General features: G+C 59.1%; 1 protein-coding gene across 8 annotated transcripts; it reads right to left on the bottom strand.

Annotated features, from left to right (window-relative positions):
* Positions 1-34,936: 34,936 nt before the first annotated feature.
* On the bottom strand, positions 34,937-59,101 carry TLE3 (TLE family member 3, transcriptional corepressor). Of its 8 annotated transcripts, none has more exons than XM_067003656.1 (21): positions 58,822-59,101; positions 58,241-58,359; positions 58,052-58,152; positions 57,858-57,921; positions 57,214-57,258; positions 50,218-50,280; positions 49,767-49,871; positions 44,213-44,417; positions 43,389-43,405; positions 41,188-41,307; positions 40,925-40,975; positions 40,679-40,834; positions 40,364-40,496; positions 40,004-40,185; positions 39,178-39,254; positions 38,734-38,983; positions 38,371-38,618; positions 38,006-38,153; positions 36,807-36,957; positions 36,315-36,391; positions 34,937-36,176 (listed from the first exon to the last, which is right to left on the bottom strand). In XM_067003656.1, the coding sequence occupies exons 2-21, from the start codon at positions 58,262-58,264 to the stop codon at positions 36,069-36,071; spliced, it is 2,325 nt and encodes a 774-aa protein (XP_066859757.1). In that variant the 5' UTR covers positions 58,265-58,359; positions 58,822-59,101; the 3' UTR covers positions 34,937-36,068. The 8 variants fall into 8 exon arrangements, with proteins under 8 accessions (XP_066859757.1, XP_066859761.1, XP_066859754.1 ...); XM_067003660.1 differs by having other exon boundaries at positions 44,213-44,414; positions 49,797-49,871; XM_067003653.1 differs by having other exon boundaries at positions 39,989-40,185; positions 58,770-59,100.
* Between the last annotated feature and the right edge of the window lie 9,921 nt (positions 59,102-69,022).

The raw sequence follows: 69,022 nt of genomic DNA, 5'->3' as shown, positions 1-69,022 counted from the left end.
AGGAGTAGCAAATCTCCCCGTGCTTTTAAGAGGTCTGGAGATCTTCAGATGAGAACGTTATTGGTATTCGATGGCAATCCTCCTCGGCTCCTCTTATCCTCCCAACTAGTCTCTGATTTCTCACTTTCTTTTCCTCTGCCCCGATTAATCTCATTTCACGGGTTCCATGACAACACGAGCATCCGAGGATCTCGCTCTCCAAACCGTTATTGAATTATGTGCGGGGAGATTGGGCTTGCTCAGCCCCCGAACCACATTAACCTGATTATGTTATGAAGGTCGAACGCAGGAATTAACCGGAGTGTTAGAAACACATCATTTTACACGGGAGTGCAGGGGCTCATTACGGCACGATACCACCACGGGCTCTCTGGGCTGCCCTAGGAAGAAGGACACAAAGTGCTCCTTGCACCCGAAAAGAGCAGGAGCGCCGTGCCCGGGGGTGATCTGTCACCTGGAGCCTCTGGGGGTCTCTGCAGGCTTGCAGCCCCCCACAGCCTGGATGCTGCCCTAAAGTGCCCATGGTTTAATAGCCAGTCACAGTGACAGGGTGTTGAGGGGCACAGCCTCCCCTCTGCATCCCTGTTCCCCCCCCAGAATAAAGGCAATCCAAGATTTAATGCGCACACCGCGTTCGCCTGCTGCGGCACGATGCTGCCTCTCCCATTAACGTTTAATTTCCGTGGGCATCCACCGAAAGCAGCCGCTGCTCTGCGGGGTGCCTGTGGCCTCGGGAGGATGCTAGGTGATTTACACCCCGCCAGGACAGCTGATGGAAGGATGGAGAGCGGCGCGGGCGGGAAGGATGTGGCCCTGCAGGAGGGTCCCACGGGCGTGCGGGCGCAGGGGAAGGAGCGGTGTTTGTTTTTACGGGCCTGCCTCCCTTTCAGCTAACGGGTGTCCCCCGGCGAGACCGCTAATGGGTTTCCGTGTCACGGCGGGCACGCAGCGGTGTCCGGGGTCAGCGTGGCCCCGTGTGTCTCCTGGGGACGAGGCTGCTCCTGGATACGCGGCTGCGGTGCGAGGGCACGCAGCTGCCCCAGGGGCTGCGCGCATGGGGGGGGGGGGGGGCGCAGGTCTTCACCCCAGCTTCATCCCGCCTGGGCTGTAAATATCCCTGCCCAGAGCCTGCTTAAAGGCTTTTGTCTGTGCTTAATGACGTGGCTGCAAATTCACCCTTGAGGAGGTAGGAGCTGTAAATAATGTGATTTTATTTATTTTTTTTTTTTAGAAAAAGCCCTTTGAATGGGATGCTGTTAACCCCCAGCTTTGCTGTTCCTGCGAGGTGCTGCGAGCCCTCAGCTGGCACAGGCAGGACAAGGGATGCAGGGCGTCACGGGCAGCTCAGCACCCGCAGGATGGTGCCCAGGGCTGGCGCACACCCCTCTGTGCACCCAGCAACAGGACGGGACGGGCTCTGTGTCCCCTGCTTGCCACCTGCACGGTGACATTTCAGCTACACCCCTTTGGTGAAAAGCATCCCCATGGCACCAGCTGGGCTGCCAGACTGGGGGCACTGGTGGGGTGCACGGGGCTGGGAGGAGGCGTGGAGCCGGGGGATGCGAGAGGCTGGGAGCATGCAGGGGGCAGGGGGATGCTGTGCTCAGCCCTCCCGTCCTGCCTCTCCCCAGCTCGGGGAGCCTTCCACGGGCTGTGCTGAGGGTTCCTCTGTATCTTCAGTGTCCATCTATCGCATCGGCACGGCTTCCCGCTAGTCAAATAGCGAATGCTCGCTGCGAGTTTGTTTTTGAAATTGAAAAGATTCGGTAAAATAAGGGTTTTGCTGTTGTTCAAATAAGCGCCTCCCCACAGAAACGGTGACATTTGCTCTCGGACCAGCCGAAGGACCGACTGTCTCCGCACAGGACGTCTCGGCTCCTTCCTGATGCTGCTCACACACAACCATCCCCAGGTTTGGCATTTTGAAAACGTCCACCCTCGGTTGTAGGAGCGTGGAGCCAAGAAGTCCTGCAGGTTTTTGCCTGCAGAATCACACGCCACCGGGGTACCCACGCCATTTCCACCTGATGGGCCGCAGCCCTGGGGGAGGTTTCCTTGTGAGGTTTCGTTGCAGGATGGGTTTGTACGGGGTTTTCCCAAGGCGGGCATGGCATCAGCTCCGAGAAGCAGGGACCAAGACTTCTGTCTGTGCAGCATGCACACATGGTGTCGTTACCCCTGCCTGGGGCAAAATCCTGAATAGTAAAGAGTTGCTGAATTGTCTTTTCTCCTTCTTATTTTAATCTGTGAGAGCCTTTGACGGTTTCAAGGTGCACCTTTCTCTGCCAGCGATCTCTTTAAAAGGAACAGGAATAGGGCAGCTGAACTGCATAATGCCAGGCGTAATCCAAAACATCCAGATAAGAATATCGTGTGTATTCGCTTTCATCTTGTCTGCCCAAGCGGCTCTAAACATCCTCAGACCTTAAGGACAAAGCACATGTGCCGTGGCTTTTCCACAGCCAGCCCTCCAAAAACACACACAGCCCTTTAATAATGAAAAAAGCAGATGATGTATGAGACACTCGCAGGCTGTTAGCACTCCTATGTATCACTGCTCCAGAGTTTTGGAAAGCAAATTGCATTACCGGCCTGCAAGAAGAGAAGTTTCCCTCCGAGCTCTGCGGTTTGGGCAGCGCGCAGGGGGAGGGTGGGGGCAGATGCAGTGGTGCTGGAGATTGCCACAGCCCTGGTTTTGGGGGGCGCTGATGGTTTATGTCAGATGAGAGACGTGCTCCTCTGCTTGTGCTCGTGATGCTCCGCATGGCCGGACCCACCGCAGCACTCCAGCAAGACCGTACCCATGGGGCTGGGGGTGTCTGGGGGGGGGCTTTTCTCTCTGCCTGGTGCTGGTTTGGCAAAGAGACCTGCCAGGAAGCTGGGAAGGGTTTGCCACCTCGCCAAGTCACCGTACCGCCCTGCCTTTTATCGTTAGCTTTTATTGAGCAGTGCAGGCGCCGGGTGCGAACGCTTGTAATTTTATTTATTAATGGGTGGCGTGGCCGTGTAGGGCGGGGGGGGGGGGAGCTCAGAGCATCACGGAGACAGGCAGAGAGTGCCTGTGTGCAAATAAACTCCAGATTAAATGAACAAACTGAGGTCACCCCAGCGGTGAGGCTGTTGAGGCCAGCGGGGCTCTGTGCCTTGGGGCTGCATCCCTGGGCTTTCTAATGACTGATTTGGGGCTAAACATTGCCACGTTCGTGGTTTACTCGGGGCTCACAACTTCGATGGAAATCTGCCCAGAGCAGCTACCAAGGACTTGAGGATTACCGGCTTCAGGGGAGGTTTCCATATCCAGCATAGATGGGCAGGTTGGGATGCCGTGTCATGCACTTATAGCCCCTGCACGTGTGTTTCTCAGCCCGTGAGATGCTCACTGTAGCCTGCAGGCTTGAAAAAAACCTGCTGCTGCTCTGCCAGCACTGCGATCTGTGCCTGCCGGCTTTGCCCTCGCCCCCAAGAGAAAGCTGATATTTTGCTCCCTGCACCCAGAGCAGGACTCTGAGCTGAGGTGGTATTTGATTAAGAAGTGTGAAGTTTTCCACTCCAGCCCTTGTTTGCCATCTGGTATAGCACAGAGAAAGCATGGGTTTTTTTGTTTGTTTTGGTTTGGTTTGGTTTTTTTTCCCCACTCTTTATTATTCTACTTGCTGTTTTCAGACCAGACCTGGACCAGTGGAGTGCTTGGTGTCAGCATCCAAGTGTGTGCTTTCATGCACAGCGTATGCAAATGCCAGGTAATTTGTTTTATAAAACTATATTTATTGCGGTTCCCAGCTCTCCGACTACCAGCTGCTGTGAGAATCACTTGGATGTTAAAGTGCTGTTGACAAAATTGTTCCCAGTGGCACGTAGGCACAGATGCACGTCTCTCTCCCTGTCGAAACTCGGCGGATCAGGAGGGTGAAGGCAGGAATTGCAGCTTCATTGTGAGCTGGAAAACCTTGACCAAGCATCTGCCCCCATCCAGGTCTGTGCTCAGGCAGCAGGAACCCCACAGCAGCTGGCCCTTGGGGGTGGAGGAGGTGGGCTCCCCTGTTTTCGAGGACTCGGTGGGGCTTGGTGGAGCAGTGTGTGTGCCCTAACGACCCTAAAAACAGGGTCCAGCATGGGCTGGTCCTTCCCTTCCAGGGATGTCCCTCCTGCCAGCCCCCACACTGCTTGGTTCGGCAGGGAAGGAAGGCCATGACAGCTGAGTTTGGGGAGGAGGAGTTAACAAGCAAGGAAAATAGGAGATAAATAGCAAAAGAATGCTTCAGCCCATTCATCCTGGAGCCTTACTAAATGTACCATGAATGATTCCTTGCAAAATTGAGATGTATGTACACTTGCTTGATGGCACTGCAGTGAATTGCTTCTTCAGTAAATCTGTCATGTACGCGTAGACTTTATGGCTTTTTTTAATGTAAGAACTGTGCATCTCTTCAGGTTGAATGTCTCTTGCCATGAGCAAGATTAGATTCCAGTGCACCATCCTGAATCCCTGGTATTCGTGCTGGGGGCTAGGGCAGAGGGGCCTGCATTCCTGGGGCATCTCTGTGCTTGCCTCAGGTGCTGTGATTTTGCCCCAAATGCGATGGGCACGGGGTGTGGCTGCAGGTGTTGAGTCTGCACGTGCCTGCGCGCATCCAGCACGCGGCCAATGTGTGTATCCAACGTGGAGTCCAGCACATGCGTCTAACGTGTGTGTACAACAAATGTGTCCTATGCATGCATCCAACACGTGCAGGCAGTGCACGTCCAGCATCTGTATCCCACCCACGTCTGACACGTGCATCCAACGCGTGCATCCCCCCCGCACATCCAGCACAAGCACCCAATGCGTGCACCCAGCACCGTGCCCAGCTCCTGCCCCCAGCCTGGGGCTCTGCAGCAAGGCCGTGCAGCCATTTCCACATCCTCATGCAGGGGCACCTGGCTCACTGCACGTGGAAGCTGCACCCACAACCTTTTCATGCCCTGATTTCTTCCTTTGCTAGTCCAGAAGGAAGATTTCTTCTTTCTACTCGCAGGGTCACCGAGAGGGTAAATGCATTAATGTTACTCCTGGACGGATGGTGCTGTTAAAACAAAGTCTTCCTGCTATTTGTCCACTGGATTTTGCTCTGAGGGCTGCTCGCGGCCAGCCGTTGGCTGTGTATTTACACGCTGTGCTCCCAGTCCACGGGACAGAACAGATATATTTTTTAAGATACTTTCTTTTCCATAAAAAATATTTGATTGCAGTATTGACAGAACTACTGATGTAAAAGGGCAAGGAAATATTTCCAAATGGTTTATCTGACAGCTGTAAATTTCATCTCATGTTGCTTATTGACCTCTAATTGTTTCCAGTAGTAGCAGAAGACAGGAAGATCAATAGGGCCGGGGAGATAGTTAATATCCTCACGGTGTGCTTAACTGTAGTTAGAAAATACTGGAATTCATCTTCCTGCGATTTTTAGCAGCTTTGTAATTGAAATGTTAGGTGCCTGTATTGTGGCCTGCTCTGTGCGTTGGTTTCGGTATAAAGCAGTCATTTCTTTCAGACTAAAAGATTAGGATTAAGATTAGGGTTTAGGACTGTTTTCTCACTAAAGCATTCCCCCACGAATACAATCGGGAAGAGGTGGGATGAGGCAGCGTGTGAGAAAAGGGACGACCCAAATGTTCCCCCAGAACAAGTGGTGTCTTTGGGTCTCATCTCCCTTCTCCCTCATTCTCCAAACCAACTTCTTGCCTGGCCACTGCATTTGCTCAGTAACAAGGGGTTGTGTTGTAGCTGCTGAGTAATGAGGAAATCGTGCGCCATCATCCGCAAGCAAGCATTCGTTCTCCGTTTAATTCGCATAGCTCACCGGTTTGAGGTTGCTGGGAGGGTCTCGGAGCCTCGCTGCTCCTCTCCCCTCCTCTTCATGCTCACGCAGCTCACCACCTTTCCCCACACGCCGTGAACTCAGCGCCCCTTCAGCCCGCCGTACCGCGGGATGCTGCAGCTTCCTGCGCTATAAACAGGATTTTTTTATTTTTTTTTTTGCGATTTGCAATTTATGACCTTTAATGCCCAGATTAGTGAAATGATTTCCCGTCACTTCACAAGCTGAAAAGCATGCATATCGATCGGCTGCTCACTGCAGAGGCCCTGCTTTGCACCATAAAGTCTGCCTGTTGGGTTACCCTTGTGGCTCCGGATACGGGCATGCCCGGCTCGGAGCCGTGCCGGCAGGTTGCACCAAAACTGCTGTCCCCATCCCACACCGATTTCTAACACCTCTCATCATCTTCAGCTTCATTTCTCTCGCTCGAGCATCAGCTGCTTGATTTGCATCCCAACGGCTGCACACCCCAAAGGGCACATTTATAATGCAAACATAAGGTTTGCTCATGGAAAGGCGGCGCACCGAACCCCGCCTGCGCACCGGCTGCGGGGAGCGGGCACCGCAGGCACTGCGAACAGCACGGGCGCTGCGGGCACCGTGGGCACCTTCCACTGCGGGCCAGTACCTCCTCCTGCTGCCCTCATTTCCCGAGAGCAGCTCTGGGATGTCCCCGAGGTCCCTGCTGTGGGAGCAGCACTGGCCGGTCCCCTCCCCGTGTCACCCGCAGGCCCTGGGCCACCCAACGTCCCCCTGCCACCAGGACGCAGCTCCCCGGGGTGCGGGGATGCCTCCAGCCTGGCAGCAGCCGTGCTCTGAAGGCCCGGGGTGCAGGTAACGGCGGCGGGGTTATCGGCTGCCCGGCGGAGCACGAGCACCGCTCCTGCTCTGCCTGTCATCATGAATCACGGCAGAGCAGTAATCTTTCATTAGAGCATTCAGCACTAATTGCTGGCAAAACGCCACGTGCCTATTTTCTCATTTTAACAAAACATTTATGCATGAAAGATTTAATGCCAGGTATCAAGCATATCATTGTAAATTTACCACTAATTAAGCCTAATTAAAATAATTAAATGGCTGTGGAGTCACAATGTGAATTAAAATCACATTTCCTCTTGTGTGCGCGCCACTCTTCTTGCTGCCCTTACTCCGAATTTAAGATACAAATATTTTCCTATTCAGAGTCATGCAAAGTGTCTGTGTGGCAGAGGGGATTTAATCATTAAGATAATGCTGTGATTTGATGGCAAGTTTTTCAATTTCGGGACCTCTTGAGATTTTTCTTTATCTGGATGAAGTATGGACAATTTGACAAATCTGTTCCTCCGAGCAGTCACTTGCTTTTGCATATTCATTACTCATTGGATTTTTAATCAAAGTCGCTGATGGACCCTTTGCACCGCAAATAACTCGGTCATGAATAATTTATCGTGTTTAGCTCGGTGTTGTTTGGAGGCTGCGGGCGGCTGCGCGCTCGGTGCAGGCGCCACATGGCGCTGCAGATGTTGGGGCTCCACGTGCGCCCCGCTCAGCACCGCGGTGCTCAGCGCCCACCCCGGCACCACCTGCTCCCCGGCCCCAGGTGAGAGCAGCCTGCAGAGCTGGGGGAGCCACCGCTGCTCTCCTGCTGCTGGTGCATGCAGTGTTTGGGGTTCTTCTCGCTTCGGAGTTCCTGCCCCGTTTGCACGGCTTGCAGGCTCTGGAGCTCCTGGGGGTGTATGGGGTGCTCACCCCACACGAGCCTCGTCCATCCCCAAGGGGATGAGAGCTGCTCTCCCAGCCCAGAAAGCCCCCGTTTTTTTGGCTGGCCACGTCTCATGGTCCCTCGCCCCCTGCTTTAGCTGCTCCGAGCGCAATGCATGCAGGAGATGCAGAGCAGGACACGTGCTACAAGGTAATTAAGGTGCTGAGGAGCGGCTGGAACGGCTCTCATCGCCGAAACAATTAGACGTGTGATTTTGACCTGAAAGGACACGAGGAGAAGGGGAATCGTAATTGAGCGCCTGAGAGCGAACACGCTGCGCCTGGAAAACCTCGGGCAGCCCCATCGCAGCCGCAGGCAGAGCCGGGGAGGCTCCGGGCACCGACAGCCCCAGCAGCAGCGGTGCTGCAGGTCCCTGCGAGACCCCGGAGCTGGGAAGGGCCCCGAGGCAGCGGGTGGAGGCAGAGGAGAGCCGTCCTCCCCCTGCATGGCTGCATTAAGCCCCCTGAGCCCGGGGTCTGCTAATCCTCTCGGTCCGTGGGGGAAATGCGAGAGCAGATAGAGGAAATCTCTGCTTCAAAGCAGGGATTCGACAGTTCTCCCAGAACTGTGATGAGTTTGGGATGCCCGATAAAAAAGCTTGCGATTTGCTCCGCATCAAATTACAGCGGGGGTTACGAGGAACTCAGAAATCCACCCTGTTTGCCCTACGAAGGGGCCTTCCTAGGCACGTTTTCTGGGTGAACATCTTGTTGCTGCATTGATCTATGCACTTGACCCAATTTTCACCAGATTTCAGGGAGGTGGGGAGCTGTCAGCTGGCTGCGCCGCTTGCTTGCTTTTGCAGCACTGCGCACGCTGCTTTTCTGCTGGGAAAAGCGAGTGGGGGCCCGGCTCTGCGGGGAAGCTGCTTGCCTTGGACGAGGCCCTCGCACCCCTTGGAGCATCACTGCTCCCCCTGCACCTTCCCCATGCCCTGTGTGTGTGTCCACATCTCCGTCTGAGCTGCACTCTGCAAACCAGCAACGACTTTCCGAGGCTGCAAAAGCCTTCGGCTCTCCCCCAGGCACTGGTTGATGTAGGACCAAATGAGTTGTCATGCAAAAATCCAGCTGGCAGGCTGTTTCATTGATTTATTGCTGAGTTTTACTAGTTGATTTATTGTTTTCAGCCATTAGCCGTTTTATTGATTCGCACCCAGTTCTTGTCTCGTGGCCCTGACTCACGGGAGATAGCACAGGGCCCTCGCTGCACTTGGCACCCCGCCTCTGCTGGTGGCAGGGCCGTGGCACTGCTGGCTCGGGGACAACGTGGTGTCATGCACAAGCTGGGCTTTTCCTGCATGTCTAAACTCTCAGGGTTGTCGGCTGTGGGGTTTTGTGCCCTTTTTGGGGGTGCTCAGGTATAGTGGGTGCTGTCACTGCTTGCTGACGCTTTGCGGCTGGAAACCCAGTTGGGTTTCTTGGTGCCATGAGAGGAGAGACCCAAAATCTTTCTGCTGGGAACTGGAGAAGTCAGCCAGCAGGGCCTGGGGCTCTGCTTTTGCCCAGGTAATCGGAGCCTCTGGTGGAGGCTCAGCCCCTGGATGCCCAGGGCGGGGGCCAGCAGCCGGAGCAGGAGGTGTGATGACTTCGGGGGGGGCTCTCCTGCAGCATGGGGCTTGGGTAGGAGAGGGTGCAGGCATGGGCTGCCCCGCTGGGATGAATCTAAGTTCGGTTTGCTCCAAGCGAGGTGATTCAGTGACCATGCTTACCGGAGGAGGACGCCCCTGGGTGCGCTCAGCTGAGAGGGGCCGGGAGAAGAGTGGTGAGGAATAAGGTAAGGAAGGGAGGCCGAGGCGCTGCTGCTTCGGGAAGCATCACTTGGATGTGCCCCGGCGGGGCAGGGGGGGTGCAGAGCCCTCTGCCACCGCTCCCAGAGCTTCCTGGGGGCTGCACCTTGCAGCATCAAAGCCCTGCAGAAGAAATAAAACCCTGTGCAAACGGCCAGGGCTGGCGTTTCGTCCCTCGGTGGGCAAGAGTTGATTTTTTGCACATGGCTGTGCAAAGGCACGTTTCCATCTCCTCTGGCTGCGGGGAAGATTTCAAACGCCCTGCCCCATGGCCTGAGCCACCCGGAGGCCACAAAACCCCACCGACGCGCGCCCCGTGGGGTGCAGCTTTGGGGGGGGGGGGGGGGGAGAGCTTCATCCCATCCCCTTCCCCGCAAGGAGCGGGGCAGGACGGTGCCTCTTCTGTCCTGCTGGAAGCGGGGGGGTGATATTTGTTCTCCCGCGGCGATCATTCAGACGGGCAGCCTGGCACCGGGATCTGAAAAGGAGGTTGACAGGGTAAAATGAAAGGGAAAAAGAGCGAGGGAGCGAGGCTGGCCGGGGCGGCGATGCATTATTTACTGCTGCTCTCGCATGTGTGGTCTCGGCCAGGTCTCTGATGCGGCATAATGGATTGCAAAGCCTCCTTTGTATGCTCGGTGTGGCCGCCGCTATATTTTAGACTTGAGTCATTCAAGTAAAGCCCGGGCAGTGCTCTGTGCGGGCTGATTAACCTTTTATTCCCCAGGAGCCGGCTCATTTTCCCTCGCAGCGTGGCCCCGCACCCCGAGCCCCGCCTGGCCCCTGCTCTGCCCGGCAGGCCTGGGAAGGGGCCACCGCCACGACGCAGAGCTGCTCCAGGGCTGACGCTGCCCTCATTTTGCGGTGCTTAACACTGAGCACCCTTGCTGCGTCCTTTCATCCCAAACGGCCCCCCCATTGCAGGCTGGGGGGAGCGGAGGGGGGCAGACAGCCCCCGGTGGGGTTACCAGAGGCGTACCGGGGACGAACCCACGCTGCGAGCACACCCCACAGCCCGCAGGCCCCGCACCGCCTGCCCTCAGCCCCCCGGCCTGCTCTCACCCCTCGGGCTCGCGGCAGCAGGCAGCTGCAAAGCGCCGCCCGTTTATCTCCTCCATCGCAGCGGTTCACAGGACGGGGTTGTATTTCTCTTTTTATAACCTGGGAAAGAAGTAGCTATTTTTTTTAAAAAAAAAAAGAAAAAAAAAAAAAAAAAAGAAAGAGAGGCGTTGGTTTTCTGAAGAGAGCTGCCTGTAATTGTATCTGTGAAGGTAGATGCTCTGCAAGCCTACAGGGAAAAAGCCCCTCTAGGGCCATAAATAATTCAGCTGTTCTGAAATAGACTGCAGGCACGTCAGAGGAGTTCCTCCGCTGCAGATAAATCTATTGATCCCTGTTTATTTTCAGTCCTGGAGACGGAGCTTCCTGCACCGGCTGGGGCATCGCCCCCATGCAGAAGGGGAGATGTGTGCCTGCCACATCCCCATGGTCAGCTTTTTGCTGCAGCCTCGTACCCCAAACGCACCCGTGCCAGATGTCACCTCTGGCACGTGCTCCGTGGGGAGCCACCGCTCCCTTCCCACGTGTTTCCATCCAAATGAGGAATTTGGGAGAAGGCAGCTGGGCATGCTGAAAAAATTATTCTTTCCGTGCACAGGAAGAAAAAATAAAAATCAGCCTGTAGTACAATTTCAGAAGGGGAGGCGATGGGGCAGCCCCACTGCAGCACCAAGCTGGAGCTGGGAGCTTGGGCTGAGCCCCCTGGGTGTGCAGGGATGCTGCATGGGGAAAATCCACTTCCCCTGTCCTCTGCAGGGCCACGGCCTCCCAGGCACACTCCTGTTCCTCTAGATATTTGCAGCCACCCCATCTTTCCCCGCATGGTAAAGCCAACACAACTCCCGCACAAACCCAGGCGAGTTATTACAAAGGTATTCAAAGACACCTCTCCTGGCACAGTTCTCCTCCCCGTTGTTGAACACACTGGAAAGATTCAAATGCTTCAAATGGATTAAGCATTTGGTTTTACTTGGATTATTTTTTTTTTTCCATGAATATAAACCATTTTGCATTTCAAAATCCTTCAGCAAACAGAGCAGTTTGTCTTTGTGTTTGCTAATTTAAAAACAAATATTTGCCTGCCAAGCAAATATAGTCTCTTAGGATGTGCTATTAATAGGATAATTAGGCAGCCGGTAATGAAAAGGATTGCTGGTAATTATGGCAAGATTTGTTTTGGCATTTGAAGGCAGAAAGGGAGGCTGAAGTGCTAAAATCTACCTTAGAGTTAATTAGTGCTATTAGAATACACCTGAAAAAATAGGCCAACTAATGAACACTTCAGTTTATTTTTAAAGAGGCCATGCAAGTATTTTTCCTTGCAATGTTTAGACAGAAGACAAAACCCTGTTTCTTACTGGCCTCCATGAAGAGTTTCAGGTTCAAGGCATTGCCGGAGGGCACGGGAGCAACCTGGCACCACGGGATGGGTTTGGGGTGAAACCTGGTGGGTTTTGGCAACGGGACGCTGGAGCCATCACGGGGCGCTGCGGTGGTTTGTCTTGCAGGGCTGAAACCTGGCTGTTACATAAATCCTCCCCTTGCTAACAGTTGAATTTCATGTGCATTTGTTGGTATACTAAAAATGCAGTGGCTGGCTCCGAAATGATTAATTAGAAAATTACATTTATATAACCCTCTAATCTGTATTTATGTGTTGCCAAGGGCAGAGGCAGAGGTAGGGGAATTACTTCCAGATTAGCTCTGAGCCAAAAGAAGCCCAGATCTGAGATTATTTTGAGGACAGAAATGATAAAATCGTACCAACCCAGGGAAAAAGAGCCAAAATTAGGATTTTTCTTAATGCTCCCCTCCCACGATTAAAAAAGAGAGAGAAAATGAATGGAGTGAGGTGGTGCCTTTCAGGGTTACTGGGTAACGGCCCCGGAGCCGGCTCTGTAAAGCAAGAAGTGAGATTATAGAAAAAGCTTATTTCCAGCTGAACATGGCCTTCAGTTTCCCAAACAAAATTGCTTTTATTCTTCTCAACATGTGTTCAAAAAGATTAAAGAGCTGTAAGCTTGCACAGCTTAATAAGAGTATGCATTAGAAGAGTGGCCTGGAACGGCGGTGCAGAACAAGTCCACCCTGGGCTGGGGAGGATTTGAAATCCTGTTTATTGAATTATAAAGAACCTTAAAGGATAAAGGATATTGAAGTAGGGATTTTAATACTTTGTGGTATTTGGGGGAGTTATTCGATCACAACAAATCATTTAAAAAGTATTTTGTTCGTTTTTTTTTTTTTTTTTTTTTTTTTTATGCAACTGGTTGGTTTTCTGAGTGTGGGGGAGCAGGACCAATTATGAAGAGCTAATTGAAAAATAGGACGTGGCTCTGATCGCGGTATCGATCTGGAATCTGATTGCTATAAGGCATACATTTGCTCTGCAATTATACGGACAAATTAAAGATGAAGCCTAAAGGCTTTTTCAGATGCTCTGTTCACTGAAGAAGCTGAACTGCAGCAATGTTCTCAAGCTGAGCCCTGCGTGGGTTTCCCAATGGCAGGAAATTTTGGGGTTAAGTTAATTCTGGAAGGCAGATGCAGTTGAACGCGTATCTTTAGCACGTCAATCACAGCGGTATTTAAGTTACTAATAAGATCTGGGGATAGGCAAATTGGTTGAAAGAAAAGAAGTGACTCAAAGCCCTGAAATACCCATCAAGCTATTTTGGGGCTGCAGGCTGACCCAGAGGCCACGGCGCTGCGTGCCTTGGGACTGGCAGGGCAGGGACGTCGGCACCTCCCGGCACCTCCAGCCCCCCAAAAGGACGGGACTTGGCCCCAGGTCTTCTATGGGGACGTTGCTGCTGCCCCCAAAGAGGAGCTGCTGGGGGGACATGGGGCCAGGGGAACCAGCCAGAGGGGCTCATCTCCCCGTCCCCGTCCCCTTCCCATTCCTCCAGCACAGCGGTGTGCTGGCAGGTGCCCTGTCCTCTCGGGAGTGGGATTAACTCAAGAGTTAGGGGTTTGCCAGGGTGGATGGGCGGGTGGATTTGCAGTTCCGAAGCAGACCGCGTTGTCTGTGATAACTTATGCTGTTCTGCTCCGTAAGAGGATTGGGCAGATTAAATGAAATCATGAGACATGCTATGCAAATTACATCCCAAATCAGATTTTCTGTCGGAGATTAGGGTTAAAATACTGGAAACTGTAAACTTTTCCTTGCCTGGCCTAGCAGGTACACTTTCCGAATGAATCGGGGAATGCGAGATCTCAAGCCACAGGTGATTCCTCGGCGTTTCCAGGTCAGGTGTTTAACCACACCGAAAATACCCCTCTGCTACTTTGCGTGGAGCCTTACAGCTTTTGTACCCCTTCCCGCTGGTGGGCTAATCTTCCTGAAATTTCCTGGGAGCAAACCCCAGCCAGCAAACCCCCAGCCTGAAATGTCTCTGCCTGCCCGCTCCCACCCCGCATTATGCATGCGGCGGCTCAGGGCTTTCATTATATCTGGCCCGCAGATCAGTCGGCGTTGGGGCTTTTAGCAGATTAGTGCTCCTGACAACTGCTCCTTACACCCGGGCTGCTGCGGGCGCGGACAGAGATGTAAATCTGCTAAATTTCCCGAGCTCTGCGCCCAGGGATCTGCTGGAGTTGCACATTGGGTTACTTTATGCCTTTCTAATCTCTTTTGTTCCATAGCCGGGCAATGACATATTGAGTGATGGATTTGAGGACGGAAGGCATTAACAGTCCCCGCAGCTCCCCGTTTTGTAATCCCCCGCAAACCGATCTCGTTTTCAGGTGCTCTGTATTCTTTCCACGACAATTAGCCCGGGCGCAGCACCAAGCGCCCGCCGCGCTCCCCCTGCGTGTGCAGAAACCCGCCCTGGCCACGCACCCGCAGATGGGTGCAGCAAAGCAAACAGAAATGAAAGTGGCTTTGTTGTTGACTTGAAAGGTTACGGGGCAGCCCGTCAGCCCCCGCGGGGACACCGCTGGGTCAGGCACAATGGTGATGGGGACGAGAAGAGCAGGCAGACCGGGGGAGAAAGCCCGCACCAAACCTCCGAGGAGCAACATAAATAAAGATAAATCGGAGTCTTTCCATGACTCAAAGGAATTTGTCATGGAAAATACGTTTTGGCCAGTTAGGAGTCTCTGTGGGGCTTGGCAGGCAGACGTGGCAGAGCCGTGGTGTGTGCTGGGGGGACCCCAAAGCGCTTGGTTAGGGGCAGAATTGCGGCAGACACACACGTGCCCGGCCTCGAAAGCAAAGCGGCCCCGGGCGCAAGGCAGCGTTAGCCAGGGTACGGCTCCTGTGGGGGTCTCGGAGGTGCTGGGCAAGCTGGGTGCGAGACATTGCTCAGGGTGTGCTTGCGTTGACCCAGGAAATGGTGAGCAGAATAAGGGGAGGTGAGAAACCTGATGATGAGGGGAGGTTTGGCACCGGGCATCGCTGTGGCATGGAGGCAACAGGGAGCAGAGGCAGCGCTCGCTGGAGGCCGGCGTTTCCCCACGGGCCTCGTCCCGCAGCTAGCACCCTTTGTGCGCTCCTCTATTCAGGCGGAGATTTAGCCTTTTGCGGCGGCGGCCTGGGAATCACTCAAATCTCTGACTGATCATTAACCCCTTTTGACGTTCTCATGTTCATTAGGCTTCATTATTTTCTGTTTTCTTTTTAAAGCCCGGGATCGCAGCTCATGAACTCCGTGTTCTGCTGGCTCCTCGCCACTTGGAAAACGCTTCCCAGTTTGGGGCTGGGAGTCGAAGCCGTCCCGTTGGAGCTCTCGGCGAGATTCACGCTGGTCTGGGGCGTGAGGGCTTTTCTGCGGGGTTTCTTGGGACGTCGTGGGGGTTGCTGCGACCCAGGTCCCCTGGGAACAACCCCCTCACGCTGCAAGGCAGCCAGGTGTTTCATTGTGCTGGATTTTAGAGAGCTATGGGGAGATCAGAGCCAGCTGGGGGGACCCTTCCCTTGGTTTGCGGGGTCCCAGTGAGCAGCTCGACCCCAGGAACCACCCATTTGTTTGCCGGGGAAAGATCTGGGTGGTCCCAGCAGCAGCCGGTGGTGCCATGGGTGCAGGTGTCCTGGGAGCTGCTTTTCGGTGTGCGCACCGAAAGCAGCCCCAAACCTGGTCCCTGCTTTGCCCTGCCAGTCGGGTCAGCCCCGTTTTAGGGGATTCTTCAAAGGGAGAGCAGGCAGGCAGGGCAGAAGCAGCAGCCCCAAACCAAAGCTCAGTCTCCCCGTTTGCACCACGCCAGCGCTGGCAGCGGGTGCGGGTGGCAGGGCTGCTCTCGGCGGCTCCGCCGGTGTTTGATGTCCCGAGGTGTGGGGCGAAACGCTGCTGCGTGTAGCACGGGGCGCGCCGGGCTCTGCTTCTTGGCTCCCGCGCGCTCCTTGTTTCCTTTTAAACATTTCCAGCCCGGCTCAATTTGTTTTCTATTACCATCAGCTCCGGTGCCTGTGCAGTGTGTTGATCAAAGCAGAACACGTTGGCCGACATTGAAGCGCTTCCAAAACACAGGGGGAACACGACCTCCCCGTGAACTCGCTGCAAAAATGACCCGGCTCGGGGCCGAGCGGCGGCTGGGGTGGGCTCTGGATGATGCTGGCCCTCAGTGAGACCCGGCGCCATCACCTCACGGCAGTTAGAGCAGCGGGGAAGCGTGAGCATGTTCCGAGCTTCTCCCCTTTGCATGTTCCAGATGTGAGCCCGGTACCCACGTGTGGTTGCCTTCGATGTTACCGGAGAGGGGAGGTTTTCTGCAGACGCGTTACGAGACCTCGTCCCGCGAGCGCTGGGCAGGGACCGCTGCCCGCGGCCGCTGCCGAGCTCCTCAGCTGCGCTGTCTGGCCAGGATTAGGCAACATCAGCGGCCACAGCTGAGGGTTTCCAAAGGCAGATGTATGAGCTGGCATCGCCTTGCCGTTTTATTTGGTTTTTTGATCCGTTCCTGGAATGTAAATTAAGGCAGAGGAAAAACATATGGGGCCAAATCCTGCCGCTCGATAGGCGGGCACCCGGCCCGCTGGCTCCGACATCAAGGGGAGCTGCACCCGCGGCGGGGCCGGCTCTGGCGGAGGCTGCACGGGGTGGGGAGCAGGGCTGGGGCTGGGGACACGGGGGGAGTTTTGCCCCAGGGAGACCCCCCCCCAAGACCAGGCTCCCCGGTGTTCAGCAGCACAGGAGGGGACATCTTCTGCAGGGGGCTCACGTAGCTGCCATCAGCTCGCCACTGACCTCAGCTTTTCCCATTTTCCAGGGCATCTCCCACCCCACGAGGGCCCTTCCCTTGTGCCAGAGGGGCCAGCTGTATTTCGGGTAAAAGCGGAGAAGGAATGAGGGCAGTGACCTGCTTCAAACTCACAGAAGTGACACCCAGCCTGGGGGGAAAATCCTCTTCTCCACTGGCCCCATTGGCTTCCCGAGCCTCTTGGGCTCCGAGCGATGGCCTCCTCTCCCTGGGAACTGTCTGCTGGATTTGTGCATGGAGAAGCAAGCTTTTGGGACGGGCTTCCACAGCTGGTCTGATACATAGCTCAGGAAAACTCAGGGCGGCTCTGCCGGGCCCCCGGCTGTGCAGAGCGGAGCTGAAGCATCGGGATGCATTTATGCGGAGTGTCTCCTCCGGTTAGCGTGACTTAAGCATCCCTAAGACTCGATACGGGAGCTGGTAGTTGTCAGGGAGAGCAGCCCTGCGAGCTGTACACCTTCAGCATCCTCCAGAGCATGTTTGAGAAGCTGACACTAGGTAAATAATACTGGATTAAGATGCGGGGGAACTGCTGTTCTCAGGTACTGGAGCGTGGTGCTCAGCAGTCGCCTGGCATTTCTCCTGGAGTTTCCGTAATGTCTGCAATTTCATCATCCCAAAGCCAGGGTATATTAATGCTTAGGATGAGAAAATCTCTTTTTTTTTTTTTTCCCCAGATGGTGCACGGGAGCCCCACGCTGCTCCCCAGTGTCCCAGACCAGGGCATTAGCACCCCAGAGGAGGGGAGAGCAGCGTTGGGACTGGGGTGGGTTATCACCGAGGATGTGGTGCTGCCAGTCCCAGGGTGCGGTGTGCTGCTCGCCGCTGGTAGCTCCACACGGTAATTAACACACCACTAATAGGATTTACAGGGGCTGGAGCCAAGGTGCAGCGGCTGCAACAGGAGAAGGGATGGAGGGCTTTGCTGATTTTCCCGACTGCTGATTGCCGCGGGCGCTGTCTGCTCGCTTTCACAAAAACCAGCCGCCCTGTAGCCTTCATGCCTTCCCTTTCCAGGTACCCCCATTTCTGTGCTGTTCAGCACACCTAGCAGGGATGCAGGGAGCTGCTCCTCCAGCGGCTGCTCTCGCTCCCCCGGGGCTTCAGTTCCTCCTGCTCTTCTCCGCGCTGGATCTGGTCTGAAAGGCACCAAGAGCCTCCCCCACCGACCTCCTGCCGCTGGCTTTCTGCAGAGCCCCAGGCTTCCCAAACCAGCCTAATCCTGCACGCCGCGGTGCAGTGGTGCTGTGCACGGGGAGCTGGAGGAGCACGCGTTCCTGCGCGGGTCAGGGCCCCGAATCGTGCTAAATTTGGCTCCCATCTGTGAGAACTCTCCATTAAACCCTGAACCGTTTTGGCCACCTGCCTAACCAGCTCCAGGTTGGGTTTGGTGTTTTGTTGCTCTATATTTTTTTAACAGAAAAGGCCTTTCGGTCACATTATTCAAATACAGGATTAAAATGTAACTCCCTGAATTCAAAGGTTACAGCCAGCCATGGTTCCCCCGCGTCCTTCGAGTCTGCCCCAGCAGCCGAGCAAAGTCTCTCTGCAGCCCCACTTTAAATTATTCCAGAAGACGGATTACCGCTTCTTTTGTGTCCTGCAAACTTAAGAGGGGGAGGGACTTTTTTTTTTTTTTTAATTTTATTTTCATGGATTAATCATCGTAAGGGGAGCATAAAGGGTAAGTCATAATAATGTGGGTTTGAATTAAACTTCTAAACTTCAAGCCCCTAAGCCTAATAAGATTAGAGCGCGCATACCTCAATGCCACATTAAAAGGTCGCGTCCGCTGCCCGCGCCCTTCGGCAGCGCGCTCGGTGCCGTCCTGCTCCAGCCTCCGGTGGCGTTGTATTAAACTGGATGCTAATGAAACTTGCAGGGGACGTTTGTATTAATTCCAGAGGAGGAACTGCGAGGCACACCTCCGAGCAGGGCCCGAGCCCTGCGCCTTCCCTTTACGCAGGGCTGTTTGCAGCTTTTTGCTATCACCAGTGGGTTTCTGCTGCCAGGAGCGCAGCCTAGTGCCGGAGGGACTCGCTAGGAGGCAGAAAAGCCCATCTGGGGGGAAATCCTTTGCAGCACAGAGTTGGTGCTCCGGCTCAGGGTTAGGCCAAGCCTGTGGCCGTGAGGTCAAGGGGCTTTGTTCGTGGTCCAGCTCCTTCATTCTCCGATTTTTTCGGGGTGGCTTTGCCAGCCGGCTGGGTGGATGGAGACAGGACTGCTGTGCCCAAACATCTTCCCTTCATCCCACGTTGACTCCGTGTCTTCAGATATAAAGTTTTGCCACTTCTGTCAGAGAAGGCTGGGGAGGAAGGTGAAGAAAGACTTGGTTTTGTTGTCTGGGAGATGGAAAGGAACAGGCTCCGTGTTTTGGTTATCAGAGGTAGGAGATTTAAACCCCGTTAGCATCCCCGCTGCCGCCGGCATCCATCCAGGTGAGCGCGGATCCCACGGGGCTGGTTAATCTCTGGGACTTTCCCCTCCAGCCCACAAAAAGTGTATTTCATTTAACCCGTATTCAGAGGCAGCACCGGAGTTTATGCACTGTGGTTTCTCTTCCTGTCAAACAGACTAAGGAGATTACCACGCTGCAAATGTGATATAAAAGATTTCTTTTAAAGTCACTGATAGATCTCAATAAATAATGAGCTCGGTGTCTGAGGCTGCTTCACAGAGATATTAGACTATAAAAAAATTTAAATGGCTGTTACTTAAAGTAAAATAAATAAATAAAAAAACTGTAGTGTATTGCATAAAAACAATACCGGTGGGAGAAAATGTGAAGTTCTGTCTACAGCAAGAAGAAACATTTCAAATTGCTATCTATTCATACCTGAATACATAATGGTTTTGAGCTGCAAGTTTACATACATTTGCAGAAAGAAGACTGTATTGAAAGGGAGAGCCAAGAATTTGTGTCTCATTTCCAGGAGACAAAAAGAAAGCTGCAAAAATGTTTTTATGCATCGCCTGTGACTTGCCAATGGGCCCAATATAAAAAGATGAAACCCAGCTATTCTTGTTATGAGAGTCATGCAAACACAGCGAGTACAAAAGGGGCATTTTAACCGGTGCATGGTGAGAGCTGGATTCTTTCTTGGAGAAAATTACAAATGTGGAAGGTAAAGCTGCAAAGCGAGCGGCTGCAAAGCGGTTATGTGGCCAGAGAGTAATTCTTAAGCAAACATAACCCCATATGATCGCTCCTCTGCAGATCTCCCTTCCTCGCCCGGCTTTCCTTGAGTCCCCATCCCTGGTTTGGGTGCTCGCATCCTCCCAGAGCACCCTCCTGGAGCCACACAGAGCTGGGCAGGGCAAGGGGCAGCGCCGGGAGCAGACACAGCACCCCGGGGGGCCCAGCCTGGTCCTGGCACCGGCCGTGGCACCCGAGCCCTGCAAGCAACCTCCAGGGCCTGGCAGACGAGCAGCAGCCACCTTCCCCTTCCTTTGCTGCCAAGCATGGTTCCCAACCAAAATCACAACCTCCACGGGGGAAAGCTGCTGAATTTATGGCTGGGAGCAGCCTATGAAAGGTTTTTCATCTCCTGACAAACCCGCAAACCCCCCAGCACCGGGAGAGACTCAGGGGTGGGCAGCGGGGCTGAGCTGGTGGGCCCCTGGGTTGGAGCCAATTTGGGATCAGAAGGCAGAGCTGGACAGGCTTTGGGGAGGTGGAGAACACAGCGTGCAGCCTTAACGGGGAGTAGCCCTGCACCCAGGCTGTTTGCCCGGCGGCAGGGAGCGGCGCTGAGCAGGTGCCTCGCACCCTTGGGTGATGCCGCACACCCGAGCTGCAGTGGTGCTGAGCTGCTTATGGGGTGCTGGGGACCCCCAGACTGCAGTCGCACACCTTGGGCACCCCTGCACAGCCTCCAGGCACGGGGTGAGGAAGAGGAGGGGGCTGCAGGGATGCAGCAGAGTTTGGGAACACGGCTGGTGCGGAGGAGGACTGGAAAATCCTGCAGGGAGCGTGCAAGGGGCAAAGGGGCCGCAGGGGTGCGCTTGCAGGGTCAGTTCCAAGCAATCTGGGGTTTGCAAAACCACGCTGGTTGCCCAGATAATCAATATCTTCCTTCCTTTTAATGTACAGGAAATGTGGCTTGCTTTTTTTTTTTTTTCTTCTTCATTTCATTTTCACTTTTCTTTTAGAGGATGCATGCGTTGCATATCCATTTTAACCCAGGCTGCCCCGGGGGATTTATAGCCTCTATCCAGTTTTATTGTTGATACAGATCTTTATCTGCCCTGGGCTTATAACTGACATTTAAATTACACTGCAAACAATGAATCAATATTTATGGATTACTGGTCCAATACATTCGCCAAACGAGTTGTTATGGGATTCTGTCTCCCAGCAAACAGGACAATGAGGTCAAGGTCAAGGCTTTGTCTAATGAGAAATAGGCACAGACAGGAGCTGCCAGCCCAATATTGACTGCCTAATAGGAATGCATTTATGTTAGTCATTTAGCCGAATGTATTGAGCTCTTTGTTAATTTTCTCATTCTTGTCATTTTCCCGCTGATAATTGTTCATAATTTAACGCCCCGAGCCCGGAGTGTTTCCCCCTGCCCGTAGCAACCCCGAGCACCCGGGCGAAGGAGCCGGAGAGCGGCTCTGGGGAGCGCTTGGATGGATGTGCACGCTCACGCTCACATGCACACGCGCGTGCACGCTGCTCTCGCACACACGCTGTGCAGATTTGTGCTCTTCTTGGTTTTCCAGCCCTGTTTTTGGTGCCCCAGGCTGGCTGGCAGGAGGCGAGGAGCCGCGCTCGTTCCTCCTGCTGCAAACGGCTTCTGGGGTTTGGCCTGAGCACCCTCGGACGGAGCCTGCGTGCTTTTCATTAGCCGAAATCAGGAGTCAAGCTGGCAAGAAAGAACGTGGCTTTTTTTTCTTTTTTTTGGCCCTGTTTTTGTATAATTCTGGTGCACATTATGCGTAGGTATCTGTTGTCTTAAAGCAGGAGTAGCGCCGTGGCTGCTTGCTGGCTATTTGCACTCCTGTGCCACTTAGCGTTTTATAAACATCGATTTATTATGTTTCATGTGGCAATTGGAAAATAGACGGGGGCGGGGGGGGGAAGAGAGTATTTCTTTGATGAGAAGGCTAACATTTGTTAAAACTCAGCTTCTGCTTTTCAAAAGCAGGAAGGCGCTGCCAGCTGAGCGCAAAAACAAGGTCGGCTGCGTGCTCGGTTTTTCCCACGCGGCTCCTCTGGATGCGTGCACGAGTAGGTGAGGGCCCAAGGTCATGGGGCAGGAGGAAAACCAGCAGCTCCCTGCCTCTGCACGCCACGGGGCTCGGCCTCGTAGCCTCCATGAGGCTCGTCCCTGCAGCCTCCGTTCTGCCTGTCCCCGCAGCCTCCATGGGGCTCGTCCCCGCAGCCTCCGTGGTGCACGCAGCAGGGGCCACGGCTGCAGCAGGGGGCACACGGCTGAGGCTGGAGGGCAGCCCCCCCAAGGCATAAAATCAGCATCAAGTGGCACGGGGCAGCGCTCCCCCCTCCCAGCCCCCCAGCTCTGCCCCAGCCCCTCTTTTGGGGCTGCGCCCCCCGAGCAGGAGCACGGGTGAGACGGGGAGGGGGGGCTCTGGGGTTTGTGACACTGCTTCTAAAAGCTGTGTTTATCCCCCTTGTTAAACGCCAGATGAAAAGTTTAAGGCCTAAATTAGTTTTGTCCTCTTCCATTCGTTTATTTACATTATAATAATCCAGCGTCTGCGAATTGTGTCAATTATTCTTTCCTCTTGGCAAGCCAAGAATTCTTTGTTCCTCGCTAGTTTACAAAAGTGAAATATAGGTGAGGTTTAGGACCTTTTAATCCTCCTATGTAATTACTGTTCCCTGCAGACACCGCAGCATTTTACAATCGCTGCGTGTAGCTGCTGGGCCCAGATTAGACACACAAAGTCCCTTCACTTCATCAAAGGTTTCCTTATCTGCCCAAGACAGCGAAACAACAAACGATCCACAAATCTCGGCGGACCCAGTGTTTATTTGACCACCGCCGAAATAAATAAATTTGCTTTAGACAAACACGCAAGGGCCTGGAAATTTCCCTGAGAACGCGGGGCTTGGCAGGCGGCTGGCTGGGAATTTGCAAGAGCATCAAGGGCCGGGGACTACAGTGGGGCTTTTGAAGTGCTTTTTCCACATTTTATGAGCCCAAATGAGGATGAAACTAAAATGACACGAAGAAATAATCCCTCATTCAGCCCTGAAAGGATTATTCTAATTACTTTGATTATTAAAGATCAGACAGATTTTTTTTTTTTTTTTTGCAGCGCATGAGCGTAAGTAAACCAACCCAGAAACACAAATCCTCGCTGGGAATTGAAGAACGTCTTAAGTAAACAGAGGGAACAAATGGGTTGTGTGACGGATATACAGGGCTTCTGTCCGCGGCGCAATCAGCCGGCCCTGCTCTGCCGTGCCGGGGGCCCGGCTTTTGTGCCCGCCTGAATGGGGGCTGAATATCCCCAAACCACAGCTCCGCGGCTCGCCGGGCGGAGGGGCCGCGCTCTTGCTCTTTTCAGATGCAAATGCAAGTGGTTTTCTTCTTTATCTCGCTAGTAAGATGGTGGTGTCAAGCTGGGCCGGGATGAATAAAACGGAGAATTTATGCTTTATTGAGATCTATTTTTCTCCCTAAGCCTCGTTCCCCGCTCCCTGCCCGCGCCGGGGAGGGGGAGCACAGATGGTCCCTCCTGACCCGCTATTTATCATCCCGGCAAAAGCTTACTCAGGGTAATGCTCCGCAGCAATTCATTTAAGGACTCTGTTTGTTTCTGCTGATGAGGACTGTTAATTTGCACAGCAGTCTCATTAGGCCTAAACCACCAATTAATTTCTTTTGTTCTCATTAAATGCCTGATTCCGAAACATTTCGGCGCCGACAAGGGGCGGCCGGGCACCGCCGCACAGCCACCCCGGCGGAGCTGCTCGGGGTGCCTGTACCCACCCTGCCCGCTCCCCGATGGGCGCCCCGGCACTATGAGCACCCAACACCTGCTGAGCACCCCGAAACCTGCTGGGCACCCCGGCACTGAGGGCACCCCACTGCCTACCGGGCACCCCGGGCACCTACCCCTGCCTGGCACCCTGGCACTGTGGGCACCCCAACACCCAGCACCTGCTGAGCACCCCAGCACCTCCGGGCACCCCAGCACCTCCGGGCACCCCAACACCTCCGGGCACCCCACCTCAAGCCAGCAGCGAGCCATGGAAGCCAGCCCATGGGCCTGAGCCGAGCGTTTCGGCAGGCATTTCGCCACGCTGAAAACAAGGGCCTGGTGTCTGCGCACCATTATGGTTTCATCTGATTATGGGTGCGTTCAGGCCAAGAATATCTTGTGGCTTGTGTTTTCCAGCTTGGTCACACAATTTGCAGCCGCATTGAAGAGTCCTTGACTGTCTCTTAGCAATTTAATGCCAGAAAGTGTCGGCTTTTGTCTGACGGTGATGCTAGGGCAACTACTTAGCCTCGTTTGACATTCCTGCAGTTCAAGCTTTCTTTGGAGAATAAAACACCCAAGGTGAGGCTACAAAATGGCTCGCCTTTTACCAAAAAAATAAAAAAATAAATAAAAAATCCCACAGGGAGGAGATAACCTCTCTGCGGCAGCCTCGCATCAAACCCTGCTGTAACCCAGCCGCTTTCAGGAATAATGGGCTCGGTCTCCAAGTATTGCTGGAATCCATTTTCACATGGCCGTGGACGCGCATTCAGGCCCCGCTGCTCCTTTCACGCCGCTGCTCCGGGAGGGAGCAAGGGGGACGCCGGCCCCGTCCCAGCACCATTGGTGCGGTGCTGGGGCTGCGAGCACACGAGGCTGAGCCGTGCACAGCAGCGCGCTCGCATTTTTCCTTCCCCTTCTTCCTCCCAGCAGCGGTGATGCTGCGCTTCGCTGCATAAATATTTTCTTTCCTTTGCCGTGCACACTTTTGTTCTTTTCCCAGCAGTTAGAAGAGCTGGTGCGCGGAGATAAAATGCGAGCGGGGAGAACACAGCCCTCGTCTGTCAGCTCGGGAGCCCAACAGATTGCCCTTTGTCTCGCCTTGGGCGCAAACACTGATTTGTCCGTCGGTCTCAGCGACACATCTGGTTTTTTAGATGCTGCTGGTTACTCCGCGGTGGTGGACAGGGGACGGCTATGCCAACAGCTCGGTACCTTTAGACCCCGTCAGCCAGGGCATTGCCCATCAGAGACCTCCGCGCTGGGGACAACGTGGTGCAAGAGCTGTGACATCTCTTTCAAAGCCATGGTGGGTGAGGCTCGGGTTGGGGGCTGCTGGCACCATCCATCCCTTGGAGACTTCCCTCCCCGGTGAAGCTGGAAGAGGTCCCCTGTTTCTGAAGAGGGGGGAAGCCTGAAGAGGGCTTCCCACGCCCTGGCTTCTGGTGCTTTTTTTTTTTTTTTTTTTTGGTGCTTTTCCAAATCTTCTCCCAAAAAAGCCATCCCTGCTCCATGCAAACCCAGGAGCACCTGGTGTGGCATCCTCTGCCCCAGTCCCTGACTCAGCCGTCAGGAGCTGCAGGTGAGCGCTGCGCCCCGAGGGTGCTGGTGCTGTCACAGCAGCAAGAGAGACGCCCCGGGTGAGTTCCCCCTTTGACAAACAGCAAGCATGTTTTCATCAGGTTCATATCAAAGGGCACATATTGATTTATTTTTAATGAATTTGGGGAAGGATAAGCAGGGAAGCCTAGAGAAACAAGTCCCAGTGAGGCACACAGGGACCAGGCGAGTCCCTCAGCACTATGCATCCCCCAAAGTGTGTACCTAGCCCAACCCAATTAACCTTCTTAATATAACGCTGTCCTCAGGTGGCTAGCCATTAGCAGTCAATTAAGAAGAGCTGTACCTAGGTATAATTACCACCAGCCTGGGCTGCAGGAAGTTGATGTCCCTGGAAGAGAACATGGTCACAACCCCGGCCTCCTGCTGAGGTGGGTTGGGTGATGGTTCAAACGCCATCGGTGCTCTTAAATAACAATTGTGCATTGTGTTTGCTGGGCTGGCTGTGATTTATGGGGTCACCGTGGCCTGGTGGCATGAGCAAACATCTGCTGAGGAGCACACGGTGAGTCCGGCAGTGCCAGGACAGAGCTCAGCACCCTCTGGCCCCAGCACCCATCCTGCGTGGTGGGTGCCGATGAAACCCTGTGGGGGAACAGCCGGCCCTGGGGGCTGCCCACGCTCACCCCTGGGTGCTCTTCTGGTGGAAAGCAGTCGGTAAGGCGTGCGGTGGGGATGCCTTACAGGCATTAAGGGCGATTTGCATTCATCTCTATTACCTGCAGGAAGGGCACAATGATCCTTGAAAAGGGCCCGTGTTGGGCCGCACCGGCGCTCCTTCCCTGCGCTTCCTGCGGCTAACGAAGACAGATGGATGTTATCGGGTGAATGTTATCGCAGTGTGGCACAGAAATTCCCCCTCCCCAGACCCTGGCTGGGTGCTTGGAGGACAGGCAGTAACCCCTTAGCTTGTTGTGCTGCTCTCACTGCTGCGCTGGGTGTCCCTGCGAGGGTGTCGGTGGTGTCCTGAGAGATCCAGGGGCTGGCTGCTCTCCGTGCTGTGCACGGGGCTTGTCCTTTGTTCCCTGTGAGCTGCTCTTTTGGTCCCACTGCTGGCTTTGCTGTAAGCTCTTACGAGTCGCTGCTGCAAGTGTCTGCAGGTGTAGGAGAGCAGCTTGGTCCTTGCCCCGAGGACAGCAGCTCAGGGCTGCTCTCAGACAGCACCGGGAGCCGGGGAAGGAGCCGGGGAACCCAAACTAAAGGAATAGTGGAGGCCAGCAGAGTAAGGCTGAGAAGAGCTGTTTGGAGCAGGACGTGGTGGCGATGTACTCCTGCTTTGCGGTGAGGGGGAAGCGAGGCCTGGGAGCGGTGGTTGGTGATGAAAGAGCTCCTGCACCCACCGCAGCTCGCACGGACGTTGGGCGCTTGCTAAATGCGGGTGTTTGGAAACCGGCGGGTCTGGTTAAGCTGCTCCAAGGAGTTTTAAAACATCTGGTCAAGGAGAGTGGTTGGGCCGTTAATGTTGATTTTCAATAAGTCTTTGAACACCGGGGTGGTTCCAGAGGGCTGGGAGAAAGCTAATGTTGTGCTGGTATTTTAAAAGGGCAAACAAGATGACCCAGGTAATTACAGGCCTGTCAGCCTGACATCGATCCCGGGAAAAATAATGGAGCAGCTGATACGGGACTCAATTAATAGAGAATCAGAAGAGGACAGTGCAATTAATGCCAATCAGCGTGGATTTATGGGAAACAGCCCCTGTCAAGCTCTTGTGATATCTCTTTGATGAGATTACGAATTTAGTGACTAATCATAAACGTCGAGGCAACGCGTTCCTCAATGTCACCCCACGCGAGGGCGCAGAGCAGTGCAAAGCCCAGCGGCACGTGGAGGGGCTGCTGCAGGGCTGCTCCCCCAGGGAACGCCGGGGTTTCCAGCGGGACCCCCACGCGTGGGTGCTGGGGGCGTGGGACAGGGCCACCAGGGACCTGGAGGATCGACGGGCATCGCTCCTGGCGCCGGCGGGTGACACGCAGGGTGAAGGGGATGGCACGTGGGGAGGGAAGGGGTGGGCGAGTCTCAGCGCAGGCCGTGTGCATTTCCACCAAAAAAATGGAAAAGCGAACCCTGCCTGCAGGACCAGAGGCGGGTCAGGGGGATCGGGACCGGGGCAGGTCAAAGCACCCTCTCCAGGAGGCTGGCCTGTTTGAACAGCACGGCTGGGCTGCTGAGCGTAGTGCCCAGCTGGGAGGAAGCAAGCACAGTGCTTTATTTAACCCTCCCATTAACCTCTGAAATCTCGTACAGTCTTTAATTTTAAAAATTGGGGAAAAAGTGTAAATGCGAAGGCTAAATTTCATTTTTAAACTACCATGTTTAGAAACAAAACACACGAGCATCTTCAAAAGAAAATCCATATTTGTTTTTATTTTCAGGCAGATGTGACCGGCTGGTTTTGTACCAGATCCCTGGGGTTTCTGATGCCCTTCCTGTCCCGGACCTGCAGCTGGGCTGCTCCTGGCACACGGCACAGGTGGGGGCTTGGAAACGTGGATTTGGGGTCTGTGGGGCTGGGCTGCTCCAGGCTCTGCGGCCGGGCCATGAGCCCCCGGTGCTCGGCACGTTTGTCCCCGCAGATCACCCTCACCAGCTCCCGACACGCACTTCTGGGGAACCTTTTATTTAAAGTATTAGGCAGGTTATAAAAACGTCACCGATGATTTGCTCGTGTTTTCTAAACTGTCGTTAAAAATTTACAGTCAGGACAAAATGCAAAGGATGGGGGGGGGGGGGGGGGAGGGAGAAATCCTCGTGCTTTAAGCTGAGTCTCTCCATAAATTAAAGAGATTTGCTTTTGAGGGTGGTCCGCAGAGCTGCGTGCCAAAATTGTGTGTGTTCAAAGAGAGAGGATCATGAGGTTAAGTGTTGGAAAAGGGGAGGAGAAAAGTAACTTATTTCAGAGAGCGGCAGGCGAAGCAGGGAGAGGTCCTCGCACCAGCCCGGGCACCCACGGGGTCCCCGGGGCAGGGCTGGGATAATCCTGGCCGCTAGCGAGCGGAGCTGTGCTCCTGTGCTGAGGAATTTTCTGGTTGCTTTCGGGGATTACTGAGATGCTGGGGGCTGCAGGGAAGAGCTGCAGGGGGAGAAATGGCGTAAACTTGCAGAGCAGCACCGGGGGCCTCTCCCACCCGAATTTTGCGCCGGGACTCAGCAGGGGCGCAGCAGGATGGATGAAGACCCGCACAGACGAAGCGTGTGCAGCCTTGGGCTGCTCTCGCGTTCGCTCCCCGCCCTCAGAAAGCAGCAGGCAGGGTTTTACGGCTCAGGAGAGCTCCTGAGCGGTTTATTAGCCAGGATGATTGCTTTTCTGTTCAGATGGCTCCTGTTCCCTGCACGTTATTTATCACGAGAGTGCGAAGTCTCCCTGCAGCTGGGCGGAGGGGTGCGGGCAGCCCCTTGGTGCTGGCAGCGAGGTGCTCGGGGGGGGGTGGGGGGGAGCAGCGACCTCCAGCCCGGGGCAGCACGGCCAAACCTGGGATAACGGAGGAAGAGCCTCAGAAGGATCCCCAGGGCCCCCAGGCCTGCAGAAGCAGCGGGCAGGGAGCGTCCGTGAGCCTGAGCCTCGCTGCTGTCAGCCCCGGGGGGGGGTCAGATTTGGGAAAGGCAGCTCTCCCCCCAGCTCCGGGTGAGCTCGGTGGGTGCTGGCAGTGTGAGCAGGGCCCAGCTGCTGGGCGAGGGCCAGCTGCCCAATTCCCTGGCAATAATTCCCTGTTACTGACTGCACCTCCAAACCCCAGATTTGCCGTTTTCTGCCTCTTTTGTGTACCGCGGAGGACGGCCGCCCTCCCACTATGGCATGAGCCAGGCTGGGAGATGCCAGCGTGCTCTGGGTACCTGGCCGGGCGGTGATTTTGCATTTCGTGCTTTGCCCTTTCTGGCTCCTGCTGCCCCCCCAGGGCCAGGCAGGGGCTCACAGCCCCGCTGCCAGTGCCTCGGCGGGGAGCCGCCTGCTCCGCGCCTTGAAGAAGATGGACTCAGCCCTGCCTGGAAGTTTTGCACCTTTTCATGGGTTTTTTAATAGCCAAACCACCAGGAACGTGTAACATGTATGAATTTAGTGGCACCAGGGGAAGATGCCGTACCTTTCATGGGCTTGGGTAGCCAACACAAGACTTTCCACCCCTGTGCTCCTGAGCCATGTGCACCCATCTCCTCACCCACCCTGATGGGAGGCTGAAGCCTCGCGAGGACGAGCAGCCTCCCGTGGAGGCCAGACCCACTGCGCACAGCCGCTGCGGGGCAGCCCACGGCCAGCTCGGTCCTCGCTCGGCACCAGAGGTGGAGGCACGAGCCCCTTCTGAGGACGCGTCCCCACCGTGCCCTGCCTGGAGTAATGAGTGTCCATAAACACCGCATCTGCCAGCGGGCTGGAGCCCGCTGCCTCCCCCAGATAGGCTGCGCAGGGGGATAATATATTTATCTGCGAGTAAGGTATAAGGCCGCGAGTCCAAAGCTACAAATCCTCACAAGTGAGTATTAATGGATTATGCCTCCGCAATCCGTTGCATGTTCTAGTTACACAACAGAAATTGGGATAATAAAACAGCTCTTAGTGTCAAAATGTAATTAAACTGCTTCAATATGCCTTGAGAACAGCACAGCTGCTCTGCGCCGCCATAAAGCACTGGGAAACCGCGGGGCCGTTTGCTTGGGTGCCTCGAGGAGAGCTCCCGGACCCGGCGGGGGCTGGCTGGGGGATCAGAGCGGCCGTGGCTGGGGCTCCAAGCGCCTCGCGGGGATGCTCTGGGTCTGTGCCCACCCCACGAGGAGCAGACGGGGGGGGCTGAGCCCCCAGGGGGTCAGGGGATGCGATGCGGGGACCCACAGCAGCCCTGCTCCCGCGGCAGGGGTCTGCTCCCCGGTGCGAGCAAGGCTGGGGGGGGCGCAGGGGGAAAGGTGAGCACGAAGCGAGCAAGGCCTTTCCGTGTCCTCCCGTTTAGTGCCTCTAATGGCTAAATGAACCATTAATTAACCTCTCAGCAGAAGCTATCAGACCTGCACGCACTAAATACCAATTATCAGGCGGTTATCCTCATCAGCCTCGTTAGCGTCCCAGGTGTGCCGGTGCCCCCCCCCCCCGCCGTGCCCCCAGCCCCGTGGTGCTGAGGCGTGGGAGCAGCGTGGCTGAGCCCGGCCCATCGGGGTGGCCACACCGGGTGCTGTGCCGGTGTTTTTGGCACGGATTTTGGCCCCGGCCGCAGCTCCTTCGGGTGCGTGCGTGCGTGCACGTGCACCCTGCCCGCCGCCGGCGTTATCATCGCGCCCATCTTCCCCCCCCCCGGGGGAGCCGGGGGTCGGCTTTTATGTGTAACAATCCAAACTTTCATTGTAGCAAAACATCGGCTGGTCAAAATTAGGCTAGTTAATTCCAGAGAATTGTTTCATCTCGGCTCAACGGTAATAATGAATCTTTTTTACAAGACGAATTGGTGAGCAGCCAGCTTCCTCCGGGGCAATTCCTGTGTAGTGTTGATCCCGCTGGAATTTACCTTGAGAAAGAAAAAAAAAAAAGGAAGAAAAGAAAAAGAAAAAGGTTTAAAACTACCAAATGCTACTATTCATAACACCGTGTTGTTTAGCTCAGCCATTTACTGACAGCGTGCAGATGGGGCCAAGTCTTTTACAAAAAATGCTCACACGACACTTTTTTTCCTAAGCCAGCCGCAGCCTAGAAGCACACGAGGTGCACACGAGCGAGTTGTTAGCCTCTGGGAGGGCAAGAAGCGCGATGGGTGCCCTCGGGACACAGCTCTGCCTTTACAAATTAATATGGTCCTGGCCTCTGCCTCGAAGATATAAAGGGTCCCTGCTCGAGTGCTTGGTGTTGAACGTGGGAGCTTCTCCTGTGCCTGCTGATCGTGGCTTCAGCCCCCAAAATCCGCTGAGGTGGTGGCCACGGGCATGGGGCTGGGCTCGCTGGGTGCCTTAGCGCAGCCAGCACAGGGAAGCCAAGCCCTGGGCAAGCCCCCCCAGGGGAGCCCCCCCACCCCGGGAATCCTGGTGTGCCGATGGCTTTTTCAGTGGGCCAAAGCCCTGCAGGATTTTTGTTGTGGTGGTTTGCTTTCTTTTTTTTTTTTTTTTCCTTTATTTATTTATTTTTTTTAAAGAGGGATTAAGCCAAATTAGTTTTTATCTGTTTCTGCAGTTTTCCACCGGGATTCAGTGAAGCACCATTGCCTGAGAACAGAAAAACGATAAACATCTAAACGCAGACACTCTGAGTACTGTTTTATCTATGCCATTTGAAGTGATGACACCCTTCAACCAGATAAACAAAGCAACGAGGAGGGGCATGTTGTTAGATGGAGTGTGTAACGAACAGAATACTCCCTGCCACATTACAGACAATGGTAATGCACAATCATTCATTATAACTCAATTACAGTAATTAAAACTGGTGGGATGCAGAGGCAGAACAGACGAAGGGAGTAGTGCCAACAGAATTTACACTCCGTGTCATCAGCTAGCGATAACAACAGCTGATGGTGTCCCAGAGCCTCCTCCTGCCATCTGTTCGGAGAGCCGCCGCCGAGGGGTGGCACGGGGTGCCGCAGCAGCGCACGGGGGGGTGCAGGGGGCGGGACGGGGCTCTCGGCCCTGCCCGGCACCGCGTGCGCGACGCACGGCGCCCGAGGGCTGCAGGCGCAACGCGTGCTCGCTGCGGGCACCCCGCTTTGTCCCCGGAGCCTCAGATGCGGTTGTGGGGTGAATGAAGGGGGCACCCCGTAACCGGAGGTGCAGAGGGGGTGGCTGCCCGCCCGGGGAGCCCAGCCCGAGAGTGGTTTTCTTGGTGTCCGGGGCGGGCACGGTGCGGCACGGCACGGCGCGGTTTGGCACAGTTCATCGCAGCACGGGGTGGCACAGCGCAGCACGGCTTCCCTACACCGACACCGACGCCCAGTGCTGCCCTGTAGGGACCAGAGGCACAGCATGGGAAAAGCCACATGGCCAAAAGTCTCCTTGGGGACAGCGTTCCCATGGGGCGGCACAAGAGCCACGACCAGCGGGGTTTCAGCCCGCTCCAGCAGCCCGGAGCCGGGGGGGGTGCGTCTGGGCGGCAGCATGGGCAGCCACCCACCCCGGTTATTTTCTTTATTATATTTTTCGAGGCAAGCTAACAACCTCTGCCCCAGCGCCAGGACCTGAGCACTGTAATTTGCTAATTATCGGTTACTCAAAGCGTAATTTCACCTGATGGCCGCCCCAGAAAACCGGGCTGGGGAGGAGGAGCGGTGCGGGCACGATGCGTGGGCTACCTCCAGAGGGTAGCGGCTCGGTTCAGCAGCTGCCGGGACCAAACACCCCACGTGCCTCCTGTGTGGGAGCCCATCCTTGCGTGAGAGTGCTGCTACGGTGCTCACAGAAGGCAGACGTTGACAAAAAAGCAGGTAACACAACCCAATGGGTGCTGCGTGCTGGGGACGGATGCAGCGCACCCGCAGCATGGTGTGGGCAGCTCCGGGTGCCCACTGCGATGCCCATGGGATCCAGGAGCCTGACACCCGAGGTTTGCACAAGGGTCACAGCAGCCTCGGCCACTGAAAGCATTAAACGCCAAAAAAAAAAAAAAAAAAAAAGGCCTTAAGAACGTATAATAATAATAAAAAAGTAGTGTGCAGGGCTCGGAATACTTCAAAGTCCACACGTTCGGCGCCTGGCTGATAACGTAAATGGAAATCGGAGAGACTGTGCCTGGCTTCAACACCTTCTCCGTCAGCACTTTTGGAAAGGTTGCAGTCAAACCAAATTAACTGCAAAGGGCAACGGTTTGCCGGGAACTGCTGAGAGCCGCTCAGTCGCCCGAAGGGGCAGCACCGGGTGCCCCCAGGCCTGGGCAAACCCTTCCAGTGCCGTGCGCTGGGCTCTCCAAAACCTGACAACAAAGGAGTTCTTGCAATTTTTATCTTTTAATGGTCCCCTGTGCAAGCCCCTCATTCCATCCAGCTTAAAATCAGCTTTAAATGCACTCATAACCATTTACCGCCGTACATTATCGGAAGCCCGAGCAGTTAGAGTGCTGCTCCTGCTTTTTATTTCTCCCTCGCAGCAGGCTCTGTCATGTTCAATACATCACGGGGCAGAGCCCTGCAGGACCGTGCGTGTGTCCTTGCTCAAGGAAAGCGCTTTGTCTGCCGGGGCACCCAGGCTGGCAGCAGAGGAATGCGGGACGTTGGCGTCGGGCAATTTCGGAGCACGCGGGAGCCCCCGGCCCCACACAGCAGCAGTGGCACCGTCCCCAGGGAGAATCCCCATCGGGCCGCGGGTCCTTGCTGCGGGCTCCTGACGGCGAAAACAAAGCAGCAGGCGATGGCTTCGGGCCCGTTTTGAGAAGAAAAAAGCAAGGACGGGGCCGGGGTGAGCTTTGTGGTCCCCCCGGAGAGGTGGGGACGCCCGCACAGGAGGCAGCGGAGCCCCCAGGCAGCATCCTTGGGGCACGGCGGCAACCGAAAGCATCCACAAGAGGAAAAAGAGGAGTCGAGCGCCGGGGCCGGAGTCCAGCCGCTCCCACGCAGCGCAGCTCGCGGTCCCAGCCCACTTCCACGGGCGGTCGCGTCCCGCAGCACCCCGAGGCTGCCGAGAGGGGTAGGGCCCTCCTGGCGAGGGGGGGGGTTCTGCACCCTGGTCCCCCCATGCAGGAACAACAGCCTCTCCCCGTGCTTGCTTGCGTTTATTACCAACTCAGTGCGGGGTTTCAGAGGTCGAACCGTTTATAGACACTTTGCCTCCCTTTGAGCTTCATTACATTTACTTTTTATTCTTTTTTCTCCCCCTCTTTTTTTTTTTTTTTAACAAAAAAAACAGTTGTAGTTATTAACAGCTGTACACATCCTGCTACATCCTGAGAAGTCTGACTCGGCCGCCCTCCACCATGCGCAGTTCCTCGCTGGCGGGGGGCTCGTGGGGGGAACGAAGCGTCGATTGCACGCGGCGAGCAGGCAGGAGGGCAGCCGGCAGTGCCCTCAGGGCAGGGGGCAGCTGCTATCGAGGTTTTTCCGGAGCCACTGACCCTTTTCCCGAGGCTGCAGACCAGGGGATGCTCCCGGAGGCTGTACCAGGGCTGGGGGCACAGGCGGGGGGACGCAGCTGGTGGAGCCCCACAGCATCACCGAGACCGAGAGCGCACGGGGCTGGTGGGAAGGGGCTTTTTCAGTCCTTTTTCTCAGCCAAACCGCCCTTAGAGCCACCTTCCTTAAATGCAGTTTTAAAGAGCTTTTTTTTCCTCCGTTCCTTGCCGGGTAATTAGCGCACGAGATCAATCCCATCTCCTGCGGCCAGGGCGCAGCGAGCACTAATGAGCCGCGCGGGGCGGGCACGCGCTGCCTGGGACGTCTCCCTCGGTTTGGAACAGAAAAAAGGGCAAAAATCTCAGAAACGCCGTCCTGAAGGGGAAAAGATCCATTTTCCACGATATCTCCTTTCCACCCCAACTCCTCTCCCCCCAGAGCAGCCACGATGGCCGGAGGGAGGCGATGCTGGAGGCGCATCCGAAGCTCACGGCCGGCCGCCGGCCGCTCTACGGCACCCACGGGCCACCCGTCCCCAACGGGCAGCTCTCACCTCGACCCTAAGTGGGCTTTGACCAGGTTAAGATCAAAAAACTAAAAAATAATCCATAAAAACGTAGTATAAAAATTCTCTTCCATATGCTACAATACAGGGTGAGCACTTCTGCTACACAAATACTTTTATTTCCCGTTATTTCTTTTTTTTTTTCTTTTCTTTTTTTTTTTTTTTTTTTTACCCTTTAGTACAAAATGCTGAAATGCAGGCCTGTGCGGGGATGGGTTTTGCTTCATCGGAACCTATATACCAGAAGACACAAGACCATATAGCCACAGGACCCTACCAAAGCCAGCCCCTTCCCCCCACCACACACAAACCCTACTTGTTAGTAAACTTTGCTTTAAAAAACTGTATTTTAAAGGTTATCAATTCTAATTCTTTACTTTCATTTGAATACAAAACACATAAGTTGCTATTATCTTTCGTGGCTCCCTGAGCTGAATTTACTATGCTTTCTTTGAAATCACTCCTCATTGCTTATGTCCGAAGACCAAGAAGGGCTTGAGCAGATGATTCCCGGATCATGGGCTTCCCCTTTTCTTCAAACATAACGAGCACAAAAATCCATATAAAAACGTGATTGTTTTGCTGATGTCCCGTCAGTAGCTGAGGATCCGACCGACTTCACCGCAGTCCGTACAGCGTCCGAACACGACTAACACACCGAACAACGCACGTGTACGACAGTAGGAACAACTTTCACCAGTGGACATCTTTGCTCAGTCTGGTTACACGCTGCATGTCCAGGTCGCGTCCCAAACGGACGCTCCAGGGGGGGGGCGGGGAGGGGGTAAGGAAAAAAAAAAAAATTGCCACCACCAAAACCATCAGTGGAATACAATTACAGCAGACGAAAAATACACACCTAGTGTACCGGGAGGGGTCCCCCACCCTTCCAATGCTATTTACTAGTCCGGTATTTACATTTTTCACAAGTCTTATGCAGGATGCACAAAAAAAAAAAAAAAAAGTCACAATAAAAAATAAGTCCTGTATAGTGCCACCAAAGCGCAGACGGAAAGAACCAGAAAACCAAAAAAAAAAAAAAAAAAGGAAAAAAAAGAAAAAAAAACCCTAAAACCAAACCAAAAAATTCGTTTAGGGCTTCAATGTGTGCCATATTTGCAGACCTCCAAATAAATCCGTGTGTAATCCCAGGCCGCCCGTCGGTGGCCGAGCCCCCGGCCGCTGCCTCCGTGCGCCGAGCCCTGCCACCGCCCGGCTGCAGCACGGCTCGCGGCGCCGCCAGCCCCGCTCCGCTCCGCGGCTAGTAGATGACCTCGTAGACCGTGGCCTTCTTGTCACCAGAGCCCGTTACGATGTACTTGTCATCCGCTGAAATGTCGCAACTTAAGACAGACGAGGATTCCTTGGACTGGAAGGAGTGGGGAATGGGGAAAAAAAACAAAAACCAGAAAATGGGTCAGCGTGGCGGCACTGAACCTGGAAGCCCCCAGGACGGTCCAGGTGCTATCCACCCCCCCGTGCCCCTCCCCAGAAAGCATCCACGTACCTGGAAGATGCTCGCTCCGTAGGGCGTCCTCCAGGCGTTGAGCAGGTTGTCCTTCCCCGTGCTCACGAACCATTTACCTGCGGCCGGACAGGACGGCGTCAGCAGGGGCGAGCTGCCCACCCCGGCCCCAAAGCCACCCCGCCAGACCCGGGTGGCCGCCCCTCTTCCAGCCCCCCAACAGGTCACTCGGGAAAGGGAAGGTTTGGGAAAAATTGGAAAATGGGGGAGTTTTTGGACGCCCACCCCAGCACTGCGTCACCTTCATGCGCCGCCAGCCTGCGGCTCGCCCTCCCCACGTCGTGGCGGCTCAGGACCACGAGCGGGTGGAGCAGCAGGATTGTTCCGCGGCAACAACCCCGCCGGCACCCTCACCGGGATGCATCCTGCCTGCGGCCTCCACGCTCGGCCCGCCCAGCACCAAAAACTCGTGCACGGCCCCAGCCCTCCCCGAGGCACCCACGGGAGCGCGGCGCCCGCTGCCCCGCGACTCACCGCAGTAGGCGAACTTGAGGGAGAGGACGCAGCTCTCGTGGAGGTGCAGCTGGTACTTGTCGGGCTTGGTGTGGTGCAGCACCTCCACGTTGCTGCTCTCCATGCCCACCGCCAGCCACTCGCCCGTGGGGCAGTACCCCAGCGAGAAGATCTGTGGGGGCAGACGGGTGCTCTCAGCAGGGTTTGCGTCCCTCCGGCTTTCGCCGGAGACGCCGGGGGGACAGCACCAGGCGCGCCGCGCCGCAGCTCCCCCGGTTCCGCCCGCCCCGCTCTGTTCTTTCTTCTTCTCTGGTCGATTTTAGCGTGGTTTTGCTCACAGAGCTGACAGCAAGGCCAGCGGTTCAGAAGAGAAACGGGCTGGAAGGGACGGAGCCCCGTCCTCCTAAATCACCACGCGCCCCAGAGCTGGAACGGGGCTTGGCAAAGCCGGGAGCCGCAGGAAGGCAGCGCGAGCGCGGGCCCTGCTGCGGGTCTGGACGAGGCACCCAGCAGCATCCTGCAGGTACAGCGCTCCCGCCAGGGCCCTGATGTCTTTGGACAAAAAGTGTCTGTCTGGCATGTCCAGAACAGAAAGCCTCAGCGTGGACGGCAGCACGGCCACGTCAGCTGCGAGTCCTGGCTCCCAGGGTTCGGAGAAGCACAGATGCGCATTCAGGGGTCTGGAGCCATGCAAAGCTCTGGGGGTGCCAGCCCCATGGGATGGACACGTTTGCTAAGGGGACGTGAGGTCCCAGGTATTTTTTTATTTTTATTTTTGGAGAAGGGCTCTGGGAGGGTCTCCAGGAGGACACAGGTGCCCGTGCCCTGCTCCCACCCCACGCACTGGGCTCCTCCAGCCGTCCTGCAAGGCCTGCCAGCATCCCGGGGCAAGCACTGCTTTCCTTACGACAGCCCAGTCTTGCAGCAAGTGAAAAAGCAACAAAAAAGGGAATAAAATGAGAGCCAGGGTAGCCCTACAGCTCTCACTGCCTCGAACGCTCCCGCATTACACCCAGGACACGCAGGCACCAAGCGAGCCAGGGCTGCGCAGAGCACGTGCCCAGCAGGAAGAGCTTCCTTCCATCGCCACAGAGGCACCAGCCACTTCTGGGCCCATCCAGAGCAGGCAGGCCCAGTTTTCACGGACAGAAAACCCCTGCGCGAGGGCTCCACGGGGCCAGGACCTTCCCCCTCTGTAGCCCAAGGGCTCCCCGGCTCACCTGGGAGGTGAAGTCGTGCTGCTGGAGCTGCCGCCCTTCCCGCAGGTCCCAGGAGCGCACCGTGTTGTCCAGCCCCCCCGTCCACAACTTCGTACCGTCATGCGAGATGTCTATGCAGCTGGCGCCGTCCGTGTGGCCTTGGAATTGCCTGGGAGAAAAAAAAAAATCAAGCCTTGAAGGGAGAACGCATGGCACAACCCACGGAGGTCGCTTCAAGGGAGCTGGGGAAGCTGCGGGATGCGGGTTTGCTCGCGGCAGGGGAGCATCGCCGTGCGCACCGACACCTGGGCTGCACCTCCAGGGCCGTCCCCGCACTGAACGCGCTGGAAAGCCACGCGGGGGGCCCGCGGCAGGGCTTGGCTCACCTGACGAGCGTCTGGTTGTGCAGGTCCCACACGGCGATGTTGCCGTCGCTGCAGCAGGAGAAGCAGACTTTGGCGTCGGGGCTGATGGCCAGCGCGTAGCAGGCGGGGGCGGAGGAGGTGAGCTCGGCCTTGATGCGGGGCGTGGGGGAGGCCAGGTCCCAGATGGTGAGCGTGCTGGCCTCCCCGCCCACGATCAGCGTGCGGCCGTCGGGGAGCAGCTTGCAGGAGCGGATGTAGTTATCTCTGTTCTGGAGGAGGCAGAGGCGCGGAGCTGCTGTTAGCACGAGGGTGGGGGACCGTGCGCCGCGCCGGCGGCGTGGGGACGCAGGGGGACGCTCCCGGGGAGGACCCCCGGGCCCTTACCAGGCAGTCGAGCTGGGAGATGGGGCTCTTGCTGCCCGGCTGGCTGATGTCCCAGATCTTCACGCAGCCCTTGCCGCCGGTGTAGACGTGCCGGGTGGGGTTGCTGATGGTGACGGCGCACACCACCTCCCCGTGGCTCAGCGTGTTGATCTGCCGGGCGTGCCGCGGGATGCCGGGGCCGGCCAGGGCGTCGTGGGGAAAGGGGACCGGCTGCATCTGCCCGTCGGCGCTGACGTGGAACGAGTAGGCCCTGCAGAAATTGGGGGGGACACACGCGGGGGTCAGCCCCGGGAAATAGGCTTGCCGAAACGCAGCACAGCCTTTCTAGGGGCACCATCGAGTGGGGTGCCACCGGCGCTTGACCCAGCCCAAGCGGCGCGCCGCGGTCCCCCCGCGGCGAAACCCCGCACCCGACCCCCCTGCGGCGAACCCAGAGGTGCTTACGGCTTCCCGCCGGGGATGGATGCCAGGCTGGTGGGCAGGCCGGGGGCTCGCATGGGCGGGTGTGGATCGAAGCCGACCTGCCGAGAGACGCGCGGTGAGGCGGGCACGAGCCGGGCACGGTGCACGTCAGCCTCCCAAGCCCCATCCCCGCGCCCGGCACACGGACACGCAGCCCCGCGGCTCCCCCTTTGCTAAGCAGCTTATTGCAATTTTACCCCCCATGCCACCAGAAAGGGGAAGGATTTGGGGAGTTAACCAAAGATTTTAGGCCCTCAAGGAGCAGCATGGGACTTTCCCACCCTCTCCAAGCCATTCCCAAGTCCCTGGGGATGGGAGCAGGCAAGCTGTGCCCTGGTGCTGCAGAAACCCCAAACTCTGCATTAATGGCAGTGGTTTAATTCTCATTCTGACTGTTTTGGGCCTTAAAACACACAATGAGGCTTTAGCAGTATTAATCATAGAATCATAGAACATCCCGAGTTGGAAGGGACCCATAAGGATCATCAGCTCCTGGCTCCACACGGGTCTACCTAAAAATTCAGACCACGAGGGTCTGAATGAAGGGGAAGGTGGCTGTGCAGCGGGTTTTCCCATGGACAGAGGTCAGGATATCCCATTGCAGAGGGACACACAGCACCCAAAGGTGCGCACCCCGAACTCCATGCCCAGCGCCCCTCGCCAGCAGCCAACCCGAACCACAACTAGCAAGGTGCCCCCCACTCCCCCAGCCAACACAGGGGAGCCCCCCCCACATCCCCAGCCCCTCCCGCGCCCACCGTGAGCGAGAAAAGGAGCTAAAAGTGCTACGTACAGCTCCAAAGCTCACCATTGGCGACCGGCCATAGGCGGCGGCGGCGGCGGCAGCGGCGCTCATCTGCGGGGGGATGTTGTGCAGGCCGGCGTAGGCGCCGGGGCTGGTGAGCGAGCCGTTCATCTCGTGGTGCCCCATCATGGCGAAGGGAGCCGCGTACGAGCCCGCGATGGAGATGGGCGTCCGCAGGGCTGAGGCTGGGGGGGGGTCAGGGATACGGTCAGGGGGATGTGGCGCGATGGGTGCGCCACCCCCTGCTGGCCCCCATCCCCACGCAAACTGCTCGCAGCTTGTGCCGAGCTGGGTTGGGTCCCCGATAACCCCCCCCCCCCCCCAAGGCTGCTGTGATCCCAGGGGAGCCCCGGTGGTACCCACCCAGCGGGTCCATGCCGCTCGGCTTGCCGGGCATCGGCCGCAGCCCCGGGGTGCTGCTCGTCCCCGGGGTGGGAGCGTCGTTCCTCGGCGTCGGAGTGTTCGACTTGAGCCCGGGCGTTGATGATTTATCATTCTGGATGGAGAAGGGACCAAAAAAAAAAATAAATCATATAAAGGATGAGGTTCAACCACCAGCACCCATGGGAGAGCATCCCCTGCTCGGGAAGCCCAGGACCCTGCAGGCAGGGCAGGGCAGGGCAGGGGACAGGGCAGGGGGGGCAGGGGACAGGGCAGGGGGCAGGGCACGGCACGTACGTGGCCCAGGTCCTTAGTCTTGGAGGAGGGAGTGCTGCTGGAGGAGGCGACCGAGGCCGGGCTGTTCGGCGCGTCCCCCTTCTTCAGCCCACGGGCTTTGTCGATGCCGTTCTCCGGGGGGGAGTGGGCCGGGCTGACCCGGGGGGTGGCGGGGTCCTGCAGGACGGGAGACAGCGCTCGCACCCCAGGATCACCCCCTCAGACCCCGGCCCAGCAGGCAGACCTGCCGAACACCCCTCCACTCACCTCGTTGGAGACGTCGACGACCAGGTCGTCGCTCTTGTCACCATCGCTGTCCTGCAACACAGCGGGAGTCAGCGCCCCGAAACGCCGGAGCAGCCCCCGCAGAGCCAACCCACCCCCCGGCAGCACCAGGCAGGGCGCATCCACCCCGCGTTCGCCACGTTTTGCCCAAACCCAGCTTTCTTTTACCCGAAGCCCTGCCCGAATGAGCGCTGCCCGCCCCTGCTGGCACTCCCGAGCCCGGCCCCTGCTGCTATCCGACTCACATATCGGCTCATGCTGTCCTTCTCCTCCGCTTTCCGCTTCTTGGAGTCGATGCTGTAGTCTGTGGAGCTCCGGTGCTTCTCGCTGGCTCTCAGGCTTTCCGAGGGCGAGACGGAGTTATTCTGCAAAAAAACAGCAGGCACGGCTGAGTCGCGAGCACAAAGAGACGGGATTTCGTGAGCGGCAGCCCGAAGGGCACAGCACGCAGCCTCCGGCCAGCACCGAGCCCAGAACCCAGCCCCAGAGCCCAAAATCCCAGGGCCCCCCCCGCGCGCCTCCTGGCTCCGGCATCGCCTCCAGCCCCTCGCGGCCGCTCCTGGGCACCCGAGCCCGCCTGCCACAAAAGCAGGGAGAAGGGAGGAGCTGTTTGGTGTTCCGAAAGGAAAACCCTGCGAGGAAGCCGTGCAACTACAGCACCTCCCCGGGAGGTAAATAGGGACACCAAACCACAGCCCCGGGCCGGGCTCGGCACAAGGGCAGGCGCCCTCGAGAGCCCGGCCCCAGGGGAGCCCGCAGCCGCTTTCTCCTCGGTGGCAGCAGAGCCAGGACCTCGTCCCCGGGTTTTATTAGGGGAGCAAAGGGCAGAGCGGGGCCCGGCGGCCGGGGAGCTGCTTTATCTCAGCCCCGGCTAAGCCGCAGCAGCAGCCGAGCTCCGCCAAGCCAAAGGGCGTTGAAAAAATGTTTGGAAAAACACCCGGCAACAGGAGCCTGGAGGCAGCGAAGCCAAGCTCGCCGGGCTTTTGTGCAGGAGCCCCGGGTGCATCCGAGCCCGTGGCCCCCCCGGGACCTTCCTCGCCCACCAGCTCTGGGTTTGGAGCAAAAACAGCAGCGGGGAATCGATGCCGGGGCTGGCAAAACCCCGGCAGCCCGGCCCCACCGCACAGCAACGTCCCTGCGCAGATGGGATTCAATTAGGTTTCTCCGAGCTGCAGGAGAAATCGCCGGCATTTCGTGTCTCGTAGCAGAGCCCGCCACCCCTGCTAAGCAGAAATGTTTCTAAGCCCCTCCGCCTGCCTTTCTTTTCCTTCTGAAAGGGAGAACTAAAGCAGTTCATGTTTCTCCTCGGTACCCAATAAGCAGCTTTGGATAACACCGGGGTCTTTCTTCTCAGGCAGTCATGCTGAAAAACCTCGGAGCTACCAGAGAATCATGTCAAGCATTTAGAGGCATCGATCCATTCAGCCTTCTGCTGGCGCGCCGCCAAGAAACTAAATATTTTTTATTGCTCAGGCAAGGCTAGGAAAATATGAATGACTAACTCTGATTATCGTGCGCATTAAACCTCCCCGGGGAATGCCCCGTGTTTTATTTTATAGATCGGGAACATTCCCATCTTTCACGGCCCCCTCCCCGCCCCTGCGAGCAGGCAGGTTAATGATGCCCGATTCCCCTCTCCCCCCCTTAAATAGCACTTTTCTTCCCATCCGCCCTCGGCTCTCCAAGGGCCCCTCCGCAGCGAGGGGCCGGGGCGTGCATGGATGGCAGGAAATCGCTGCAAAGCCGCGGCTCAGCCGGGCTTTGTGCTGGCAAGCTCGGCCGCGGGACGCAGGCAGCAGGCACCCAGGGTGGGGGGCACGGGTTGAAACAACCCCCCCCCTCCTCCAGAGGGTCCCCCCCTGCCTGTTTGAGCCCCCCATTGTGCCGCAAAGCAGCGCCCGGCCGTAGCGAGAGCCAAACCCCGCTGCCATTAACGCAGCCGCATCAGGGCCAAAAATAAAAAATAAAAAAAAATAAAAATAAAATCAGCGCTGGAGGTGGCAGTTGCCCTCGACCGCGGTTATTTAGCTGGTTAGTTAACTGCTTGACCTCCCAAGTCCTACTTAACACGGCGTAATAGCCCCAACCAGCCCGGCAGATTAGATGACCCAAGATAATAGGAGAGTGATCAGGAATAAAATAGCTTTCCTAATCGCCCAAGGATTTTTTTTTTTGTATCCGCGCGGACCTGACCGCGCTCGCTCGCGAGCTCCGGCACTGGGGAGCGCGCCGCCGGGGGGGTCCGAGCCCAACGGAGCGACCGCATCCCTTAACGGGGCGGGGATTTTGCCTGTTTTTTTCCCTTTTCTTTTTCGTAAGACCCATCGGAAAGGCGTCCCCCGAGCTGACGCCCGGGAGCCCGCTCTTTAAAGCGAGAGGTGGAGCAAAACCGCGCAGCCATCGGAAAGCCAGAGTGGGGAGACAAAGGGGGGGGGACTGGACTCACCGCGCTCGAGTCGCGCTCTTTTAGGAGAAGCCGGAGTCAGAGGCGAGGTCGCAGCCAAACAAAAAAAAGAAGACACAAAACCGGCAGCGGTTAGAATAAGGCTCAGAACAGAAAAAGCAAACCCAGAAGCTCCTCGCTGCAGTCCCCTGCCTGAACCCAAATCCACCCTGCAAACGGGCGGGACGGGGGAAAGGCCAGGCCTTGTGTGGCAGCGCGGGGCTGCGGGGAAACCTTCACTGCTTGTGGTTCGCGGCTGAACCCGTGCGCTGTTTTTTTCTCCCAAAAAGACTGATTTATTGCTAATAATAAAAAAAAAAAAACAAAACCATGCATGATAGCGAACATCACCGGTTTCCAGGCCATCAAAGCCTCTGAGCAGAGCTCTGAGGGTGATGGAGGGAGGAGGAGGAGGAGGAGGAGGGGTGCTCAGCCATCGCTGCACGGCTCAACGGGGCCGCAGGACTCGCGTCCAGGCCCCATCGGTGCCTGCAGGGACTCAGCCCCGCGGGCGAGCTCAGGGCCACAGGAGCAAATCAACCCGACAGAGGTCAACCTGCCGGTGCCACTTCCCGGGCAATTTGCATTCCCTGTCCTAAACGGGCAAAAAAAGGAGCAATCTGGAGCCAGCCCCCCCTGTGGCCCGATGACACCTCCCAAACCCCACCAGCCCCAGGCCGCTCTGACCCACCGGGCGCCCCAGCGGGCGCACGAAGCAGGAGCAGCTCTGGGGCGGCCTGGAGGCAGCGACACCCCACGCCGGGGGCTCCCGGCGCCGCTCGGGGACCACCCCGCACCCCAAGCAGCGCCAGGCTGGGCTCTCATACCTCTGTGGTCCAGGTCGTGGTGGTTCTTCTCGTCCTTGACGGCCAGGTGGGCCTGGCTGCCCAGGGCGCCGAGCGCCAGCAGCCCCGAGCTGCTGCCGGTGACGGGTGGGATGCCGGGGGGCTGCAAGCCCGAGGGGTGCGGCGGCAGCTGGACCGGGGGCCCGTGGGCGGCGTGGGAGAGGTGCTGAGCCTGGAGCTGCTGCTGCTGCAATGAGACCACCAGTGAGCCGGGGAGGGAGGGAGGGAGGGGGCAGCGGGACGGGGGCGGTTTTGGGCCGCCCGGCAGGATCTCGAGGCACGCGAGCGGCCGGCTGCAAGGAGAAGCCCCGTTAGCAGGAGGGACCCCCGGGGGTGGGGGGGGACGGGGACCCCGGGGGTGGTCCCAGCCACGGCACGGGACGCATCCTTCACGCGAGGCGACCTGCGTCGTCGCCGCAGACCTGGTTTTGCTCTCCAGCAGCCGTAAGCAAAAGCATCAGTGTAACGCAGGCTGCGGAGAGCAGCTCTGGACGGAGCAGCCGCCGCTCAGCCAGGCCACAGGGACAAAACCAGAGCGCCCAGGGGCCGGCTGAGCTGCAGGTGACCCTTCTGCCACACCGCAACCCGGCCAGCACCCACGGGCCCGGCCACCCCATGGCGTGCCCGGGGCCAGCCGAGCTGCAGCTCTGGGGAGAGGAAGGTGCAGAAGGAGCCGCGTTCCTCACGCCTCTGGGTCAGACACAAACTCGCTTGGAGAAAGCGTGCTGAGACCTGAGTTAGCGGGTTACTGCTCCAAGCCTGGCTCAGAGCGCTCGTTTCCAAGCGCCACGTTTCATTGCCACAGCTCCTGCTCCAGCTCCCCACGCCGCAGGCTGGCCAGGATGCCCTCCGGTGCTGGCATTTCCACCCCTCCTGCCTCTGCTGCACCAACCACAGGAACGAAGGGCTGGGGGGGACCAGCAGAGCCCCCACCTCTCCCCTGCCAGCCTGCGCTGGCACCAGCCACGTCGTCTCCCTCCCCGGTGCCACCAAACGCGGCACAAACAGTCGCCGAGGGGGCAAGCTGGGGATGCAGGGCCCGCGGCACGGCGAGCAGCCGCACCGCCAGCCTGCGCACCCGCATGTGCACCCTGATGGGGGCATGCACAGAGCGGGCAGGGGTCCTTCGTGCAAGCTCCAGAGGGGCTTTGGCCCCAGCACGGAGCGAGGGGGTGGCAGCAGGCAGGGGCCATCCCGCATCCCGACACCAGGGCCCCTGTGCACCGCGATGCCCAGGGAGCACGGGGCTCCCGCCAGCACCATCACGGCATGGTTCGGTTTAATCCACGGGAACAAGGCACAAACACCACACGGGGCCCTTCAGGGGGATCCTACGCTTCCAGCACCCAGCTCATCTCCCCAGCGCTGCAAGGGGATGCGCCCCACACCAGCACGCGCTCTGCAGCCCCATGGGGCAGCACAGAGGTCGCAGCCCAAAGCTCACAAAAGGTACCGGGAAGGCACAGAGTGGGGGGATCAGCCCGAGAGGTGTTGGGGTCTGTGTTCAGGGCACTGGGTCCAGGTCACGCGTGTAAAAGGTGCCTGGAAGTACCCCAGATAGCAGCGCTTTGAGCCCCGACAGCTCCAAAGGAGCCTTTTGAAGCCGCTGTGTCAGCAGCGGGGGGAAAGGGCTCCCAAAGAGAAGGGCGGCCGCAGCTGCTGAGGTTGCAATGTTTTCCTCCCCACCACGGGGCTCCCAGCCTTGGGCACTGACGGTGCCCTCCCTCCAGCCCGCAGCCTCCACGTGCCCATGGCACAGAAGCAGAGCAGCTGCACGGCCACACACACCCGGCACCTTGCACACCCGGCACCTTGCACACCCGGCACCTTGCACACTCCTCGGGGCACGCCGCGAACGCCCAGCAGCCCCTGCAGTCCCACTTTTTGGGACAGGGCCCCAGGAATTCCTGGGGGAAAGCAGCGGATTCACCTGCCCCCTGAGCTCCCACAGGGGCGGTGGGGCTGGCGAGCTGCTGCCCGTGCCCGCGGGACGGAGCTGCCTCCCCCTGCCCGGGCAGAGCCGGGGTGGGCAGCCCACGTCTGCCCGCACCTCGCAGCTGGCCCGGGTTTCTAAACCTCATGCGAGGCAAGAGGGAAATCCCCACCCAGCACACGACCCGGGGTCAGATTGGAAAGTAAGCAGTTGCAGTTTCAGGCAGAGGAGATGCGTTATCTCCAAGCGCAGCTTCTTCCGGGCAGTGCAAAGGTCTCGGCTGTGGCAGGAGCCAAATCCAGAAGGCAATTAGGCATCTGCAGCGCCGGTGGAGAAAAAGCACGAATCGTTTCATCCTCAAAAGCAGGAGCTCTGGACTTCTGCTGAGCTGCTCCATCCATGGTGCAGAGAGGGGGAGGCATCCTCAGGCCCTCCGAAAGCCCACAGACATCCTCAGTCCAGCGTGCACGAGGCAGCAGCGCAAGTAGCCCATGCTGGCAGGACCGGGGGGCCACCACAGCTCCCGAGGGGGTCCCCAGCCCCACGGCTCCGCCAGCGGTGCCAGCATCCCGAGATCGATCCTTCCCATCTCCAAGGGAGAGGAACAGAGCCTGGCCTCGTGCGGAAATCAATGCGCCCTTCGCAGTCCCAGCCCCACGTGATTTCCACCCGTTTCAGCGGGGCTGAGGCAGGGCTGGCCGTGGGACCGCAGCGTTCCCCGGACACTTTTCCAGCCCCAAAATCCAATGCTTTCTCCTCGTCTCTCCACGGTGGGCAGAAGCCAACTCCACGTGGCAGCAGCAGCAGCCCTGGAGGAAGGGGACGGTGCCCTGGGCGCCCTGCTGCACGGGCAGATCCTGCGTGGTGCTGAGGGCGCAGCCTCGGCACGGCCCAAGGACGCGGCACAGCCCCACCGGGCCCAGCAGCACCCAGGCGGGGCAGAGCGAGGCAGGCAGGACGGCTCGGCCCCCTGAGCCTCTCCCTCCAGTGGAGCAGAAAAACGGTGTTTTCTTCCTTTTTTTTTTCTTTTTTTCTTTTTTTTAAGCTGCTGGCAAACACGTCCATCCAACGGTTCGCTGAGCTGCGTGGGACCGGCCCCATGGGGTACGAGCCACCCAGCGAAGGTGTGGAAATGAGCACCAAGCCACAACGTCCCGCCACAGCTCGAAATGATGTTTCGGAGTCGTTTTCCTTCCCTTTGGCAGGCAGGAACCGGTGAGCAGGAGGAAGGCACCTTGGGAGCTCCCTCACTGGCTCCTGGGAGGCTGCAAACCCCTCGCCCCCAGCGTGGCAGGAAGGTGACGAAGGGACGACGAGCCCAGGGTGCCCACTCTTCGCTCCCAGCTCCCGTCCTTCCAGGGTGCTTGGCTCTGCCACATCCACGCAGGCGAGCCCTCGGAGCTGTGGGCACACATCCCACCGGGAATCCCGTCCCAGAGACCCCGCAGCAGGGGGGACCCTGCCCAGGTGTCGGCGGAGCAGAGGGATGCAGCGGAGTTCAGCGATGCTCCTCGCTTTGTGCCTGCTCTGCCAAAAAGCACCACCCCTCCCCACCTCCATTCCTTCCCAGAAAAATGCAGTTTCCAACCCCACATCACCAGGGGGGGGGTTCATCAGCAAGCAGCCCCGTGGGTGAAGCTTCAAGCTGGGGGCTGACGGGGTGCAGGAGCTCTTCGGCCACCTCCACCACCCCAAAACCATCCCATGCTCAGCCCTCGCCCCGGGTCCCGGCCAAGCGAGAGGAGGCGGCGAGGGATGCGCAGGCGCAGAGCCCTTTTCCTCCTGGGGTCTACCCGGCGTGTGCCAGACAAATATGGTTAAGATATGAAGAGGTTACGGTTTACGAGAAAGGCTGGCAAGGAATATCTCGTATGTAGAGTGTTTTTAATTGGATTATGTACATCATGCTTCATGCCTTTGTTAACCGATTTAATGGTTCACCACTTAAGTTCACCACTTGCGTTAAATTTAGTAAAGTAGTCTAATCATTTCCAGAGCTATAACCAAATCAAGGGCTCAATTTCACAGAAGCCTGAAGCAGAGGAACTGTGAGACAATGGCCTAGATGCATAAAATTAACAGTTCTTGACCTCAAAAGGGGCGAAAAAAGGTTTTAATGGTTTGGTGCATTTTTTGCGCCGGTCGGTTTTGTTTTGGGCACCTGCACCGAGGCGCTGGCGCGGTTACAAACAGAGCCACCTCCTCTGGCCGCGAGGCCCCGCAGGGACAGCGGAGCCACCCTGTCCCCGCTGTCCCTACCCTGTCCCCAGGGGACACGGGGTGCAGGGGCCGTGCACGCCCCACGGGCTGCTCTCTTCCACCCCACAAGCACGGCCACGCGTGAGCGACCCGCCCCACGCCAAAACCCTACAACAACAAAGCGGTGTGCGAGCACACGGGGGAGAAATTCTCCCTGGCGAAGGACAAAAAGCTCTGGTTTTGGGGACGGGATGACCAAAGCCCCCCTGGCACCAGGCAGCAGCGCCCGCTCCCCAGGGACGCCGGGCGGCCCCGCGCTCTCCTCTGCCCGTAATTCCTGCCTCGTGCACGTCTGTCAGGCAAAGCCATTAAATGGCTGGCTGCTTAATGGTGGGACGACACTCGCCTTAGCTCTGCTCTGAGGAAGCAATTACCTTGAAAATGGGGGTCACAGGCCCCGCTCGTTTACCTTAATTGAATTCCAATATCTGCCTCTAGCTGCCTGCCACCTGGCTAGGGCTACGAGCGGCGAAGCAGCGCCGAGCGGCTCCCCAGCCCCTGCCCGGGCTGCGGGGCCGGCCGCCTGGCCTGGAGCTGCCCGTTAAAAGGGAAAAGCCACGGCCACGGCCTGCACGTTTCCCAGGGCGGGCAGGATGCAGGGAGAGCTCCACGCTCCCCCGTTGCAGCAGCAAGAAGCTTCCCTGCCCCTGCTTCCGTGCAGCAGCGGGAGAACGAGAGCGGGTGAAACGCAAACAGCCGAGGAGTTCCCTCGTACCGTTACGGCAGAAGTGCGAACAGCGCTCCAAAAAATTTAATGTTCCATAGAAAAACCAAAAGCAGTGCTCCAAAAAATTAAATGTTCTCCAGAAAACCAGGAGCTAGACCCAAAAGAGCTCTCGGGCCGGGACGCTCCTCGGGGACCGCGCTGCCCCATGTGGGGGAGCTCCGACAGGAGCAGGTTTCCTGCAGGACCGAGACCTTTACGTCAATTAAAGAGACAATTAAACTCGTTAGTCTTAAAAACGCTCGAGGATCCACGCGACAGACCCCGGCGACACCGAAGCGGGTAAGTCAATGCATGGAACAACTCTGGCAAGCTTACAGCACATTTCACATCAACAGTACAGGCAGAGGCAAGCCTGGGCTCGGGGGGCTGGGGGGGACCTGGGCCCTGCTCGGCTCCCCTCAGACGCCTCCCAGCCTCGGGGACGAGCAGCATTTGGCCGGCGGGGGCTGTCTGGTGCCAGGGGGGGGGGTAATTTGGCTGCGACCCCACCTCGCCCAGTGCCGGATCGGGGGGGCTGGGACGGCCGCGGTGCCGCGAGCTGCCCTTCCCTAACGCCGCCCGAGCGCAGGATTGCCTCTGGTTATGGTAAATGATAGGAATAAAAGGGGTATACACACGGTGAGAGGCAGATTGGGAAGTCCACGTACCCCGATGATAGCATTCAACTCCGTCATTGTCACTTGCTTGGCACGTTCAACAGCCTGTGCAACTTGCTGTTGGTGCTGCGGGGACAAAGGCTGGGTCAGGGCAGGACACGCGGCACCGAGCCGGCACCCCCCCCATGCCCCGGGGCCACCCTGATCCCCCCCCTTCTGTTTTTTTTTTTTAATTTATTTTATTTTTTATACTGGGGGCTGGTTTTGCGTTGCCAGCTCGGTCAGGGCAGGGCAGAGCCCATGAAGCCTCTCCCGGGGTCCTGCTCTCCCCCACCAAAGGTTTTACAGCACCCACGGGGGGCCGAGCCCCGCTTCCCTCAAACCGACCCCAGCCCCCTCAAAAAGCTGCTCTGGCGGGGGCGGGTTTCCTAGGGAAGTCCAGCCCCCATCCGGGGCGCGGAAACGTCCTTACCTCTTGTGACAGAAAAGGCATGATCTGCGCTAAAATCGTATTCAGCCTTTTAGCAATTTCTGTCTGAAAAAAGGGAAGGAGAAAAGGCACGGGTTAGCACGAAGCTGCCTTCTGCAGACTGCGCCGGGCTTCCCAGCAGCAGCGATTTGCATCCCCTCCCCTCCCCTCCCCCCCCCCCAGCCACCGCGCAGGAGGAGGCGACTCCCCGGAGCGCAGCGAGAGCGCGCGGGGCGCACGGTGCCCGCCGCGCGGGGCAGGGGCTGCTCCCCCCCTTCTGACATCTCGGTCCCGCGCACCGAGCGGTTTGCCAACAGCGATTTTGGCCGGTGCCGTACGCAGCCGATGGTTTTTCCCTGATCCCAGCTGCGCCGGGCTCCTTCCCCACCCTAACCGAAGCCCGTTCGAGTTACTTCTGCCACCCTCACGTCACACCCCAGATATTCAACCCGCAGCCGTTCGCACCTGTCGGCTTGGCCACATTATTTAGGAGTTTAATAATAACAGCCTATGCTGTCAAACTGCGGTTTCTGCGACGTCTCCATTAGCCGGGAATAACGTTTTCCTTGAGCAAAAACCCTGCCGCGCGTTTCAGGCGAGCCAGCAGCTTGCGTCTCACACCCCGGTGCCGGGGGCTGCCGCCGTGCCCGCACCGCGCGCCCCGAGGATGCTCCCACCCCGCAGGGCGAAGGCACCCGAGACACGGATAAAGGCTTGGAGAGGGGCCTCATCCCCACCGGGGGCACCTCCACGGGGGAACCCGGTGCCCAGCAGGGTCCGAGCTCTGCGGGAGCAGGGGACGGAGAGCGGCGGCCGTCCCGGGGCAGAGCATGCCCCGGATCCCAAGAGTTAACGCCGGCCGCTTCGCTGGCCGCGGCAGCTGTTAAAACAGCTTCTGGTCCAACTCAAACAATTCCTGAGCAGCCGTAAGGATTCAGCGCCGCAACAATGGTCGGAGCAGAGCCCTGGAGCACAATCAAACGCCGAGGAATTCCTCCCGCCGGCCCCGAGCAGCTCAGTTACCAGCAGGGCAGGAGCGGTTACCTGGTCTCGCTCCCATCGGCCGGCACCAGCTCAGAGCCCCCCGCCCCGCGTGCCCCCCAGAGCCCCCCGCTGTGCCCAGCTGCAGCCACAGCCCTCGTGGGTGCCGCCCGGAGAGGGGCTCACCCCCACCCGCTCCCCAAACACTGCGCTAAAAGCGAGAAATCCAAACGTGATCGTTTACAGGGGAGGAAAAAAAAAAAAAACACAACAGAATCTCAACACCGCTTTGAGGAACGGAGCAGAGGCAGGGGAACAACCAACAAGAAAACCAAGGGGCGGCAATGCGCAAGGAGGACCCCAAACCCTCCTGATAAACCCTCGCAAACAACCAGCGGCGAGGCGGCACCTGCACCGGGCACTGCCCGCTCCGACTTCAAAGCGACGGCGGTATTTCTGGAGGCCGGCTTTTCAGAAAGCACCGCGGCGATCGGATGACACCTGATGCTTTTATTAGCCCTTTCGGAGGTCATGGGAATCGGCTGGTGCTCTGTTTCAAGCAGGAGGCATCTCCGAGCTCCTGCCTTGGAGACCCAGGTGCATTAGCCGCAGCTACGCGAGCGCCGCGGCACCGTAATGGACCTGAAAGCAGGGGCGAAGGCGCTCGCCTCGCGCTCGGAGCACTTAGGATGCTCCTTCCTCCCAGCAGGGCTGCGGCCAGCGGGAGCCTCTCAGGGCCTGCCAGCGTCCAGTGCCTCCCAGGCAGCAGCACCTTCGTCCTCACGCCAAATCCACGCGAGATAAAGCCCCAAAAACCCCACCGAGCCCCGCGCGGGGCTGCTTCGGAGCGGCAGTGCCACGGGAAAGCACCCCGGGGCCCGCACCACCCGCCGCTCGGCGATAGGTAAACCTCTCCCAAGGCCTTTTCGGCACTGACAGATCGATTGGGTTCTATATAAACTGCAGCCCCGTTAAATATTTATTCCTTCTGATGAAGCCGATCGGATTCTGGATGCCACGAGCGCTCTGTACCGCTCCTCCAGCGCGACTGCTCTCCGTGAGGAGATGCGTGAGCCCCTTCCTGCTGGCTCCTGACAGGTTCCAGAACAATTTCGGCCCTAATTCGAACGGAGAACCCCGGTGCCAGCAAGAGCAGCCCCTCGGGCTGAGCGTCGGGCAGGTCGTTCGGGTGCCGAGGGAAGAATCCTGCACCCCAACAGGCTGCGGGGAGCCCAGGGAGAAGCAAGCTGCCGCTGGGTCTTCCCTGGGCGCTGCCGAGCACTGACACCACCCAGACACACAAACTGCACCGAGAACAGCCACTCAAGCCCAGCTTTGCCCACATTTCCAACAAAGATTTGAAGAAAAGCTTCGTCCCCAACAAAAAGGCCTCCTACGTGGGATTCAGCAAGCAAGAATGTATTAATGTCCAAAATCCTACAACTGCCACGTTTCCTGTTAGCAGGAGACTCGATAATCTATAAATATTTGATCACTTTAATTTTTCCCATTCCCCAGCACATCACACTCCAGTTGAGAGGAGGCAGAAGTTTAACTGGCAGCACAAAGGGACGCTGTGGCACTGCGGGAACAGGGCCGGATCCACACCCGACACCTTCCCCGTGCCAGGGCCCGTTCGTCGTGCCCTGCGGAGCCCCCCCCAGCCCCGGCGGGCAGCTCCAGCCGTGAAAAATCCCTATTTGTGGCACGGGGTTGCCATGGCGATGGCTGGCCCCGCATCCCCGCGGCACGCACCGTGTGCTTTGTCCACGGCAGAGGATGGAGAGCCGGGAGCCGTGCCCGGGGAGGGGGGCGGTGGCAGCACTGACACCCACCGGAGCACCCCGAGGGATGCTCAGCCCCGGCAGGGATGCCCACGGCAGATAAAAAGGGCGAGGAAAACCCCAAATCCCGATTAATCCCGCTCTGCCCCCAACCCTGCCAGGTATCCGACCTGCTGCTGCGCCAGAAATGCTCCTGGCTCGGCGTTCTGTCAGCGTTTTTTGTGATTTTTGTCATTTTTTGATCAGACGCCTGCGGTGCCCGCATCAGCCCCAGCGCCCAGAGCGCTTAAGGGCAGGGATAAGGGCAGGGACAGCTACGTCAAGGGACATCAGTGGGCACCAGCCTGGTGTTAAATAGCTGCGGGTGGCCCCCCGGCCCCCGTCCTCTGCCATTACACCTGGGCACAACAGGGGGGACCTTAAACATTGCGCCGCTGGCCGCAGGGCACGCAGCAGAGAGCTGCGAGGAGCGGCCTCGAGCCTTGAACGGAGCAGCATTACGCCAGGACAGAGGCAGGCAGGCGAGCACAGCGGAGCGAGCCTCGTGTCCCCAGTGCCACTTCGGAACAGATTTCGGGCCACACCAGGCTGAGCCCCAACCCGCCCCGGCGTGCCGACTTAACCAGGCGGGACAGCGCCAGAGAGGAAGGGCCAAGCACGAGGCACAAGGCGGCCCCAGCCCTCCGTCCCCTCCACAAAGCGCCCCACAACAGCTTTAAGAGCCCCGCTGCGAGCCCCCAGCACCCCTGCTCACGGGGGACAGGGCGAGGAGCCCCCCGCAGCCCCCCCGGGCTCGCCCCAGCTCCGCACCCGGCGCTGCCCCAGCCCGGCGCGGGAGGAGGACGAGGAGTAAATCACACCAGCCGTGAAGCACCAGAAGCGTTTGTTGAAGCCAGGATATTGTCTCTTTAAGCACATGAAAATCAGGCCCTTGAGCAGTGTGGTTCTCACTCCGGCACACAATTATGGGTACTTTCAGCTGTCTACCACTATTTCAAGTGCTCTCTCCAACCAGGCTGTCAATGGCATGTTGAAAGCTATTTGTGGCTGCTATCGTTATTAGCAAAGTGGAGAGCTTCGCTGATGAGAATTAAATTCGGGGAGGGGGCGCGGCGGGGCGGGCACCCCCCCCCTCATTACGGCATTGCCAGAGGCCGGGCTGGGGGGGGGCAGAGCCCCCAGCACCGGGGAGCGCCCGGCCGGGGGCACCCGCAGCTCCAACGGGCTGGCACGGGCCCGCTCCTACCTTGGGAGACCTGAAAGCATCACCCTAGCAAATTACTTGGCTTCCGAAGAATTTAGCAAATTATTACCTGGCACTCCTCGCTAACGAGCACGACAGAAAGTATATTGTGTTCCTGGAATATTCTAGAGAAGGGGAAAAAAAAAATAAGCCTCTCTTCCCAGGGAAGTGTCAGGAGGGTTTAGGTTTGTTCCAAAGCATTAAGTGTTTAAGCACGAAAACAAGAAGTGCTTATGTGGAGAGTTCTCAGCCATAAAAAAAAAAAAAAAGCATGCGGCACAAAGGTTCCCCCTCGGAGGTGTCCTGTTTCCCAACGCAAAATTAGTTTTTCTTTTGGAATCGTTACTCCCTCAGATGGCATCTGGCGATTATCTGCAGAGATCTGAACAAAAACAATGCAGAAACAACACGGGGAAGAAGGGCTCTTTGTGAAAATCAATTAACCTTAAAGAGAGTTTCGCTGGGGTTTAGGAAGGGAAGCCCTGAGCAGCCTCACGTTGGGGAAGCCGAGCGGGGTAACAGAGCGCTTCATTCACCGCGAGACCGATGTAAGGAGCGATTGACTGCCTGACATGCAACAAAGTGGGTAGTCACTTCCTAAATATTTCCTTGCATATGGAGTTGTTTATGAAACTGCATTTTTCTCCTAACAAGAAACAAAACGAGAAGAAAGGGGGGAAACAAAAAAAAAACAAAAAACGCACACCCGGGCGCATATGCACGCGCTTAATATTCAGCGTAGAAGAGATAATCTGTTATATAAGCCCACAGACAGACAATCCCCTTTTGCTTAAAGATGAAGTATCCATCAATGTTTGTCTCAAGCAGATGTAATCACAAGCAGTCAAGTCTGGAGGGCAGGACACCGCATGAATAATTCAGGCACTTCAGCCTACTTGATTGTGCGCGGATAAACACGAGTCAACCGCTAAACAGGTCAGCCGATAAAACTTGTTTGCTCCGACCCGCCACGGCCACGCCGGGCTCGGGTGGGCACGGGCTGCCCAACGTGGGCACGCGGCTACCCGCCGTGGGCACGCGGCAGCCCAGGAGGGGCTCAGCCCCCCCGGGGTCCTGGCTCCCGGCCCCATCCCCGTTCCCGTTCCCACCCCGTTTTGGCCTGGAAGCGCGCCGGGCTCGCCGCTTTGTTTTCCTCCGGCACCACGCACGTCGCTGTCAATCGAAGCAGGAGACGCCTTCGCCTCCCCAAAAACACTCAGCGAGCGCGAGGCGCGCAGCATATGGCACCGGGAGCAACGCGCGCGGGCGGGGATGCGCGGCGCGGGCTGGGGGCACCCCGGGAACGCTCGCCCGCTGCGGTTCGCGCCGACGGGGGAGCCCCCGGCACGTCTCGGGGTCCCCAGCGCCAGGGTGCTGACGCCGGCCCTCGCTGCCATCCTGCAGCACCCAGGCGGGAGATGGAGAGGGCAACCCCTGCCTCCCTGCCAAAAAGCACCCGTGGGTGCAGCGGGGCTCCTCCGTTACCTCCGAAACCGCCCCAGACCTGAGGCCAACGGGGAAGGCGCGACGCACGGCTACGCGTCATGGCACGGAAGGAGCGGAGCATCCCATCAACGCACCACGAAGCCAAGGCCAGCGACCAGCCCCCGTCCGGCAGCGCAACCCCTCCCGGAGCAGGGCTTTGTAGGCAGCCATCCCCGGCGCAAGGCAGCCCGCGCGTCTCAGAGAGCGGCAGCTGCTTTCCAAAGCTCCCATCAGCAAAAAGAGCGATGTTTCAACACCTGCGTGGGGCCGAGCCATCACGGCACCAAGCGAGCAGGCGACAAAACGCACCGGCCCTCCAGAGCAAGGCTGGCAGAGCTCTCCAAGGGCAGCAGGCACCGATCCTGCACGCGGGGGCATCCCGGGCCGCACCGCGACCCAAGGCACCCGAGGCGGCGCGGCCTCGCACGGACACCTCTGGCCGGGCAGAAGCGACAAGAGAAAAGGGAGTTGGGATAATCTGCGTGGAAGAGAAGACATTAAAAAAAAACCAACACCCAACAACAACCAAAAAACCCAAGCCAAACAAAAGCACAACAAAAAGCCCTGACGGCTAAGCAGTAATTATTTGTGCTACTCTGTGACTACACACCAAAAAGCCGAAGGGAACCGTGTGTGAAGGAGAGGCAGACTCACAGACACGCTGCTTTGAATTTAATCATCTGCTAACGACACTTCCATAGGCAGGACCGCGATGCTGCTATTAAGCAAAACCACTTTGGAGCTGAACGGGCTGATCCGTGAGTTGCGAAGTTGATGTCAACTTGTATCTGCCTTCGGTTCTTAATTAGAGCTGCTTCTAAAACCAGTAAGCAGCAGCAGCACAAATAATCAGGTCTAATCTCAATAATAACTTTATTCCTTTAAGTTTTACCATCATGTGCCCAGCCTTTAGGCTCTTTAACTATAATCTTATCAAGGCAGCACACCGCATTCCGCTCTGGCCTTCCATATTTTTCCTTCAGGCAAGTTACATATTAGAGGAGACCAAGGAAAAAAAAAAAAAAAAAGGCACCAAACGTTGCTTCATTTTCCAGATGCAAAGACAAATCCGTGCCATTGAGCAACACGCCACCAGCTATCGGTGTCCCGAAGATAATTCCCTGCAAGCCTCACGCCACGGCGCTGCGAGGGTCGGGGCTCGGCCTCAGAGCGAGGCGCTTTGTGCCGGCAATAAAACCGGAGGCGAACGCAGGCGACGGCAGCACTTCCCGGGCGCCCGGCACGCACGGCTCCAGGTACGCGCCGCCCGGCACCGGGGCCGCTTCCACCTCCCCGCACAAAACGGATTCGCAAAACCCGAGTTTCTCCCGAGTACACGCACACAACCCCGCCGGCCTGCCAGAAACCCGCCCTTCAAAACAGGAGCTGCCGGGCCCCGAGACCTCCCCCGGAGCCACGTCCCCGGCTTTGCCCTGGTCCCCCCCGCGCTGGGAGAAGGGCGCCGGGAGAGCCTCCGTCCCACCTCCCCCCCTTCCAGTTACTCACCTGTTTGTGCATCTCAATATTCAAACCGTACGACATCTCATAGTACTGGGGGGGGGAGGGAGAGGAGGAAAAAAAAGAAAAAAAAAAAAGAAAAAGAAGGAGCCAAGGTGAATTTGAATGAATTTACCGTCCGGCGTTTGCATAAGGTCATTACCAGAAAGCATCCTGGTCGGGGCCGCGCTCGGAGCGCTGGCAGCCGAGGAAACGACACCTCACAGCCAGCAGATGTTGCAGGCTCTGCCCGACACCCCGAGGCCCCCCCGTGTGTCCCCCCCCGGGCACGAAGCGGCGCAGAGCCGGGGGCTGGAGGGCTCGGGGGGGGGTTAGCAGCCCCCAGCCGGGGTGGAGGGGGGGGGGCACGCTCCGGGCTGGACCCGGGGGCAGCACCGGGGGTCGAGGGGGGTGCTGCAGGGGGGGGACCCCGGTGTTCCCACGCCCCCCACCCCCCGCGGTTGGGACCGGGGCGGGGAGGGGGGGGCTCAGCGCTGCCGCCCCGAGCCTCGGCTGCCGCAGGGCGGGATGGGGGGGGGGGCGGTGGCGGACCCCCCCCCCTCTAATTTCTCCCCCCTCCCTCGGCCGGGGGCTCCTCGGCGGGGCCGCCCCCCCCTCCCCCGGCCCCCCCCCCCCGCCCGCCCGCCGCTCACCATCACGTAATGGCGCTGCATCTCCGTCTTCTCGTTCGCCAGCTTGTCGTACTCCACTTTCAGGCTGTCGGGGGGGGGGGGGAGCAGAGCACAGCGGCCGGGGGGGGGCCGTCAGCCGCCGCGGGGAGCGGCTCGCCACGGAACAACCCCCCCCCCCCCTCCTCCTCCTCCTCCTCCCCCCGCTCCCAGCTCACCTGTGGTACTGGGCTTGCAGGAACTGGAACTCGTCCTTGATCCGGTCGCAGGATTCGGCCACGGTGAATTTGAAGCCCGGCTGGCCCGGCTGGTGCGGAGCCTGCGGGGAGCGGCGGGGGGGGGGCGCTCAGCGGCTGGGGGGGGGGAAGGGGAAGGGGAAGGGGAAGGGGGGGGGAGCCGGGACTCACCGGGTGCCGGCCCTGGGGGTACATGGCCGGGCTGGGGCGCGGTCACTGGAGCCAGCCGCGGCGATCGCGACGTGCGCTGCTGCCCGCCGGCCACGGAGCGCTCCCGGAGAGGCCGAGAACTGGAACAAAGAGACGAGAGGAAAGTCCGTGCGGGGGGCGGAGGAGGGGGGGGGGGGGGCGGGAGGGGTAAAGGGGGGGGGGGGGGGGGGGAAGCAGCGGGGCCCGGCCGCCCGGCTCGCCCCCCGCGCAGCCTCCGCACCGCGCGGCTCGGCCGGGGAAGGCGCTGCGCACCCGCGGAGCCCGGCCGGCACCGCCGCTTGCTGCCGCCGCCGCCGCCCGAGCCGCCGGGCTTCCCCCCCCCCCCTCAAGACACCGAAACCAGGAAAAAAAAAATAAAAAAAAAAAAGGAAAAATCGCCCAAAACGATAATAATAATAAAAAAAAAAAATTCAAAACAAAGCGGTGAGGAAGGAGAATCCCCGAGGTATTCCTGTGCGAGAAAAGGGGGGAAGCAAAGCCAGGAACTAACGCCGGAGCACGACGGCCATGGAGGAGAGGAGGAGGGGGGGAGAAGGCCGTACACATCCGAGTGCCGCGGGCATGCGACGGGCGAGCGGTGCCTCCGCCGGCCGCTCCGCCTCGGCTCAGCTCCGGGCCGGCGGCAGCGCCGGGACTCCTCGGGCCATGCTGCTGCTGCTGCTGCTTCTTGGGCGGGGGGGGGGGTCCGGGGCCGGGCTGGGGGCCGCCGCCGCCGCTTTGCTGGGCGCTGGGGTCCCGGTGCTGGGTGCTCGGTGCCGGCTCCCGGTGCTCGGTGCCGCCGCCGCGCGCGGACTGGGGCAGCGCCGGAGCACGCGGCCCGCGCCGCCGCCAGAGCGCTCCGCGAGGGGCGGGGGGGGGGGGGGGGGGAACCGGGGAGAGGGGGCGGGACGGACGGACCCGAACCCGGGCGGCCTCGGCGGCGCCGGCCAATGGCGGCGCGGGGAGCCCACGTGGGGTCGGCGAGCGCGGCCGCCGATTGGGCGCCGCCGAGGGGGGACGTCACAATGGCGGCGGGGTGCGGGCTGGGCGCGGGGCAGCCCCGCCGCGGGGGGCGGAGGCGGCAGCGGGCCGGGCCCCGGCACCGCACCGGGACGGCACCGAGCGGGCGGCCCTGGGGCTGCTGTGTTGTGTTGTTCCCCCCCCCCCCCCCCCTTTTTAATTTTTATTTTTTTTAATTGTTTTTGACGCTGCCCAAGGTTTAACGGGGGTAAAACGGCACAAAGGCGGAGGGGGGACGGGGAAGGAGCCCCTGCTGCGGCCGGGGAACGGCTGGGAACGGCTCGGAACGGCTCTCCGCCCCGCCGCCGCCGGCCCGGCGAGGATCGGCCCCGCGCCGCGCCCCCCCCCCCCCCCCCCCCCCCCGGCTCCCCCAGGCCGCGCACAGCCCGCTATGGGGGACCCCGGCCCCCACCGCCCGGCCCCGGGCTCCACCGCCGGCCCCAGCCCCGCAGTGCCCGGGGAGCCCCGGTCCCGTCCCCGTCCCGCTGCCCGTCCCCGGCCGAGCCCCGCGGCCCCGTCCCGGCGGCACAAAATGGCTCCCGCGCCTCGCGTCACCCGGAGCCTCCCCGCCCCACGTGGGGCCGCCGTCCGTCAAAACGCGCTCCGACCAATCAGAAGGGCGCGCGGCCGGCTCCTGCGACGCCATTGGCGGGCGCGGCCCCGGCTGCCACTCGGGCGGCGGAGCTGTCGATCAAAGCCACGCGGGCCGCGGCGCTGACAAATGCCTCTGCTTTTCAGCCTCCCGCTTGCAAATAGTGCCCGGAATGGCTGCTTAATTAGCTCTGAATGGCTTTTCCTCCCAGCTCAAACAATCTGTCACTACCGCGCGGCGAAGGGAGCCATGCATAAAAAAGTAAGCAGAGGCTAAATATCAATTTGATTTTGTGTATCAAAGGAATATTTTATTTTATTTTTTTTTTTTTCCCTCCCTCGTAATGAAACGGAGCGATTTAAATAAGAAAAGGCGGGGGGGGGGGGGCGAGTAAAAAAAAAAAATAAAAAATAAGAAAAATCCCCCAGCCGAAGCCCACCGCCGGCCTGCCCCCCGCCAGCACCCAGCGGCTCCTCTGCCCCCCCCCTCCCGGGCCGGTACCGGGGGGCTGCGGAGGGCCGGGGACCCCCTGGCGGTGCGGCCCCGGGGGGGTCGGGGGGGGTCCCAGGGGGGGTCCCCGGGGGGGTCCCAGGGGGCCGGGGGCCGCCCCTTGCCCCCCCCCCCGCCGGTTGCTGCGCGCCCCGTGGCGGGGCCGGGCGCTGCCCGCGCGCCCCCTTCCCATTGGCCGCCGCGCCCGGGGCCGCCGTGCCCCACGTGGGGCCAGGGGGCGCGCCGCAAAACCCGGGCCGGACTTTCAAAGGGGAGCCGGAGCCGCCGCGCCGCTGCCCCCCCCCCCCTCCGCACCCCCCCAGAGGCCTCCCCTGTGCAGATGCCAGCGGCTCCTCGCCTTCCTCCTTCCTGCTACCTTTATAGTCCCCCCCCTTTTATTTTTTTAAATTAATTTATTTTTTTAATTTTATTTATTTATTTAATTTTATTTATTTTTAAATTTTATTTAATTTTATTTTATTCTAATTTTATTTTTTTATTTTATTTTTTAATTCTTATTTTTTAAATTTTATGTTATTCTAATTTAACATTTTTATTTTTTATTTATTTTATTTTATTTTTTATTTTTTATTTATTTTATTTCATTTTTCATTTATTTTATTTTATTTTATTTTTCATTTATTTTGTTTTATTTTGTTTTGTTTTATTTTATTTTATTTCATTTTTAAACGTTGCTATTTTTTCACCGCCGGGAGCAGAAGGCAGCTGGCAGCCTATGCGGGCAGGGCTCGGTGCGCCAGGACTCAGCCCTGCCTTCCCCCAGCACCCAGCACCCGCGGCGAACCTGGGGCACCCCCTGCCCGCGCTGCTTGGAGCCGCCCGCCCTCGGTCCTGCGCTGCTCCTCGGGGTGCTGGCGGCCTCGGGGGCCCCGGGCGGTGAGCCCAGTGCCCACCCCGCAAGGCCCTCCCCGGCAGCCTGCGCCCCCAGGTCCGCCCAAGGCCACGGCCGTTCGCTGGGGAACGCGGCCGGTGCTCAGCTGGGCCGCACGCTCCCTCTGCTCCCGGGGGCTGCGAAGCCCCGGCTGTCCCACGGCCACGTCCGCCCCGCGGGGAAGGCCCCGGGGAGGAGAAAGCCCCAGCAGCCCCCCCTCGGCCCCCCCTCAGCCCCCCGGCAGCCCCCGTGGCCACCCCATCCCCAGGCTGCCCGGGCTCCCCGCGGGCTGGCCGAGGGCGCAGGGCTGGGCCCCGGCGCTGCCCCTTTGGCCCCGGCGCCTGCCGTGGGTTCACACGTGGGGGTTACTTTGGCGTGGCTGGGGAAGGCAAACCGAGCCCCCCAGCAGGCCCGAGCGGACCGGGGGGCCCGATGCTGCGCGGTGCTGAGCCCTGCGAGCCCACGCTGCCTGCTGGGCGCTCGGTCGTCCGTCGCTCCTTGCCCTGTGCCGGACAGATCGCGATAAACCACGGCGGCGTTACGGGGCTCCCACGGGGCCGGCCCTGTCCTGGGGGCACAGCGTGGCTCTCGCTGTCATGCCTCCGGCCCCCAAAGAGGAGAAAAGCCCCCAAGAAAAGCCCCCAGACGCTGGGGACGGCCCCGTCCCCTGCAGGCTGGGGAGAGGAGCAGCTGGTGGAGCATCCAGGGCCGATCTCCCATGGGTGCTGGGCACCCGCAGGGTCCCCATCCCGGTGCGGTGACCCACGGCCACCCCACACCGTGCGTCACCGGGTGCTGGGACGCCCCGTGCCACCGGCTTCCTGGGCCCCGACGGGGCGGTGGGCAAAGGGGACAGGAAAGGGACCGCGCTCGACGCTGGAAATTCGGTTCCGCTGCTGAAAATAGAAGGCACTAGACGAGCTGCTTCCCTCCCCCAGCGGTATTTACGGACAAATTCTGATTTTTATTTAATGGTTTCCCCGAAAAGGTTGTAATTTTCTTCACATTTCCATCCAGCCAGCGCTGTTGTGGTGAACTCAGACGACCAAGAATGCCTCTCGTTAATTGATATTCCTCACGCTAGGACTGCACTGAAATAGCAGATGTTTTATTTTAGGTTATTAAAGCTCACCTGGTTGAAAAGGAAAAAAAAAAAAAGGAAAGAACAATTAGGGATGAAAGGAAATGTTCTGGTTCATATTGATTTAAAATCTACTTAAATTGATATTTGCACATCCCAATTAGAAACCATGATCTTTTCCCATAAGTTTTTTTTTTTTTTTTCTTTCCTTCCCTGAGATTTTGTCGTAACGATCTCAGAGGAAAGCCTCGGCGGGAGAAGTGGCTGCCTCCTCTCGCAGCCCGACGGGCCGTGCTGGAGCTCGAGGCACGGGGCCACCAGGAGCCGCGTCCCTCCCCTGGGGGCGGCAGGGGAGCCCCAGCCCACTCCCGCCCCTCGTCCTCCACGTGCCCCGAGGGTTGTAGGGCCGAGCACGCCAGAGATGGGCCCAAGCGCAGGAGGCTTTGGGGTCCCCGGGGCGATGCAAGGTCCCCCTGAAGGAGGCCGCTGGTCCCACGCACGGCTTGGCCGAGACGTGCTGCACGCTTGAGGCCACGGCACCCCGCGAGGTCTCGCGGCCGCGGGAAGGGAAGCGGAGATGTCCTCACCCGCCCGGCTCAGGGGGAAAGCTCGGGCACGGCTCCTGAGCGCGGGGTGTTGTGACACCGAGCAGACCCGCCGCGCCGCCGCCCTTTCGGGGAAACTGAGCCGCTCTTCCCCTGCGCAATCGGCCTCCGCGGGGAAGGAGCCGCCGTGCCCCATCCCACGCCGGTCCCCGCTGCGCCTGCTGCTCGCCCTGCCCCAAATCCCCAGCACCCGGCCGCCCGCAGGCTGCCCCCGGCACCGCTGCGGGGCTCAGGGTCCCGCACGGGGCCGCGGTGCCTCCCTGCAGGACACGGGCCCTGAACCAAAACGCGGGGCTTTTCTCCCATATTTTTTTTTTAACCTTCCCCTCGTGCTTCCCCGTGTAGCCGTTAATCCTGGGAGAGGCTGAGCGAGGCTTTACTGCGGCTCCATCAGACCACGTTGGTTTGCCATTAGGATGCAGAGGAGGCGGCGGGGGGGAAAAGAGGAGAAACCTGCGCGCACACACACACACACGCACGCCCCGCCGGTAACTGAGTCGCTTCTGTTCCCATCTCATTTCCTGGACGACATTAATAGATTAACTCGCCAAACATGAAAGCGGCGCTCATTGTGCGCGGCTGTGTGAAGGCAGCCACCCCGCGAGGTGGCTTTATCGCTGACAAGCCGGTCCCGGCCCCAGTCAATAGCGCGTGTTTACATTTAAGGTGACACTATCTGCCCTCCGCGCAGGGCAGGACCCTGCCTGCCAAATTTCCTTTAGCTTTCAAGTTTATCTAAACAAGGATTTCAGAGCTGGAAAGGCACTGAAACGCATACTAATGACCGAGCAAGGAGAGCGAGGAGAGCTATCAGCAAGTTTATTTGGCTTTGTGGGGAAGCTCCGCGGGTTTTATCTGCTCTTGGCAGTGAGGTTTCGCAGCCCCCCCCCCAGCGCGAGCGGGCTGGGTCCCGCGGCCGCTCCTGGCACCGGGAGCACCGGGAGCTGCCTGGGGCATTTGGGGCCTTCCCTTTGGGGTGTTTTGAACCCTCGAACCCAGCGGGGGCACCGCCAGCCTCCTGCGGGCCCCCCAGCACTTGCCGGGCTGGGCCACTTTCTCTTCTGCCCTCTTCAGAGCAGGCATCGGGGCCCCTCGCAGGGAAATGCGCACGCAGCAACCTGCGAAACCACGCGGGCCCATCGGCCCCGGTGGCTGGGGCGAGCTTTGGCTGCTGATGCACTCAGACACTTCGTCTCACCCCAGCCTGTAAATGCGGCGCTCTTTACCAAATCCTTCAGCAGAACTTTTGAGCTGTGACCTTCCCGCAGAAACGAAAACCGAAAAAGAACCAAAAATAAAACCAAGGGAAGCGGTGGCAGGACACGGACACCCTCCAAGGAGTGTGTACAAGCGTGGGCAGGGCTGTGCCTGGCAGCCAGGGGCATCCCTCCCCCCCCCCCGCACCCCCCTGCAGCCCCTGCGCCTAAATTCGGGGCGGACGCTCAGCGCCCTGCGAGGGGCCACGGCCTCGCCCGGCGGCCGGAGGAGCGCGTCGGGAGCCGGTGCTGTCACGACAGGCCCCGATTACCCGGTCCTTTCACAAGCAAAGCTCCCGTTGACCTCACCCTCGTCCGCGGGACCTGCTTGGGCAATACCCGTGCCGCCCAGCCCAGGCTCTGGGCTGCACCGCCGCGGCCGGGGGCAGCCCAGGCAGAGGCGCCCGGCGGGTGGGAAGCTGCTGGGGATGTGCCGCGACCTCGTGCTGGCACGGAACACGGGCCTGAGCCTCAAAAGCCAAGCCTTTCTCCTCCATCCCCCTGAACTTGGGACAGGAGGGGTGAGAGGGGTAACGGGTACGGCCGGCAGCAGAGGCAAGGTTGGTTTGGCATGGGAAGGGGCCGTGGACTTCCCTCGAGGTCCCAGGCAGGTTTCCGACGGAAAATCCCATAACCTCTGAGCTCGCAGATGTGCCCAGGTGCCCACAGCAGGGCAAGCCTCGGGACAGCCCCGTGGCACCAGGGGCAGCTCAGGGGAGCTGAGCTCAGGCTCGGAGCCGGGTCCCCCTGCCAGGACAGCCCCGGCCCGCTTGTTGCATCGATCTGGCCGCGAGCTCGGGACTGACACGAGGAGGAGACGAAGGGATCAGGCCCGGGGCTCCCTAACTGGGCTCAGCCACAGCTCAGACCCAAGCCCAGCAGCTCCATCAGACGCTCCCCTGCAACAAACCCAGGTGGGGAAACGCAGCAGCAGCGACCCGCTGCAGGCAGGGCAGTGGTGCCCCGGCCCCGCCGGCCTCCCCGTGCCCACCGCATCCAGCCCCGGGACCCTTGGATGCACGGAGCCAGGGCTCGTGCAGGGGATGGACGAGGTGCTGGTGGGTGCTGGGGGGTTCTGCAGGGTGCCGGGGGGTGCTGGAGGGTGCGGGGGGTGCAGGGTGGGGGGGGTCCCCAGCGCCCACCTGCCCTCCCCTGCCGGGGCAGCAGCTCAGCCCCGGCTTTGCTGTGCGCTGTCTAATTATAGATATTATATTGCAAATGGCTTTTGGGCCTGCTAATGGTATTACTGGTGTTATTCTTCTACTTGTTAATTATAACCAATTTGTTTGGGATGCCTTCCCAGTTTTCGGCTGTAATTGCTCTCCCCGTTCCCCGGTGGCTGTGACTCAGCAGAAACCCGGCAGTTTCGCTCCGGGATGCGATGGGATTGGATGGGGCGGGATTGGGATGGGATGGGATTGGGATGGGATTGGGGTGGGATGGGATTACCGCTGCTCTCCTCCTGCCAGCAGCGGCTGCAGGCGGCTGCGGCCCCGGCCCGGCCGGGGGGCTGCGGGGGGCTGCGGGGGGCTGCGGGGGGCTGCGGGGGGGGGCCCGCAAAGCCGTCAGAAGGCTCCGGCGGCTGGAAGCCTCCGAGGCTCGGCGTGGCTGAAGGCTGAGCCAAGCAAATAGGGAAATATTAAGCGGATTGTTTTCTTTTTATTATTGCTAAACTCTAAAGAAGTTTGCTCTCCCCTCTCCCCAGCGCTGACTGCAGATAAGTTATTTGGAAAGCGAGTATTTCACCAGAACAGCCATTCAAGTAGCCTAATACACACATTAGAGTCTATTTGCACTTAAAAGAAGTGGGAGGTATTAAATCAGCCTCTGGCCAGATAGTCATTGTATAAACAAGAGCTGTTAACTCCTACTTGATAGCAGCGATAGCAAGAGAAAGGAAAACAGCCCTGCAGTGTCACGACCGACCTGACACAACATGCTTTAGGTCTGGGGAAAGGGAAAAAAAAAAAAAAAAAAAAAAAAGAAAAAAGAAAGGAAGCGAAGCAAAGCAAAGCAGAGCCCGGAGAGTTCAGCACGGCCCGGGCCCCGCTGCCGCTGCGGGGGGGCTGCCGCTGCTGGGCTCCGCCGGCTCCGGGCAGCGCTGCCGCCCCCGCTGCCCCCCGGCCCGTGCCCCCCTCCCGGTGCCCGGTGCCCCCCTCCCGGTGCCCAGTGCCCCCTGCCCGGTGCCCCCCGCCCGGTGTCCGGTGCCCGGTGCCCCCCTCCCGGTGCCCGGAGCCCCCCACCCGGTGCCCGGTGCCCCCCTCCCGGTGCCCAGTGCCCCCTGCCCGGTGCCCCCCGCCCGGTGTCCGGTGCCCGGTGCCCCCCTCCCGGTGCCCGGAGCCCCCCACCCGGTGCCCGGTGCCCCCCTCCCGGTGCCCAGTGCCCCCTGCCCGGTGCCCGGAGCCCCCCTCCCGGTGCCCGGTGCCCCCCTCCCGGTGCCCGGAGCCCCCCTCCCGGTGCCCGGTGCCCCCCGCCCGGTGCCCAGTGCCCCCTGCCCGGTGCCCCCCGCCCGGTGTCCGGTGCCCGGAGCCCCCCACCCGGTGCCCGGTGCCCCCCTCCCGGTGCCCAGTGCCCCCTGCCCGGTGCCCCCCGCCCGGTGTCCGGTGCCCGGAGCCCCCCGCCCGGTGTCCGTTGCCCGGAGCCCCCCACCCGGTGCCCGGTGCCCCCCTCCCGGTGCCCGGAGCCCCCCTCCCGGCACTGGGGCGATGCCGACCCCCGCAGCCGGCGGTGCCCGGACCCCCCTCCCGCAGCCCCGGAGGGCTCCGCGTGGGGCCAGGAGGGCCGGAGGGGCCGGGGGGAGCGGAGAGGGGCCCTGGGGGGGGCGGCGAGAGGGGCCGGGGGGAGCCCGTGCCGTGCCCTGCCCCGCAGCGCTGCCCGCCCGGCCCCGGCCGCCCCCAGCGCTCAGCACCGCGGCTGCCGCCGAGTGCTCGCTCCCTCGGTCGAGCCCTCTCGAGCCGCTCTCTGTGGCTAATCAAACGTCAAAACAAGCTGCCCCCGTGCTTTGGGGAGCTTTGAAACAGGAAGCCTTTTACCACCGATACACGAGAGCCGCGCGCGTTCATCTGGGGCTAAGCCCGGGACGGGTTTCGGCGACAGCTCAGCGCCGGTTTCGGTCGCAGCGAGTAGCTCTCGGGCAGGGGCCGTGCCGTGGTCTCCCTTCGGAGGAATAATGACCATTGAAGGCCCGTGGCAGCGATCCCACCGCTCGCCCCGAGCCACTGCTGCCTCTCGTGGGGCCGTGGCTCTCCGCTCCCACGGCTGGGCCGGGGTCGCTGCCCCGCGGGTGGGCAGCCCCCCTCCGCCCCAGCACACCCCAATCCCCGGCTCAATAACCCCCGCTTCCCAGCCCGACCCTGAATCGTGTGCATTAGGAGCAAAGCAGGGAGCTTTCGGCGCTCACTCGGAGCTGCCCGGCACGCCTGGAGCCGCTGCGAGAGGCACGAGGCAGATTTGGGTTCCCCACAGGTGCAGCACCCGCGGAGCCCCGCGGTGGGGCAGGGCGGGCTGGTGGCTGCAGAAAAGCTGCAGAAAAGCTGCAGAAAAGCTGCAGAAGAGGACAGCTCTGACCTCACACCACCCGGCCCATCTCCACGCAGGGCCAGCCTCGTGCAGCTGCTGAGCAGTGACAAAGATTTTCCGTTTTCTTCTTCACCCCCCTGAGCAGAGCAGAGGGAGCCCGAGCCCGTGCCCAGGTGAGGGGCAGGCTCAGGGCCGGCCCTGGCCGGGCTCTGCCCATCCCACACGAACCCAGGCCCTGCCACCGCTTTCCAGCAACCACAAAACCACATTTCCGTCACCAAAACGGGAGGCAGTGCCCAGCACGGGGCACAACTTGACGGGTGGCTCTCCAAAGGGCCACGCACAGCCGGGTGCCCGCTCCCCCCCAGCCTGCAGCATGCTGGGCTCCGTGCAGGGGGGCAGAGCCCTGGCGGGGAGGGGGGGGCTGTCAGCAGGACCCCCAGCCCCCCGGCACGCCCCTGCCCAGCCCCGTACCACACACAGGGCGTGCAAGGAGCCGCCGGGGGGGTTCAGGATGCCCCGGCGCGCTGGCGGGGCTCCAGCATTGTTTGGGCTGAGTTACGCTCGCCAGCCTCATGCGAACGCCAGCTGGAGCGCGGGGCTGAGACAAAGGGTTTGCTTTGCCCCGGCAACCCACGGCGCTGGGCTCTCGGCGAAGCCACAAACAATTCCGTGCTGCCTGCGAGAAAATGGGAGGACTTGCATCAAAGCAAGAGGGAAACGGAAGACGGAGAGACCCCCCCGTCGCCTCCCGTCCTCACCACCGCCACCACCTCCCCCGGCAGGATCGGTGCTGGTTTGGAGGTCGATGCCGCCCGGGTGTCCCCTCCTGCAGCGCTCACCGCGGGGGCACTGCCCAGCCCCGGCAGCCAGGACCCGGCTCCAAAGGGCTGCAGGAGCAGCAGCACTCACGGCCCGGCCTTCAGAGCCGTCACTTGTCTCAGCTGAGCGCCAGGCTGCTCGCAGGAGCTGCCGGGCCCGCACCGCGCTCACCCTGCTTTCTGCTCTCCTCCCAGCACATCTCCAACGTCTTTAAAAACAGAAAAAAAAAAAAAAAGAAAAAAGAAAATAGAAAACAACCCACAGCTTCCTGAAGGCTCCACAACAGAGAAAGATGCTTCTGTTGCTCAATCTGTTGCTGGTCTGGAGCTGAAGCATCGCACTCAGAAGCACTTCACCAAACACGAAGCACGCACGCCCAGCCGGCAGCCCTAGCAGCGGGCGCTGATGCTGCTCTCAGCTGGGAGCACAGCGGGGCAGCTCCACAGCGCAGCGAGCAGCGCCGAGCACCCACCGGCTGCAGAGAGAAT

The sequence above is a fragment of the Anser cygnoides genome, chromosome 11 (genome assembly GCF_040182565.1).
Source record: "Anser cygnoides isolate HZ-2024a breed goose chromosome 11, Taihu_goose_T2T_genome, whole genome shotgun sequence".
In the NCBI taxonomy this organism is placed as follows: domain Eukaryota; kingdom Metazoa; phylum Chordata; class Aves; order Anseriformes; family Anatidae; genus Anser; species Anser cygnoides.
This window is presented reverse-complemented; position numbering and strand designations above follow the sequence as displayed.

Coding starts and splice junctions, on each gene's coding strand:
- TLE3 (XM_067003653.1), bottom strand. CDS start 58,264: ATGTACCCCCAGGGCCGGCACCCG. Junction 40,976..41,187: donor AGGACAGCATGAGCCGATAT/GTGAGTCGGATA, acceptor GCTGTGTTGCAG/GACAGCGATGGTGACAAGAG. Junction 36,958..38,005: donor AGCACGACTTCACCTCCCAG/GTGAGCCGGGGA, acceptor CTGCCCCCACAG/ATCTTCTCGCTGGGGTACTG.